This window comes from Thalia democratica, chromosome 3 (genome assembly GCF_965202585.1).
Source record: "Thalia democratica chromosome 3, ktThaDemo2.hap1.1, whole genome shotgun sequence".
In the NCBI taxonomy this organism is placed as follows: Eukaryota; Metazoa; Chordata; class Thaliacea; order Salpida; family Salpidae; genus Thalia; species Thalia democratica.
In genome coordinates, this window is record NC_139167.1 from 37,463,706 (window position 1) to 37,524,653 (window position 60,948).

The 60,948-nt window shown below is 29.2% G+C and overlaps 1 protein-coding gene and 1 pseudogene across 1 annotated transcript; both read left to right on the plus strand.

Annotated features, from left to right (window-relative positions):
• The first annotated feature begins 45,085 nt into the window (after positions 1 to 45,085).
• On the plus strand, positions 45,086 to 47,005 carry LOC145832249 (translation initiation factor eIF2B subunit epsilon-like). Its single transcript, XM_082939570.1, has 3 exons — positions 45,086 to 45,408; positions 45,552 to 46,095; positions 46,139 to 47,005. Exons 1-3 carry the CDS (start codon positions 45,086 to 45,088, stop codon positions 47,003 to 47,005), a joined length of 1,734 nt encoding a protein of 577 aa, XP_082795696.1.
• Positions 47,006 to 58,767: 11,762 nt separating this feature from the next.
• On the plus strand, positions 58,768 to 60,399 carry LOC145832250 (solute carrier family 2, facilitated glucose transporter member 5 pseudogene; annotated as a pseudogene).
• Positions 60,400 to 60,948: the final 549 nt, after the last annotated feature.

A 60,948-nucleotide genomic window follows, 5' to 3' on the forward strand; every position in this document is an offset into this window, starting at 1 on the left:
GTTTTTAAAATTCACAAAATAACTGAGTATAAAAACGTTATATTTGTTTCAGACACAAAAAAAAGTACTAAGATTGTTTCTTGTTTATTCAAGATTAAAAGAAAACATAATTCGATTAAGACAGAAAATAATTAAAGCTGTTTTATCAGTTAACTATTATAAGAATTTCTTATTATTCTTATTCTGTTTATCGCAAGTTTTTCATTAGAAAAATTGCATAAACTATTACTCATCTATTGGTTATGAGAAAAGTAAATTCAGATGTTTGATGATTAGAAATAAAATTCAAAATATTAACTTTAAGCTCATTAAGTAATAAAATTTGTAGTTTAAAAAAAAAATTAACACTTTATTATAAATCTTAGCTATAAATGTATTAGAGAAAAAACTGCTTGTTCTTAAAATAGTCATGTGGTGATTTAAAGTCTGTAATTTTGGTTATTATTTAATTAAGGTTTGAAAAAACGTTTGTATTTATAAAAAGTTATAACTCCAGTATTAATCGAAATTTACTTCAATAAAAGATTTTTAAGATTAAAAGAAAAATTTAAAGCAAAATAAAAAAGTCTGTTTTATTCAGTGTTGTTTTTAAATTTAAATACTTAGTCAATGGTGCATATGTTTATAAACAGATTAAAAATACTTTTTTCTAATGTTCTTAAGACCAAAGTGTTATTTTAGATGAAAAAAAACTAAAAAAAAAACCTCAATTAAATATTTTTTTATACCAGTGTACAAAATAAGAGCAACAACTTTATTTATACTAAATGTAATAGCTATTGAACACATATAATAAAAAAATATTTTTTTCAAAACCGGTTTATTGACAAATAAAACTTTAAAAGCTTACTAATGTAGTTTCAATTGATTTCCTTAGATTACTTTTATCTAGAATAAAATTTCAAAACATCGATATAAATTTTACTTGCAGTATACAAATAAATTACAGTAAACTTCTATCAACTTTAAAGTGTTGCATACACTATAATTTTTAATTAGAGATTTTTTTACTATTTATAATTTTTGTTTTGAAAAAAAAAACCTTTTATTTTAGAAACTAAAAGTTTATTGTAAAACTTTGAGATTAACAATTTTCAAGCAGTCTACTGAAAACAGACTAAGAAATTTTTTGAGAGTTGAAGCTAATTACAGATTTTTTTTATACGTTGATTTTCTTATTATTTAGTATGATTAAATTTTAAATTTCTGTCAGTGACTAAATAGAAAGTAACTATTTTTACACTATTTTGATTTGAAGTTTAGTTATTTACAAGAAGTTTAGTTATTTTCTTGAAATTAATTTTATATAAAAAAACTACAAGTTAAAATGTAAAATAAGATATCTAAAGTAGTACTATTAAATATCATATCAGACTTTTTTATTTAAAATAAATTTTAGTAAGTTTATCAAAACAAAAAATTTAATATATCTAAAGTTAAACATGTTTTAATCATATAAAATGTTGAAAATAAAACTAGTTTAAATTATTAAAAAAAACTAAGACTTTAAACTGTTCATATTAAACAAACTATTTCCGGTAGAACGCGCTATACTGATGCTTGTTACGGTTTTAAAGTGAATGTAAACACTTTAAAAAAATGTATATTATGGTTTTATAAAAATTGTTAAGTTAAACAAAAAAGCATATAAATAGTTTTTATTGTAAAAAAATATATACAGTTTTTATGGTCGTAAGAAAAACGTTGAAAAAGAAAATATTCAGAAAAAAGGTCGATTAAAATCAGAGTTTTGAATAATTTTAACTGAAACATTATACTGTCTTGTTGTACCTATTAAAAAAAAAAAAAACTCATTTGAAAATATAAACAGAAGTTTACTATTTTCATTTCAAAAGGTAGTTGGATTATTGTTAGTTAATACAAATCGTTTATGTACTTTTAAGTAAAGTTTGAAAAAAACCTATACAATTTAAATAATTAAGACACAAACAAACATTTTCTAATTAGAAATAAGATACTTTTTTTTACAATGTTATTTTGTTTTTCGTGTTCTTCAAAAAAAATTAAAAAAATAACAAAGTTAAAACTGTACATTAAGATTTTAATTACGTTTATTACAGTTTATTTTTTAATTAGACAAGTATTAATTAATCATTATATGAAATTTCTATAAGAATAGTTGTGTTTATTTGTTTATATTATGTTAAGTACAAGTTATTTTTTTTGTTAGCTAAACTTGTTTGTTTTAAATTTTTGTTTGTTGACTTTTTGTTGTTTAATTTAGACTTAAGTAGCTTGAAACAGGTATTAAAGAAAAAAGATTAATAATCTCTAAGTAAATAACAATATAGAATGTTTGTTTTTCAGGGATTTTCACAAAATTGATAAGATTTAAAATCTTTTACAAATAGATATACCATTGATTGAGTAAAAAGAAAGTAGAATATCTTGAATCTACTATTACTATTACATGTTTTTGTTTAAATTGAAAAGTACAATATCAATTTTTTCAAAAGCCTTATTTAAGTATACGTACTACTCATTAAAATAAAAGCTACAATCGCTGATTATTAATTTGCTTAAATATTTAAGTATAAGTAACTTTAACCATATGTTTATAGTCTACAATTATAAAACTTATAATAATAAAGTTTAAACAAATATATTTTAAGTTTTTAGTATATAGTTTAAATTATACTTCAACTTAATTTTTTATACTAAAGTATATTTTTGCAAGTATTTGGAATGTTTTGAATTGTTAGGTTGTATGGTATTTTACCTATAAAAAAAAGGTACTGTACAGTTTTAACCTGTCACTAAAGCTAAACTTAGAATAAAAAACAAAAGTGTTTCCTCTTTAAAGGCATATCTATTTAGAAAATTTATAAATTTTACTACAATGTAGCTAAACTTATAACTTCTTGTATAACTGTCAATGTAACAGTATTTTTTAAACTATGTTTTCGTAAAAACTTTGACGTTTTATCGAAGTAGTCAAACCTTATTTACGTTTACTATTTTGTTACTAATTAAAAACTATTAATGTTAGACTATATTCGTAGTTTATGTATTTGAAATAGTACAAAAAAAATAGTATCCTGTTTAATACAATACTAAAAATCAAGTTGAAAAGTTACTCTCAAATATTAGTATTGGTAGACAAATTTAAATAAATAAATAAATTCATCTCTTAAATTGTAATAAAACAACTGTTCAAATGAAAAAAAAGTAACTCGTACATTTTATGCAAGTTTAATTCACGCATAACTTACCTTTTGACTTGCTCTGCAAACCAAAAGGTTAACGAATTGCTCACCGCATGAAAACAACACAATTCCATTCAGACAAATTCACAATGGGGCTCGCACTTTCAAATGAATCGTGCAATAATTTGCATTACCATTACTTCGCTGTAAAACACAAACTATTTTGCTCGCCCCAACTTCAAGCCACCGATTACTCAAATCTCAAGCCGAAAGCACAAATATGCAGGCGCCCTGCTGTCTATCACCCCGTTCTGGATAAAAAAGTCTCCCCTTTTCATCAAAATTGCGGGCGCCAACGTGTTGCGCGACCATTGTGTCCCCTTCTTACGTGAAAAGATTGATCGCTCCGTTGAAAATTGTGCATAACGCAAAAACGCCATTTTGTCGCAAATGATGCACTTTTTTATAATTGATAGTTTCGATTTAGCAAAAAAACATTATGCAAATTCGTACAAATTGTAAAAAGCAGTGGGTAATAAAATATTGTTTTATAATGAGAAGAAAAAAAAAACTTTAAGCACAACTCTCACTTCCTTAAGATTGTGCAATTTTATAGGCCTTATACAAATGAAATTGACCATTGAAACAAATAATGGCCTGATATTGATAAAGTAACATATGTTTTAATTGACTGTGACTGCCCAAATTTTTATCCTGCTTACGGAGATTGATAGAAACAAAAGTTTTTTTTAGAAAATTACAACAAATACACTATTATGTGGTTAAATGGATTGTTTTAGAACATTTTACAGTTTGAATTAAATTATAACATAAGTACTAGTAAAAAATTTTACAAATGCTAACTAGTTTTAATTTTGATAATAAATTTTTTCCTTAAAAAATACAAAGGTTTTTATTATGTTGACAAAAGTAACTTATAATCGAATTCAACACTTTTAAACAAAATTGTTCAGTAAATTATCACTAAAAACATTAAGTTTTAAAGTTGATAAATATTTAAATGGTTTAAGTTAAGTATAGCGTATTTTAGCTGGCGGATTGTATACATAAGTGAGTATTCTTATCTTTGAAATTGTCATATCTTTTTGTATTTTCGCGACAATAGATCTGCTATTGACCATTAAGCAACGTTAAAAAAAAAAATTAACCCTGGGCGCTTTTCAACTCACCGCTTTGTTTACAGTTTGTTAATAAACGACGCTTTAAGCTTTTAATTTTTCCACTTAATTTCATTTAAAGTTTGAAGAAAAACTAGACAGTCGTTGCTATTAAATTATTGAAGCTGTTTGCAAAAGCTCATTTTGTTTTAAAGCAACAGGCAGGCAGTGCAAAGTACTTGAGCGATTGATTGCATCTTAAACACTTTTAAAGTGACCTAAATCCCAGCGAGAGGCACGAGATACGCTCGGCGAAATATGCACAAACTTCCCAGCTTTCCGATGCTTATCAACGCCGATTATGGAGCTTTAAAACGGGATGAATTATAGATAATTTCCGATAAGCCAACACCGCTTAGCACAGAAATTAAACACTTTTGAACGAGCGCTTTGTGTTTTGATTCGGATACAGTTTGTGTTTTGTGTGATTGCACACAAGGCTAAAAATAGACTTAGATGATTAGTATAGAATAAAATATAGCTTGCTTTTGAAAAAAACGTACAATGTTTTGATATAGATTTGAAAGCAAAAAATTTTAGTTGTTAATTTAGTTTATCATACTTTATTTTTTTTTTGTTCTTTTGATATAATACAAATGTATAATACTTAATAGAATTTTTGGTAAAATTAAGCCAAAATTTTTAAACCGTCTAAAATGAGTTGGATATTGATTTACTTGTGTTGTAAAGCTAGTCATAGAACTTATACTACTCAAAAATTAAACGTTTATTTGTTTATTGATTTAACATACAACTTATAACTTAAGTTATTTATTAAAAGTTAAAACTTAACTTTTGAAGTAGTTAATATTAAATGAACACTTATAAAAAAGTTGTGTTATAACACTGTAATATATAACATTTTACTAAAACTTAATAAAGTACTTTTAGTACAATAATTAACAAAACAAAACTGCACTAAACATCTTCATTAACTTTAACTTACCACTGGCTGTTTAATTAACAAAGCCTGAACAATCTTATTTGATGTAAAATTTATTTTACCAACCAGTTCAAGCATGAAGGGAAAATAAATATTTGTTCCGATGCACTACACTAGTCATACAAATATTCTGTGGGAGCTCATGAAACAAAGCACCTTTAATTGGCAAGTCAATACGACCGGATCAAATTCAACTCGAACTTCTAAAAATAGAGAAGGGAAATTAAAATAACCCGGTCAATTGGCAGCGAGTTAGAAGGGCTCAGTGGAAGCTACGAAAAACTCATCCAAATATTTACCGTAGACGAAATCATGACGTAATATTTGATTTCGAAGGACAAAAGTTCATCTTGCCTGGGTGCTACAAAAACAAACTTGAGTTGATGGTTGTCTGTGCTTTGTTTTTGTTTTCTAATTGCGAGTAGGTAGCTTTGCAGCGCCAAAAATCATTAAAGTTTTGCTTGAAAGTTATTGCCCATGATTGTAATGTTTATTAAACAAGTAATTATAGTTAGAGTTAATTATTTGATTTAAAGTATTCTTTTTTCATATTAAAGTACTCATAGCTTACTTTTAGTGCAATTTTGAAATTTGTCATCAGTTTATATCTAATTTAATTCAGAACTATTCAAATAAGTTGCGACTGTGGATAGGTAATTGATCCACAATAATCACTTTAGAAAAGTAATAAAATAGCCAGTTACACTTAATTATGGCATGTTGATAAAACGACGTTATTAGTTGTATAAACATATACCTTCACGCTTTTATAATTACTTTTTAAGTGAAAGTCTATTATGGTTGTTGTTGTTAAGAAGCTTAACTTTGTTTAAATGCGTGGTGTTGTATGAAGTCGTGAGAAAATTTTAAAGTTTAAAAAGACAACAATGCTATCTTGATGTCAGTGAAACATGTTAAAAGTAACTTTGGTTCTGTTGTATTTAGCAGCTTTTAAAAGTGTAATATATTTTGAATATAACGCTGAGTTGTGTGTCTAAAACTACAAGCCACTTAGCGCTTTGTGAAACTACAATGCTAGCTGAAAAAGTACAAAAGAATCTAAAATAAAATAAAATCAGTTTCATTTATAACACAGCTTGTTTGTTGCTAAATACAAAACTTTCTTGCAACTCAACTTAAACCAACTTAAACTCAATACAACTGATACTGTGGTGGGTTCTTAAAGGTGTTTCTTTAATTCCTTTTATTGTTACAAAGTTTATCTAAAGTTCAAATCTTATTTTGATTGTGTCGAAATGTAGTAGAATTCGTTGGTACACCGCTAGTGCTTACGTAACAATAGACTTGTAAAAAAAATATTGAAAATGCTAGAAAGTTGAATTAGTTAAAGCTGTATTTTTTTTAATAAACTTTTTTTTTGTTATAGTTAAAATACTAAAAACAAGTAAAACAAATACTTGATCACAAACCTATTCATATAAAGTTTCCTGAAATCGTTATTGTTGTATGAAAATTAGAAGCTTTATTTTGTAAAGTTAAAGCTTGTATAGACGATAAAAAGTATGATACTTTTTACATCTTAAGTAAATTAATCGATTATACTCCAAAGCTTAACAAAACTTGGTGAAGTAAACACATTTACGCTTTGTTATTATTAATTTATCAGCATATATTTTTTTTAGTCTTACACAAAATTGCAGTCACGCTTACGTTAAAAAGTTATAATTACAAAAGACACCGAGTTTGAAAACAAGCGATTTGTTTCATCAAAAGTCGCACTTAAAACGCTTCATATCGCCAAGATAAAGCAGTCATGAAAAATATATTATGACTCCGACTTGTTTTGTGCAAGTTAACGCAAAGAGCCAACATCAAACGGCCGAGTTGAGTTTTTAATAAATTTAATCGCACGTATCTTTTTGAAAAATCAATTCATATTTTTTATCTTAACTTCTCCCGGTAAACAGCAACAGCAGCAGCGGCAGACCGTGTTTTCGTTAGAAACACCACTAGAGCGTCCAAAAAAAATTACGAAACAGTTGCACCAGTGGCACTTCAAACAATTATCAGATCGCAATCTAAACAACCAGCGCACTAAAAATAAGCGACTTCTAACAGACAGCGAGAGGCCCCTTCTTACACCGGAGATAATTATTCACGCGATTTGTGAGAAATCAAAGCGTGCAAAAGTGGGAGGCACGTCCGGCCGGTCAAAAGTGCTTATTCGTAAACTCTGCTTGCAACCCTTGAAAAGTTGATTTCAATTGGCAGCGTAAACACAAAAATGCTTTCAACTGGCCGCGAGTCGAACCGCGCGCACGGTAGCTCGCCGGCCGAGCCCCCGAGGCGATAGTGGACGCTCCGGTGTGTGAGAATCACGGGAGAGACCACCAGTGAGCTGTTTGTTGCACACATTTGTCCTTTTATGCGTTTGTTTCAAAGGCTGCCCGCACCGGCGTCTTACGCTCCGGCGGAACACAATCGAAACGGTCGTAAGAGCTTACGATATTTCATGCATCGGGTAGAAAAAGTTTAAACAAAGTTTAAAGTGATGGGGTCGCGGAGTTAAAAGTTTAAGTTATTAATGTGTTTTTGTTAGTAGAACTCTTCAACGGACTAAGTATTTTTTTTTGAAAAATACTTTTAATGTAACTTCTAGCAAGTGTTGCGAGAAGTTATGGCTTGGTTGAATACTTTTTAAGGTTTATTTTTCCGACTTGACTTTTTGCTAATAGTTAAGTGGTTGCATATATAATGATTTTGTTCTAAATTTTAAAATATTTTTAACCTTTAAGATATTGTGAATAGTTGGCTAGTTTAAAAAATATATAAGCTTAAGAGTAAAAATAAACATTAAAAACATATAATTTGTTAAATAAACAAACACAATTATCTAAAACTTTTTAGTAAACCTACTTATAGTAAACTTAAATCTAGTAAACAGAATTTTAGATAAACTTAAAAACTTTAATTTTTTAAGCTGTTGAACTTTTGTAGTGTTAAGTTGCTTATCTAATAATTTATCAAAGAAATTAAATTACCTAATAAAAAATATAGTTCAACAATTAAATTATAAATTCTTTTTGTACAGTATTGTAATTTATTTTAGTGAAAGTTTTCATTTTTCAAATAATTAAAATTAAAACAGCTTAAAAAATTAAAGTTTCCTTTTAGTATATTTATCAATAAATTGTTTACGGTATCACAAGCAGATTATCTTGTTTGTAGGTTAGTTATCAAGCATATTCATTCAAAATTAAGTATATATTTATACAAAAAGAAACAAAATGCTATTTGGAGTGTAATTGTTCAGAGTGTAGTTTAAATTGGTCGAGTTTAAAACAAATCACAAGACGTTGATTATATTAGAGGAAAAGTATTAGTTTGAATAAGCATTTGGAAAACAGTTTACTTGTTGCTATTTCGAAAAAAAAATCATACAGGCTTTAACGTTCGAATCACCACAGTTTCAATTACTCGTACAAGCAACCTACAAGCCTTGCCTTAAAACCCAAAACGCATTCGGATCTCAAAACTCGAGTTCGGTCATCGCAAAGTTTTCCCGGAGATCTCACAAGATGCGCGGAAGAGCAGCGTGTGCATGAAGCGAGAGAGGCGAGGAGAGGAAGGCGGAAGGCGAAGGTGGCACTTGAGCGAGGTGAGCAGTACAAAGCATTACGCGCAGGGTCGATGGCGCACAAGTTGTTTGCAAATACTCCAAACAGAACTTGTCAGAAGTGAGTTGAAGAGTCGCAGCGGATGCAGAAAAAAGTTTTCAGGGTCTTGAGAAGTTTAGTATGGTTTGTAAAAAGTTAAAAACAAAGGAAATAAGTGTGAGCTTTGGAAATAAGGAAAAAGCGAGGGAAAAATTTTAGCTAATTAGGTTCATCGATGTGGACAAAATGTTAGGAATAAAAAAGTTAAAATAAAGTTTTAGTACAAAAGCTTTAGTAACGTTTGTTTTGGAACCGTAAGAAGCACGCTGATTTTAGGTTAAACGAATTTGAAATGACTTTTTAAGTTAACTTAAGTTTTAGATTTAGCTAATTTGTTTAATATATAGAATATATGGTGATAGAAGTAAATTTGTATCAATAAAAGATACCATTGTTGTTTTTAGTAACATTATAACAAACGTTTGAGATTATAAGTTTATCTTTGTGTTAGTTTAACAAATAAATTAAGCGTTTTGAAACTATAAAGTTAAAAGAGAAACAGATTTTAAAAATCATTAATGTCTGAGATACTTTTGGTTTTGTTTATATTTTTGTTGTAAAAATTACTAAAGTATTTTATATGTGTAGTTATCTTATATTTTATAGTTACATTACTTTTTTTTTGCATCAAGTTATGCATATCGCTAATGTATATATATTGTTTTCAAAAAACTAACTACGTATGTAAATTGACATAAAGTTGTATTGTGTATTGTTTGGTAGTCCGAACATTACTATTCGAGATCTACACCGAATTAAGTTAACAGCCGTCTACGTAAAAAACTTTCGCATGAAAAATGTCCAAGTGACCCTTGACGATGTTTAATTGCGCGGTGCCATGTAAAAATACACCGAAAAGTAGGCGATAACAGCAACAAACGGGCTAAACCGTTTAAAACAATCAGTTTTGTAAACAGCTAATCACAAAAGATTAAGTCGGACGCAGGCCAGCGCGCATTAACAGACATTGTTAGCAGGTTCATCCGATACGCGATTAAAATGCAAACAAATCACTTTTTCTTTCGCCGTTCGACGCACAAAATGGCCGCCGCCACTTAAGTATCAAGTTTCCGCGCACACCAATCAGATAAGGCGCGCACCGGGCAAGATGTGTTGAGAGAAAACAGAATAAATGCGCTCATGCCGACTATTAATTCAAAGCCAATTTCAAATGTACGGTGCGTAAGCAAGTTAAGGAGATTATGTGTGTGTGAGTACAAGAAATACTTTGAGTATCAGTTGAATTGCAAGAAAAAATTCTCACAGTGGTAATTTAAGGCTTAGCAAACTCGATAGTGAAATACTTTATTAAAATTAAAAATAATTTAAAGCAGACTTTATAAACAAGCAAAAAAAGTCGCGATGATTCCAAGCAGGGACAACTCGAACCGCTGGTTCCAGACCAACGGGATCGGGTCCAACCACCACGTCAATGCGGACAACTCGGGCTTCTACCCCAGTAGCTATGCCAACGCGCACCTGGGCACCGGGGCGTGGGACGGGCACGGGTACCCGGGTCCGAAGATGGACGCCAGCGTGGAAACTCTGGAGTACTTCCAGCAGATGGCAGCAGACCAGCAGAACTCGTCGTTTCCGCTCAACCCGTTTCAAATGTATCCAGGTTTGTTTGCAGATTTGTTTTAAAAAATGTTTTTTGTTTAGTTTATTAATTAATCTTAAGTATAAGTTAAAATATTTTAAGGACATGATTATTTTGCACGCGTGAAACAATCGATTTATTATTTTACCGAGCGGAATAAACTTATCTGTAAAGTCTTAATTAAAACATTAGCTACATGTGAATTTAAAAACTTGTGAATGTTCTATTAAAGTATATTAAAAAAGCTATAAAATCTTGTCAATCAACAGATAATGAATAACTTTACTATGAGTTAAAACAACATTAAAATGTGATCTCCAAAAATGTTTATTTACATTTCGTTTTGAGGGATCGGTGTTATTTATACTCATATAGAATATTAGAGAATAAAAGTATTTATGCTAAAATTACCACAAAACTAAAATAAAAGTTTTCTCAGTTATCATTAATTATTAAATGCAAAGGTTCTAACCTTAGTAATACTCTTTACCATTTCAGCTTACAAGCTTCCAAAGTTTTTCGTAACTCGAATCGCAATTAAACATCAATTAATCAAAGCTATTTGTGTTAAAGCTGATTAAAATCTCATCGCAGTGCAATTAGGGCAAGTGTGAAACCCCAACAATCGCCGCATTTTGTTTATTTGGAAACGGAAGTCGCTTCCAAATAGAAAAATGACCTTTCGTCACTTTCAGTTCTTTTTTTAGCGCAAACAGTATCAATTATTCAAGTTTTCTTCTTCTTCTTGCTTATTGTCCATTGCCTGGCGTTTTCAACTTCGTGTAACATAAACATGCATCGCGTTTTTCTCTGATTTCAAAATAATAACCGCTGAAAAGTATTGTGTTGCTGTTTAAAGCTGGATGTGTGTCATCTTTCCTGCGTAAACTCCTCTATTATCTATTTATTGTCAGAATACTTTCTGTGCAGTTGTTGATATTGTGGTAATGTTTAAAAACTGAACTATTGTTTAAATAAAATTAATTCGTTAAGTTCGTTTTAGTTTGCATCAAGCTACCGAACGTTACGTGTGGTTTTGTTTTCATTCTATCATTAAAAATTCTAAAGATAGAGTAACAGGCTTGAATAACGTATTAAGAATAATTAAAAACGTACTTAGATGCTTATCAAAATACAAATTTTGATTGCCTTGTTATAAATTGAAAAGGATAACAAAAATGTAAAAAAATTTATGAAAGTAAAAAAAAACTTATTGTTTTGAATTTTTTTTGTTTCTTGAATATTTGCTTTTCTAATATAACATACGAGGTAATAGTAGTAAATTTAAGTTTTATTTAGTAAATATATTTAAAAACGAACAGATTATATATGGAAATTGTTTGTATTGCTACCACCTTTATATTTAAAATAAACGACAAATTTTAACACTCTTGTTTTACTGAAATAGTTTACTAAGTTCTTGAAAATTGAAAAGGTATTCTTATTAACTTTGCAAAATAACTACCTATAAAACTTCTATCAAAACGACCATAAAAGTACATATGTTTATACTACACAGCATCATTTTTTAAACATTTTGCTAGTATTTAAATACTTCAAAAAATAAGTACTTGAAACTTTTTTAAACGATCAACTAATACATTAATAGAGTAGTTAGCCAAAATATAAAACATAACTACTAAATTTTACGCAAAAAAACTTAACAGTAAATAGTTTTTATTTTTAAAACTTAGTTTAAATTTCATTTTTTTTTTTATGACCATTACTTTCTAAATTGAAATGAGTAAACACCTACTAATCTAGACAATATACTTATAACAACTTCAAAAGCTTATTTTAAAAATACATACTTAACTTTTTTTTAACTTGCAATATAAATACGTTTAAGTTTATCCTGAAGCTTAAATCAATTTGAAGATTATAACTTGTTGTTGTAAGATTATATTGATCCATATTGATATGGAAATCAAGACACTAACATGTTTTTACAGAGTTCTTTAAACATCTAAAAACAAAATACAAATTACTTCTGACGCAATCGTTTAAAATTTTTAGCTACCAACTTCAAAAAAGATATTAAAACATATTTTTCTGACAAATGATACATCTGATACTAATCCTTGGTTTTTGACGTATAAATTTTATAAAGTTTAGACAAGTTTAAGATAAAATTTGCGAGGGACGCCTATGAAAGCCGCATATTGTAGAAAATTGGTGAAAATCTCTTATCGACACAAAATAAGCGAGAAAATGGTGATAATTTTCATTCTACTTTATATCTTGTTACTGATAAACGCAGTAAATTGGTCAGAAATTGGGGGTAAGATATTGTTTTGACTCTGTGTTTAAGTTTGAAGATTTTTTATTTTTCATTTAGAATGTTTACAATTGCTCTTGTTTATTGAGAAAAGTTTAATTAAACAATTTCAGAAATGATTTTAACACTATGAAACAAAATTGTCCATTTATGTACTTGATTACAGGAAAAAAAAATTACCATTGTTTTAGAACTCAACTAAAACAAAGGATACAAGTTAATGAAATATAAAAACTTTATATTGTTCATAATTCAGAAATAACATACGTTATAAACAATATACAAAAATATATAGTTTTGACACGATAGGTTAATGCATAAGCTTATACAATATTTTTGATAAAAAGAAAGATCTGAACAATTAGTTTAATTACCGACTTAAGTTGCTATACTTATAATACTTTTCTTTCAGTATAAGCATGTCTTTTTTAAGCTTCAAATGAGTAGTCAGCAACATAGGATTTGTGTTAATATGAAAAAATTAAATTAAAAATCGGAATTATGGCAAGATTTATACCTGGCTAAAAAAAATACTGTTTGAAAACGCAAACTCACAAAAAAGCAACATTGTGAAAGTTGTGAATTAAGAGCTAGAGACAGGTGTTTACTTAATCGCTTGCCACATGCCGCGTAAAAAACTTTGCACTTTCCTTACGACGATCAGGCCCTCAGGCTCCCAGCTAGTAGAAAAAAAAGAAACTTTCTGTTTATCTTCGCTTTGCAGCATAATTGACTCGGCTTTGTAAAGCCGCCTGATCTGGCTTTTGCTTGGCATTATACACATATACAAGAAAGGAACGAGAAATTATTTTCATAATATCGCTAACAACTTTGTTAGTTTGTTTAACACACATGCTAATTTTCATCTAATGCATGCCACCAAACGAGATTTCGGGTGGAGATAGGCGTCGCGGCAAATGTCGCTTCAATTTTACACTCTCGGTCAACACGCTGAGACGGATAAAAGAGAAAGCACCAGATATGTTGTGCACCTCCACACAGCATTATGTTCAGGAGAGACATGAGTGCTGGTTTGCTTACAATATAATTCATTAAGAGCCGAAAGACGGTGCTAGACTTTGTTTCGTTGCTGAGTCGCTAATGCGTTTTTGTTCAGCAAAGAAATTATTGATTTGCTCCGAAGACCTTTCGCATAATAGAGGCCTCTTTGCAGTTCTGGTGAAAACGCATCAGGCGAGCAAATGGTCCTTCATGCTCTAACGTATCAAGGAGCAGGAAAAAAAACTGTTAATTTAAAATTTAGTCATGCTTTTTGTCCTGTAGAGCCTTCGTTAAAATCTGTTGCATGCAGTTTCTTAATTAAAAGCCAAATGCATGGAACTGCAGTTTACTTCAGTTCCAAATGTCAGTCGGTTTTAAAAGAAGAGGACTACTTTTTTGTTTCAACAAGACGGAATGGAAAAGCTGTGACAGATTGTCTTTAGATAGGAAAGATAACGTCATTTAATTTCTCTTATCGACAGAAGTACTAATGCCGGGGTAACAAGTTTCATATTTCTGTAACAATAAGTAACTTACTTACTACTATGTATTAGCAAACTAAACACACATGACATTATAGTCGTAAAAACTCTGAATTGCTTTATGTTTCTTTATACAAATGTTGAAATTTTGTACTTGCTTTAATTATATAACGCAAACTGACCGAAACATGCACAAACAACAAAAAGAACAAACAAACTAAAACCATAAAAAGTAACATAGAAAAAATAATATTGTTAACATTAACATTTATAAGTTAAAAAAACCTTGAAAGAAACCAGAAAAGGGTGGCGCGTGTGTGAAAAAGCTCAACGCAATAAACCTCGAATGAAACGAGAACGCGTGAGTGTTTTAATTAAGACTTCCCTTTTGTACACAAAGCTGTTGAGCCCGAATCAATCGTTTCAGATCAAAGCGGCTCGGCCCTGAAACCAGCCAGTTGTTTATTTTCGTTTCTGCGCACAGTCATCGCTTTCTAAGGTGACTAAGTCGCTTGCTGCAGCTCTAAATTGAAGCGATTGGTCACACCGAAAGTCGTTAGGCGAAAGACTCTCATCGAAAATTAACTCGTTAGCCAAATCACCTCTCGTTTCTTAATAAAGGTGGGCATGAAATGTTTGAGCGAAAAAGCCATTGAAGTTCTTCATCACCTTTCAATTTGTCAATTTGTGTAAACAAACAGATTGCTGGCTTAGCGCTTATCTAATTAAATAGTCATGAGAATCGGCACTTGATGCTGTAGCTGATGAAAGTTTTAATCATAAAACAGATTTAGCTTGAAGATTACCGTAACATGACAGCCAGATTGAAATCTATTCTGTTTTATCCTCTCTATATAAAAAAGTTGTGCTTTCGCTTGTCAGTTACTTGCACGAGAACCAATACACACCTTAAGTATTTAAATTGCTTTAATGACGAGCTTTAAGGTGTAAAAAGCAATTTTAGTTTTTCAATACATTGTAAACCCGTTATTATTATTTTAAATTCTTTTTTCACATTGTTTTTTTTAAATATATTCATGCTGAGTACTTAAAACACTGCTTATTGCTATTTAGAGTAAAATTCTTAAAACCGAAGTTAGTAACTCAGAAAAAAAGGAAAACAGAAACCTGTTAAGAACTTAATTTATAAATTTTTTACAAGTCTTCATTATCTAGTAATATAATTATCTTATGAGTAAATAAACTGAATTAAAAACCAATACTTTTTTTTCAGCACGGAGGCTGCACCACCAAGTCCACTCGCACGCCACCTCGCCAGCCGCCAACCCGGGGCTTTCCCTTTTCTCGTCGTCGGCCAAAAACGGCGTTTTCCACCCGCACCTGCCCGCGGCCGCCCACCACCAGTTCAACGCCAACCACTCGTGGACCAACAAGCACCGGGGGCTGTACGACTTCAACCTGCCCACTTCCGCCCAGCAGCAGCAGGTCAAGGTCGAGACCACTTCCTCCGTCTCGTCCAAGTCGGACACGAGCGTGGCGGCGTGCAAGCCCCAAGCGCAAGAGGGGGACACGACCGCGGCGGCGGCGGAAAAGTCAGCGTTCGGGGAAATAACCAGCTGCGAGAACGGCGCGTCGCAGCAGCTCACCTCCGAGCAGCAGCAGATGACCTTTCACTTCCCGACGCCCCCGAACGAGGACGGGGAAGTCCCTTCAGCCAACTCGACCCTCGCCCAGCAGGAGAAGGCCGCCAAGCCGCAGGCGTCCAACGAGCCCAACATCATACTCAACGGCGCCTCTATTACGTCATACAACGACCAGGAGTTGGCGGGCAGCAACAAGCTTTCAACCTACCCTTCCGGAGGGACCAACGGAGAGAGCAAGAGCAGCATGAGCTCGGGGCCGACGGCTTACAGCAGCGCGATGCACACGCAGAGCTTCGCGCAGCAGCAGCAGGACATCAACGAGGTGGCGAAGTACGCGGCTTCCGCCAACAGCCTGTCGACGAGCCAGTACAGCAACAGCACTCTGGCGAAGAAGAAGAGCAGAACTAACGCGTGTGAGTTGTACATGTTGAAATGATGAATTGGAATATTTATGTAGTTGACAGCGGCTAATTCATAAGAAATTGTACGAATGTGTTTTGCTTAAATTATGCATTCGTTTTATACTTTTTTTAAAATAATAACAATAAAAGATTACGAAAATTATTAAAGTACAACTTTTTAAATGTTTTATTGTTTGTAAGCATTAAAGTTTGTTTAGAATAACATGTTATAACGTTGTACTAAAAAAAAACCTAGAAATATAAGTTTTTATTTTCAATACTTAAATTATATAATAATTAAATAACTGAAAACACCAAAACTAGCTGAACTATTACATGTAAAATACCGCAGCCGAGTTTTATGTAAAAGCGGCCTGCGCGTACATTTACTAAACAAACAACCAGTTTGACTTTAAATTAACACGAACAGCCCGCGAGTGCATCAACTGCGGGGCGACCACCACGCCGCTGTGGCGCAGGGACGGGACCGGGCACTACCTGTGCAACGCGTGCGGTCTCTACCACAAGATGAACGGGCAGAACAGACCGCTGGTCAAGCCGAAGAAGCGGCTTGTGAGTTTGCTTGTTTTTTAATTAACTTATTCTGTTTGAATAAATTTTGTTTTAAAGCTGATATTTAACAACCTTTAGTTTACTGTAAAAGTTAAAAATTGTATTTAATAATCTGCACAAATATAATTTATTCAGCTTACAACAACTAATGCTTTTTTTCTTTAAGTTTTCTGTAACATACGAAAGTCATCATTAAAATTTAATCTCTTTGCAACAGTCGGCTGCGAGGAGGGCGGGCACCAGCTGCAGCAACTGCTCCACCACCCATACGACGCTGTGGAGGCGCAACTCGAGCGGCGACCCGGTGTGCAACGCGTGCGGACTTTACTTCAAGCTTCACGGGGTTGGTAAACACATATATGAGAATAAGCAAGTATGCGCACGGATGTACGTTTCGCTCTCCCTTAATGGCATCGAGCATTAAGCGCGTAAATATTTAGCAAAGCTGTGCGCGTTAATGAGTTTTAGAGGTCAATTAGAGGAAGCGAGCGAACGCGTTCACACGGTAAAGTTTATTGAAAGATGAACGCTGAAGCTGACCGCAACCGATCAGCAGCCTGCTGCGTGCATCAGCTTTTGCAGAACAGGTAGTTAGAGCTGTGTTCAGCCTCAAAAACACGGGAGGTTTTCAAATGTAAAACTTCAATAGCTGCTTGTTTACAAAAACAACGCTCAACTGTTTCAAACTAAAAAAAAAGACACTGGCATATTTACGCATTAATTACTGATTTTATCACATGCAAACAGTATCAGAGCGTAATTGCTCTCGGTAGCAGCAGCCAATTAGTGAGAAATGCTTGCACAGTAGAAGGTGCCAAACTTAGATCTCGAAGATTAGCACCAACAAAAACTTTGCTCGCAGCCAGCCACTTTGATTGGAACGGAAAGGCAAACAAGGAGGCTGTGTTTGATAGACGTAAACCCAATGAATGTCAGTTGTAAACAGAAAGAACACGACGCATGTTTTCAGGCTGGGCGACCGTCATTGAATTGGCCTTCGAAATGCAAATAAGATAAATCCAAGTACAAATATCTGGTGCGTCATTGAGAGTGGGAATGTTCGTCGCTTTTTTTGTCCACTTTCGATTGTTTTTCGTTCTATTCATGCCTTTTTCGGTCAAACTTCAAAGCCGAAACCACACAGGACGGTATTCAATTCAGCATTTTTTTTTTGCTTGAAAACTCGCTCGAAAATGTTGAACACTTAAACAAACACGGTTAGAAGCCTTATGGACTGAACGCTGTAATTTTCCAAATAAAAAAGCATCTTTCAAAAAAAGCGAGCAAAATTTTCGGCTTATTGTGATTTGAAGTGGAAATTGCTCAAAGCGAGAAAATTGTGTGTGTGGAAAAGAAGCGTGGTAATGCACATAATCCAGTTTAGACGACCAAAGCGCATAGAAGCAAATTGCTGGCCGTTGCAGCCTCTTGCTGATTTTCGAGTGTATTGAAATGTTGTCAGCTTATCTCCTCTGCCGCTGGCATGCCTCATGAACTTTTGTTTTCTTTATGCAACTTGCTTCCCATTCTCGCTTGAGCCGCAAAGCAGTGACCTGTCCGCGCTGTCATTTCGAAATTTCAATAAAGGCACCGTGTAATTGCGCATTTCATAGGCTGCGTGTATAAGTGTGCTGCATCAAAGATATTGGTAAGGTATTGAGGAAAATGTTTCTTTGCGGCGAATAACTGAGTTTCATCGCTGAAATCTTGCAGTAATATATTAAGTAGTTTTGAATTAGAAAACTAATATAAGTTCTTGCTTAATTGTATTACGTTGTGTATGACACAAACTTTTAATTACTCTAAAAAGCTAAAGTACTGAACAAACCTGTTTACAAGACTTTCACTGCAAGCTAAAAAACGTTTAACAATCTCACAGCGCCGCTAACAATGACCACAGTAGTAACAGCTAAAATCTCCTTAACAGGTGAACAGGCCGCTGACGATGAAGAAGGACGGCATCCAGACGAGGAACAGGAAGATCAGCACCAAGATCAAGAAGTCCGGGGTGTGCAGGGACGCGAGGTACGACCAGACGTTCAGGTTCCTCGACAACCCCACCGGCTTCGCCAACCTGCAGTCCTACTCCCAGTCGTTCAACCCGATGCAGTTCAACCCGCACCAGCACCAGCTGGGCCACCAGGGCTTCGGCCACCACGTCAACCACCACTCCATGTTCCCGCCGCCCGGCCACCACGTCGGCCACCCGGGCATGACACCCGCGCACGCCCACCACACGTCCAACACGCTGGCGCTGGGAATCGGGGCGCACTCCGGCATGGCGATCGGGTGAGTTGGGTTTTTAGTTTTTTTTTTTAAAACGGTTCTAAACTATTTTGTAAAGGTTGCTAAAAATAAGTATGTTGATTATCAATAATGTGTTGGTTAAGTAAAAATGACCATTATTAAAATAAACAACTAGGATGTTTGAAATGGAAACATAAGTTTTTATTAAATTAAGTTCAGTCAAAGGCTCATGCTAACTTATTTAAAAGTTTAGCATATTTAATTACGCTGATTAAAACTAAACTTAAAGGTAATTTTAAATAGTATTTTAAATTGACAAACAAGTGCATTGCAATTAACAAGTGATTTTTTAAAACAAGAAAATGTTTGTTTGGTTACACATGCCACATTTTTGATTGCCTCTCATGTTTACTTAACGCTGAAAGTTTCTATGTCGCCATATTAAATTACATTTTAAATTTAATTACCGGTTGAAATTTTTTCGCTGCACTTTTATTACCCAAAAACCAGTTTACTGTTTTCTAAAACATATATACTTGAGTTAAAATTAGGATAAGAAATATTAGAAAATGTATGCTTTTAAACGATTGACTGCAGTACTTTAAAAAGTAATTAAGAAATTAACCAAAATAAATAAATAAATATTGTAATTAGAATTAGAACATGCGGTTCCTTGACTTAATGTATGATTAAACACCATAGAAAAAGTGTTTGATTCTTTTAAGTAAAACTAACTATTATTTTACTTTTAATGATAATAAAAACGTTGCAAACAAATTGAGAAAAACATCTGCAATACAATGAATTTAAGCACCTTACTTTAAGAATTAAAAAATATAAGTAAAGCATATTTTTTAAAATTATTAACAAAAATTTTCTTTAAGTAAATATTTATTATTGTTTATTGAACTCTCCATTAAAATTAAATTTCATAAAAAAGTAAGAGTATAAAAAATGTTTATGACATAGTCTAAAAACAACTTCCACCTTTGTGCAACTTTATACAAAAGCGTTTATTGTAAAAACGAACCCTTTTCGCCCAAAAGTACACCACACTAATTTGTTTTTACTGCAGACTTGATCAGCGCGTCGATCACAGTATCGGACAAAAGTACTAATTGTGATGTCACATTGACGACGTGTGGAAGCAGCAGTGAAAATTAACAGACGCCATTTTCGTTTGCACGCGGCATTGTGAGAGGAGACTTAATTTAAGGATTGGAAGAGCGGTGTTGTTAGATGCAGTGTGTCGCTTCAGCGTGTCTGCTGAGGATATTTGATTGATTCTGACTCTATCAGAATCTTATGCTGCTTTATAGTACAATACTTTTGCATAAATACCATGTTTTGCCAAATTAAATGCTAGTTTGGAAGCGATTTTAAGTATAAATAAGTAATGATTGTTAATTATTTTTTTATGAATTTTAAGGCGGTGTCATATCCAAATAGTAAAGGTACAAAAACAGTTTTACAGACTTGATTTAATTCACTGTTAGATATTTGCTTTGTTTAATTTACGAAACAAAACATTAAAGCATTTTAAGCTGTTCTTTTAGTTTATGCATTGTTAAACATTTAAAGCTTTTGGTCTATAGCTTTAAAAAATACATTGTAATAGTGTTATATATTCTTTTACTTTATTAATACTCTTCATACTTAAAGTTACTAGCATTTTAGCTAATTTTAAAGGTGTTAATTTACTTTTGTCAGAGAATTTAACACCTTAAATCAATATGATATTTACTTTCATACAAACATTTTTATTTTTATTTTTTAAAACTGAGTTATAATTCAAAATTTTAAGTCAAACAATAAAACTTGTTCAAACGTTAATATTATAGATTTTGACTTTTAACTTTTACTTGTGAACTTTATTTGTTTAAATATTTTGCTCTGTTTTATGTAAACAAAACGAAATTATTAAATATTTTTGTTGACAATAACTCTGAGACAAGAATTTCTCACTTTTTACTCTTAAAATCAAAAAAGTTCTATGATTAAAGTACCGTTCAAGATGAAATTTAATTTTAAAGTAAAAAAGCCTAAAATAACGTATTTAAATATTCCTTAACAACTTTATTCAGTTCGCTTGGAGATTAAGTTTTATCAATGTGTCTGATTTTACAAACTAATAAGAGATTGTTGTTTTATGTTATAAACTTATTGCAAAGTTTATTAGTTAACTAACACTCTGTACTCCTTTTATGCTACTTAGCAAAACTAAAAACATTAGTAGAGCTAAGTCAGATTATCGTTGTGATAACATTTAGTAAAATTTGTTTACTTAATAAACTATTTTAATTGCAAAAACTCTTGTTTTATTTGTTATTCATCTTTTTGATGAGTAATGTGGTAAAGGTAACGAAATATTAAATAAACATTAATCAGAACTATACACAGAGAAATTTATTACAACTTTTAAATATAAAAATTAAAAAAGTCAAGAAAAAAAAGTATTATGCAAGATTTAATATTGGATATAAGCATACACTTATTAAATACATTGATAGTTTAATGAGAAATTTCTTTGAATATACTAAACAATATAGTTAGTTTATGATTCAGTAATAAATAAAATATAATTCAAATCTCTAATATGCTTAATCTTTAAATGTTTTAGTAAGCTCATATAACTTTTAATAGTTGATTAAGCTTAAGTATCATATACAATATACATATGTATGTTAAATACTATTGATCTCTTTTCATTTTTTAAAGCTCAAACGTTTTACATACGTTAAGTTTGATATTTTATCAAAACAAGACTTTACCGCTTTAATCATGAAAAATCTATTTTATACATAGTTCGAATCATTTTACGATTTCTTTTAATCTTTAAAAAAACTATATTTTCATTCATTTAATAGTAAGTGGTTCTATAACGCTAAGACTACTAAATTAAACTGTAATATCTTTGATTTTAAGATTTAAAACCGTTGATAAGGTTTCACTAAAAACAAAACTTTATCGGCTACACTGGCTCTGCCAGAGAGGCTAACAATTGCAAAATTACCATAACTAAAATATTCAAAATGCGCGGCGCCAGCACAACTTGATAACATGTTGTTGTATGAGAGTTCCAAACAGTCTCGCTCCCCGCAAATAAACTCTGAAATTAAGCGTGGCGGAAAAATTTCCACTTGCGCTGCGATTGCTATCGGCTTCTGCATAAAAAAAAACAAAGCTTAGGCGCTCAGCGATGGGATTACGCTGAAAATTGTCAGCGAGGAAAGGTGTTGCCTGCTGAATGTTTAATTTGGCCGTAAAAAGCGAAGAGCCGCAGTTTGCAGCCCGTACCTTTTTAATATTCATCGCTCTAATTCGCCGTGAATCGCAACTTTTGCCGCTTCGACCCGCCTGCAAGCAAACAAACGCGCTTCTGCAAATCGAAAAGGTTGCCGTTTGTTTACGTGACATGTTATGCTGTCAGTTTGCTTATTAATATTTAAAAAGGGATTATATTTTTATCCGTATTATGTTTGGAGTAAACACAAGGGCGCTTTCCTAAAGTCGTTAAAACTTTTGAAAGCAATAATAAATGAGCGAGAACAGTTGTTTTAGTTTGTTAAGAAGTTTAGTTCTTTTTTTATTAATGAAGTACTAAACATTGTCAGTGCTTTTAAGAACAATGTATTTAAAGAGTCTAAACAATTTTTTTACAGATTAAATTTTTACTACATGTTAAGAATAGTCTTTTATAAAACTTATGTTTGAGAAGTTCTATTTACACTTTTGATATTTAATAAGCTTAAGCTAACAAAAAATTTTATACAAAATATGATTATCTTTATGATATTCCACTTAATCAACTGTTTCTGCTTTTTTACGACTTTAAAACTTTTGACATAGTTTATGTTGAGAAAATAATGCATGACAAAATTTATAGTGATTAAAAAAACACTTTATTGAGGTAATAAAATTTTGTGTTATTAGACATAAAGTTACTTTATTTTAGCTATTCCATATCTTTCAACGAGATTAGTGCATAAAAACTAGCATAAAAACTAAGTAGCCTTTATGCTGCTTTAACGACTTAGACCTAGCATTAAAATAGTTTTATGCTTGCGATTGTAAAATTGTTTATTTTTAAGCGTTAATATTGTTAAAGAACAATACTAAATTTAAATATACTTATACATACTTTAAATTTTCGGACATTTTTATTTGATATTCTACTTAATTTTGTTATAATTATTATAAAATATACACAATATTGATATATTCATATGATAACTCCAAAAGACTAAGCGTAACTTTAATATCTAGTCGAGATTTTACATATTTTGATTAAAACTAACCAGAAAATTAACATTAGTTGTTTAAAAACACTTAATCTTTAATAGTCTTTCTTGAAATCAGAATTTTACTATTTAAGAAAGGTTTTACCAGCCCGACTAAAAAAATTCGTTGACAAAATACACCTAATTGCTTCAATCACTTTATTTATAACCAATAACGTTTCAATATCCTATTAGCAAAGAACTTTATTTCGTACGAAAATGTTGTTTTGGAACGATTGGCCCTGTTAATCTTTTTTTTTGAATTGATACCGTCTGAACATACTTACTTTACTTCTACAGTCTATTACATCATCAAAAAAAAGAAAATTATTGTTTTGGCAATTTTTAGATCTTTTAAAGGACTAGTTTTTTTTGTACAAGTTATTTGAAAGTGTAAGCTTTCTAAAAATAACTGCATCATGTACTAAAAATTTTAAAAGTTTCAACTAGTTTTGGTAAACACTTAGTTGTATGTTTTAGTTTTGTTAAAGTCCAGTTTAACTTAGAAAACTCTGAAAAATACAAGACAAAATTATAAATAAGATTTATTACTTTACGAACTCTAATAAATTGATATACTCTATAAGATATTTTCTTTATTTTTGTTACAAAACTTAGCTTAATGAAACATAAAATGTACTAAACTGTTTAAGATTTAATTTAGTTATACATCAACTTTGATTAATTTCTTAATATTCGTCATAGAAGTTATCGAATTTTAACCGCACTAAATTATCATAACTTCGTTACCATCAGTGTTTAAAATTGTTACAACGTACTTAAGCATGTTTGTTCCTAGAAAATAACAATAGTTCAGTCTTTCTAATAAAAAATATGAAGGTAATGGTGCAATTATAGGCTGAAAACAAATTAAATACCGAAAAATAAGATTTTTATAGCTCAAATTTCATGCTAGTAACAAAGTAACTTAGCTTGCGTCAAATATAGTTTTACTTTATGAAAAGTGAGCATAAAGAAACATTAAACATGAGCAGTTTATTAAAGAGTCTAAGTTCATGTAGTTAAATAAAATTGTGGCATGTAGATTTTCAGGTGTAAATTCAGGGTCCTTAGCCAGCAGTAAGTAAAAGATCTTTATCTAATATTTCATTCTCCTACAACGGCAGAATCACTCGAAAAAAAAATATTGCAACGACTTGCCCGGGACGTTTGAACCAAATTGCCGCTAAACGGTGTTTATGCTTCGGACCGGCCGCCACTTATCTGCAAAGCGATTGTAATTTGCCCGCTTCTCATATAAACTTCTTCGTACAAAGTTATAACCAGTGGTAGCATATATATATATTAAGGGGGAATTCTAAACACGTTTCTTATGAAAACAAACCGACGATGAAAAGCGAAACTGCCCGGGCGACATCGCGGTCTGCAACCGAATTAAGTACATAATGGGCCGCGGTGTCTAATACGAAATAGATTTACAAAACGCCTCAGATACAGTCGGCACCGGCTTTATAGACGGGTTAGCGTAATAATAAAGATGCAGTCGCGATAAAGTCGCCTTCGCAACGGCGATTTCTGTATCTTCGCTCTGAATCAAAAGTAAACAAGCTTATGCTTTAAAGATGCGTGTTCTTCTGTGTTGAATTGCTCGCAGTGTTTTTTTTTCTAAATCGTTCGAATTTAGCTTCCTGGCGAAACTTTAAGCTGATCAGTGGATAAATATTCCTCTCTTTGAACAACTAGGTTTTTATGAATGGCTTTTTGTTTGGGTAGCGAAGCCTACCTGGTTTGAATTCCAAAGCTCAAACAGTGACGAGTCTATCTTTGCGAGCACCAGGTGAGTTTAGACACCTAGACGATTAAATTTGATGCTAATCTTTTTTTATTAACTTTGGTAGGACTTTTTATTACTGACTTAGAAAGCTTCCACTTAAGTCATCGTTTAAACATTATTTTTTAACCTCGTGTAAATAATTTGATTTTTTCACAGTAATTGCTTTGCGTAGTTTCATTTAAATACTTAAGGCATATTATCTCAAAAATTTAACATTAAATTACCATTAAAGTTTTTTTAGCATCTTTTTTTTAAATCTGTAAGAGCTTCTTTTGTTTTGTACCATTTAAGGTTAAGTTGTAAAAAATATATAAATAAATACAGCGTTAAACACTTTTACAATAAATGTTAGTCTTTCTTAATGACTTTGATTACAATAGAATAATTTTAAGAAAACTTGTTTAACAGTTTTAAGCCAAGGAAGTGTTACAAAAGTTTTTGTTTCATTAGTTTAACCAATATTTTTTTATTCTTTAAAGATACAAGAAAATTCCTTTTTCCTTTGGAAAGTACAATAACTTAGATTCTAAATCTTGAACACTAGTTAATTTTGTAAGCATTTTTTTTAGCTATTGTAAGAGAACTAAAATAAATGTAAGAGTTTTGAATGTTGTATTATACAAAAGTAAACTTTGTGCATTTATGTATTAAAATCAGAGTGTAGTTAACATTTCAATTGCAGTATTTTTTTGCCGTATTTTTTTTTGTTTTTTGCTTATTTGTTATTGAAAAGTAGTTCCTTTAAAAACATAAGTTTTATAGTTTGTTTGTTTAAAGTTGTGATATTTTTAGTTTTGAAACCTAATAACAGTCTAGCGTAATCCAAATAGATAAAAAGTAACAAGTTGTATAATATTTAGCATAAACCGACTGTGCTTACATGAGCAATAATGAAACGTAAACATTGTTAACAAAAATACCTCACGTGTGTTAGAATGTCCATAAAAAGTTTGATACTTCTACTACTGTTAAATTTGGAGTTTTATTTTTAACATAAGACTTGCTTAAGTTCATGAAATTTTTTATTAAATTGTTTCAGTTCTTATGAACTTAGCAACTAGTGCGCTTCTAATTAAAATGTAATATATGATAAAGTTTCAAAAACAAGACTTTTTACTGACTTTATTATTTATCACTTTTTCTTAAAAGATGGTAAACATCTACTTCAAAGTTTTTCACTTTCTTGTAAATATATCAACAACTGATTCAAAGCTTTTAAATTTAGTTCCGTAGTTTATTTTTAGTAAATCTCTATTTTAATGTACCAAAAAACTGTGTTTAAGTTTATTACACTTTAATGAATTGCTGGGTATACATTAAATTAAAGTGTGTTTACTTTTATACTACAGAATTTTACGGGTCACTTAAATTGTTAAATACTACAATAGATTTTTATAGTTTAAACAAAATACTTAAGAATTATGTCAAACTGTACAAAACTAGTGTTAAAAGTACTAACTCTTGATAGTTAAAATATTTATGCACTGTTGAAGTAACTAAAATACCATTATAAAAAAATTTTCTAATTTTGATTTTTTTTCTAGATTATAATTAATTTAAAAACTCTCGTTTTAAAGATATTGTTTATTAAGTACATTTAAAAAAATTTTTTCTTATTTATTTTAAACAATTATAAACTTTAATATATAAAAGTTATAAAACTACTCGATTCAAAGATGTGTAAATTTTTATGGATAATAAATAGTAAATACTGCAGATAGTTGATAATACTTGTTAACTTTTGTTACGTTATCTTCATAGCTTCACTCATAAAAGAAAAACTTCAGATGAAAAACTGATTTTTCAAAATTAATGAAACTATCTTTTTTACTTTGCTTCTAAAGCTAATTAAGTTAATTAATTAAAAACTTACACTCCGAAAAGATGTTTTACGGTATATTGAAAAAACACTTTATAAACCCGTTTATAAAACTAAGAACATTTTTTATTTGGTTAGGCTTTGCCAACTAGGCGTTTCTGCTTTTAGATAACTGTTTTATTGTTTATTGAACGACAAAAAAGCGCTCAAAAAGTTTGGTTTAAGGACCTTGACTACAAAAAAAAGCTTTCGGTTATCGAGATAACACTTTAATTTTATCGTATTTATGTAATTATAAGTTTTTAGAAATTTCTTTAAATTTGAACTGATTGTTATTCCTCAGTATATACAAAATTGTATACTTTTTTTTTTGATTATTTTCATACATTGCTTTGAAAACACTTAGAAAATTAAGACTTTTATTTTTTACTAACATAATGTTAATGTAAACAAATCACTATTGTTTATATATTATTATTTTTAATTAACCTATCATAAAAATATAAAATGTTTAAATTTTCAGTGTCTAATTAAAAATTCATTATCAAAAAAAAACACAAAGTCTGTTTTCACTGGTAACCTTTGAGCGAACACTGCTGGCAAATTAGCTCTCAGTTGTTACTCAATATCATAACCGGCTCGCAAAAAGAAAACAAAACGCGAAATGATCAATCATACTTCTTCTCATGCTGCTACCGAAATGTGTGACGTGAGTTTGGAGGCAATGGTCGAAACTAATCAGCGACTTTTCAGGGTATTTTCTTTCAAAGCAACTTTTTTTCTTTCTGAGTTGACCTGCCTTTCGCCCCGCGTCAAAATTAAAAAGCACTTCTGCGAGCGCACCTTGATTGCAAGTTGCACCGCTCGCACCTGTGAGCTGTGATTGCCGTAAACAAAACATCAGATGCGGCGTGCAGCAGTTCGCAGCCTTCTAGTTTGCGCTAAGTGTAAGCTAAGCTTCTTGCCCTCATCCTGAAACCGCGAGTGTTAATTTAAACCTTAAACTTATTATGATGTGTTTTGTTTTGAACGCTGGCGGCGTGAGCTACCACTGTTCATTCACTGTTTCACAGGTAGCTAGCTATACTTACGTCAAAAACAAGTTTTTTTGTTAATTAAATTACTTTTCAACTGCCTTGCCACCCCGGAGCGCAGCGGAAATGCCCATAGAAAGTTCTGGTTGCGGCGGAAGGCAATTTGCGAGCCGAGAAATGTGACTAAGCTGCAGAGATAAAATCTTTGCAGATATTTTCCCGTACATCATTACCCTATCTCATTCTCGCCGCAACGACCGCTGCTTTATCTAATTCGTTTAAAACGTGTTCCAAGCACATTTTCCTACATCCCAGCTCCATTGTGACATTTCGGATTTTCTATTGAGTTGATGTGTGCCAAAGTTTGTTAAACACCTTAATCTCCCTGTTTCGTTACGTTTTCTGTCAAGGGCAGCGATTGTTTTAATTGCAGTTTTGTTGTGTACATACACAGTGTTTTTAATATTTTCAAATATGATACTTTGTAAGAAAATGTTTACACAATATCTTTACACTTGTAAGTATTTAAGGTTGATTAGAGTTTTATATTTAAGTTATAGGTTTAAGTACAGTTGACGCTAATATACTATAAAAGTTTTACCATTAGTTTTTTAATTTTATTTTTCTTAAATACTAAATTATTATGTTTTTAACTTTATAAACCTGTTATCAAAGTATATAAAAAATATGTAGCTTTTTAAAGGTAGCAAAATACATTTTTATTTAATACTTTTCTTACAATACTTTTTTTATAAATGAAAAAAATTTACTATAGCATCTTAACATTAAAAAAAAATTTTTTTGACTTCTAAACTTTTGTTGAAACTTTAAGTAAAAGTTTTTCATTGGTTCCAGCTGTTTAAGAGTTTACTAGAAGATATAAGCTTTATTTTATTTTAGTAAGATCTTTGACTGTAAACAACTTTAATTAAACTCTAAAAAACTGCTTATAACAATTGTTGTGAAAATTACTCATTATTACTAAAAATTTAAATGAAACTAATGATTTACGTACTCGCTTCTAAAAATTCATAGATTTTAATAGTAAAACTATTAGCGGTAAAGGAACATTATACGGTATTAAGCATATCTAGACAGTGATCAGATTTTTATTTCTAGACAGCTCTGTGATTCATTTATGAAATGACATTGTACAAGTTGGTAACATCCATTAGATTATTAACTTTGTCATGACATTAAAAACGTTAACAATGTATCTATTTAAGATCAGAAGTACTTAGTTTAATATAATTTTCAAATTAATGAAGTTTTAAAACTATTAGGAAACTAAAAATGTTTTGAAGTAAAGTGTTTTATATGTTAAACTAAAGAAAAATCAACTTAAATGTCAGATTACTTGCAATTCACATATGTAAAACCTTTAGTCGCAGCAAAATCTAAATGACCACTAACTCATATAAAGTTCAACCACTTACGTTTTTTTAAATAAAAGAAAATTAAGTTGTCAAAATCTCGACTAAACCCAAGATAAAAGCCTCGCGCAAGCAGGGTACGAAAATAAATCGGCGTAAGAATAAATTTATCAGCAAATTTAATTCAGATCAGTCGTGAGATTTGGCCAATTAGCTGCTTGAGAAAGCCGCGTGTTTGTTCGTTTATTGTTTGAGCAAATGATCTGATCCGAGGCAGATCAAAGACACTTTTTTTCATTTGCGCGCGGTACCTCTATAACGATCAGATCTGCTGCAAGATCTCGCAGCGTCCACTCTCTAAGCGGTTAATTCTGAGCGGTGAGATTTTATTTTTGGACGCGATCAAAAGCGAATCGGACGTCGGCGAGAGAAGATCACGGGGAGAGATAGCGCGGGACGTGGAGACAAGCTCTTCTGAGATGCGCTCTCGCTCTTCTGAGAGGTCGTTAGCTAGACTGCTTTCGGATGTCTTGGCCGGTCACCCCTGCTTGTTTCATCTCTTGAATCCGTCAAAAAAAAAATCGAGTAAAAATTTTAAACTCGATGACAACTCGTTTGATCGGCTGACTTCTTGCTGAGGCTCACAACAAACAATCGTGAAATCGTCGAGCGTCTGACGACACCAAGCGGATAGAAAAAAAGTTTTTCATTCTGTTTTTTTAGAAAACACAAAAAAGAAACAGGTTCGTTTATTCTTATGGATAATGTTTAAATAAGTTTATAAAATTTCAAAAATTAACAATATAAAATGAATTGAACTTGTAACAGGTATTTAAGTAATTTCGTACAAATGTTGCGTAATTTGTCTCCTTAAACGCATGAGTTTTTACTTATTTTTTTGCAAGTATTACATAACATTAAACATTAAAAATTTTTTCTATTAAATATACATCTTCTTTAAGTTTTGTATAGTTATATAATGAATTTTTTTTTACTAAGTTGATTTTAGTAAAATTTAAATAAATAAAAAACTAAAACACAATTTTTTATTTTATTTTTACTTTATACTTATAATACCTAAAATATAGTTCTGTATATAAAAACTTCAAACTCTTATCTTAAGTATGGTTTAAAAAATTATATTCTAAACACTTTTGTAAAGTCTTTCTAGTACTTTTTAACAACCAGCCAACAAAATAAAAGTTCATTTCGTTTGCAATAATTTTTAAGATATACAAATTCACTGCAAAAATATTTTTATATAGTTTAATTGGCTTTAAACTATAAAAAAGTACTTTTTAAAAAATAATAAAAGGTTGTAACAGTACAAGTTGTTTTTAAAATTAAAAAATATTCAATTAGTTTAAAATAAACTAATATTTGTAGATATTGTTATCAAAATATCATTTCTATTAAAAAAAATCAGTCGAAAGTACCCATTATAAATATTTTTAATGATCGAAGAGATCACCATTTTAGACAACTATTTATGCGTTTACACTACTACATTGCTGAAGCTTCAGTACTTTGAAAACTGTTTGAAAACCCGAATGAACTTGTATGAATGAAGCTTGAGAATTGTAATCTGATATATTTGATAAACTTAAACGGAAGCTGGTATTGTAATACGGTTCCAAATTATGTCATTTGGTTTGTATTTTGCTTTGTTAAATGATCATAACTGCTACAACTACTTCATTCATAAATGTCATTTAAGCTGAAAATGTACCAGAAACAGATACTTTATTTTGAGTTAAATGACAAGCTAAGTTTTTAATCAAAAAAAAAAAAACTTTTATTATTTTTACAATATTAAGTGTAAGTTTTTAAACATTGGCAAATGTCATTTAAATTGAAAGCAAACTGTTTACTATAATTTGCCTAATTATTTAGTACTTCTAATATTGAAAAAAAGTCTTAACTTTTTTTTTCTCTATTACTTAAAGTACATTATAAAAGTATAGAAAGAAACTTTATAAAGTGTAAATGCTAAAAAAACATTTGTTTCAACTTTTAAACAAGTTCATTATATTTATTTTAAAGAAAACCGATGATCATACTTTTAAAATCATAAATCAAACTCGTTATCCAATTAAATTTTTCGAAAATTTTAATATAAGCAAATATTTTGAAGTTGTACTGAATAAGTTTAGAATTATCTTTTTAAGTTTAAAATTTTGTAACCTCTTTTAACTTTTCTTCAGTTGTTAGTACTTAATAAGTAAACTTCGACATTAAAACGGTTTTATTCAACATAAAAAACAAAACTAAAATTGAACACCCTTCTCTTTACATTTCCCTATTAAAACTGAATTGTTTTTATTCTAATATATGTTTCAATTAGTTTTTTTAAGCTAACTTGTAGTTTTAAAAGAAGCCTATGAAATTGACAAAGCTACTTAAAAGCTCTCATTTTAAAACTTTTTTAGTTAGTAACTGCTTTTACATTTAATGATTTCAAACTATGTTAGCTAGACTTCGTTTTGACACTTTAGATAGTCTTTATTTTTAAATTTTTTGTACTTTAAAATGTTGAATGTATGATATACAAAATTAATACTTAAATTCATACTGAAATTAAATTTAATTTTACAATAAATTTATGAAAAAAACTGACGTTTTTTAATTAATATTTATTTAAAACTACATTTTAATGAAAACATTGATTTGATTATTAAAATATTAATTTAGTAACAAGCTTTTAAAGCGTTTTTTTAAATTTAGCTTCTTAAAATCTATTAAATTTATAAGTTTTGAGTTTAAATAAGCACTAGTTTATGAAAGAAACTTTACTAATATTGTTCACCATCAAAACTTATTTCATAACGAACCTGGTCAAAATTACTACTCGTTTATCTTTATTTAGATATATTAAATTTACATAGAATAGTATCTGCATATTTTGTATAGCTTTATTGTAGTCAAGTTTTACAAAAAGTGCTGAGTATTAACAAAAATTTAGTTGATTTAATAGTAATAATAACTAACATTATAATACATTATATAAAAAAAATTATATAAATTAAATACAATTTAATAGTACTACATTTTTGTTGTTTAAAGTCTTAAAAAACTGAATAAAGTCAATGTTTTGAGCATGCGTAAAAATTTTTTAAATTCAAAATGTTACATTTTTGCTTTCTATATAAATGTTAAAATCTACCTCAGTATTTATATATTTTTTCAAACGTATATTAATTGTTTTGTCGATTAGCTTTTCACAAAATACTTACTTGTACAAAATATTTTCACTTTAAAAAAAACTAACTTTTTTTTTATAAATAGTATACAGAAGTGTATTTAAATGTTTTCAATAATAAATACATTACTAAAAATATATAACAGAGTGCATTTCATTTTGTTTAAATTTGTTTAAGTACTTTCAAATAGGACTCGTCAGAAATTGTTTCCTACTGGATTGCAATGAATACAAATTAAAATAAAATTATACTACAGTTTAAAGTTTTAAGATATAAAATGACGTAATAATCAAAAGTTTAAAATTAAATAAGTTCTAATGCTAAACAAATTTGGTATACTAATAAAACTCGGTAGAATTAAAACATTCTAAATAAAGAAGCGATAAAAAATTTTTAAATTAAAACTATGCTTAAAAATAATAAATAAAATTTTTTTATCGCTTCTTTAATTAGAATGTTTTAATTCTACCGAGTTTTATTAGTATACCAAATTTGTTTAGCATTAGAACTTATTTAATTTTAAACTTTTGATTATTACGTCATTTTATATCTTAAAACTTTAAACTGTAGTATAATTTTATTTCAATTTGTATTCATTGCAATCCAGTAGGAAACAATTTCTGACGAGTCCTATTTGAAAGTACTTAAATAAATTTAAACAAAATGAAATGCACTCTGTTATATATTTTTAGTAAGTTATGCACCGGAAAAAAGCTGTTCAAATAAATACATTATAAGACGTTTTGTTTCGTAAACTTGTGAATATATGTTATTTGCATCATACTTTATCGGTTATATATACAAAAGTTTAACACTTAATTTATACTAATATTTTTTTTTTTGATTATAAAGCTAAATTATTTTTAAATAAAATGGAAATCAAGCCAAAACATAAAGTTACAAAGATCAAGTTTAACAAAAGTTATACACTGTTCTAACAAAACTTTATAAATTTCATACACTCAGTAAAGCTGCTTTAACATAATTTCAAAGATAAATTATCAGCTATTGATATATTAAAGGATGTAATTGCTTAACTTTCGGATGTTTGACAGCACCATTTTATTCAGGTGAGATGTTTATTTTACTTCGAATAGTTTTGTTATTTAAATCCTTTAAGTTAAAAAGCTAACAACTTTGTTTGCTTTGTATTAGCAACGTATTAATACGTGCTATTGTTCAGTTTGTTACTTGAACCTAGTAAAGATAGGTTTATTCGTGCTTTTGCCTCGAGTTAATTTGATTTTTATTGTGAAACTACTTTAACCAAGTTTAAATTTATTTCTTTATAACAGGTAATTTACTAGCTGATTGCTTTTAGTGCACGATTTAATTTAGTTTTCACCGTAATTAGACTGCAAACATCAAAGTTATCAAGCTGAAAACGCATGTATTTATATTAAAGCAATAAACCCATTGCAAACTTTATGTGGACTAAATATGCAAAAGGTATTAAAAGTCAACATTAAAAGCACTTAACGTTCGGTGTGCTTTGAATTTGTTAATGTTAATCTTCCGACTCAATATACAGCCGCGCGCCGAGATAACACAGTGATCGCATTTGATAACGAAACATGTTAGCATTAAATTTAATAAATATACACACAAATGTGTATCAGAAACGCACATGTTTTATTGAAACACATCAAGCTCATCATTTCACCCTGCTAAGCAAGTTATCGAAAGCAGATATTGTTCCGATGCGAATCTAATCTTCTTCATCTTTTTTATTGCTGAGATCAAAGCGATGGTGAGATGCTGTGATTAAAAGCTTAATCGCGGGAGGGGATCTCGAATAAAAACACAGTTTCGCCGGACTTCTGAAACATTTTGCTTGTTTACACAAATTGACAAATTGAAAGGTGATGAAGAACTTCAATGGCTTTTTTGCTCAAACATTTCATGCCCACCTTTAATAAGAAAAGAGAGGTGATTTGGCTAACGAGTTAATTTTCGATGAGAGTCTTTCGCCTAACGACTTGCGGTGTGACCAATCGCTTCAAGTGTTGTGTACACGAGTTGTAGAATCAAAACAAAACAAAGAAAAAAATGTGTGCTTTTGAACAAGCTTTTTAAATCCTGTCAAAATTATATTAAGCTTACATCAAAGTTTATACGCAAAAGCTAAAGTTAAGTTTCTTAGTTTCATTTTTAAAAATACACAAGAAAATTTACAAAAGCAAATTTGCTTTAATTGTTTGTTTATTAAATAGTATTTAATGTTTCATGTATATATATATATATTCGTCTCGCTATACTATGATTTCTCATATTGTTCGTTTCTCTGTGTGAATAGGAACATTAAATTCAAAAGCCATTTTCCATAATGCCTATCTCCACTGGTATCTTTTGGTGAAAATCATTAGACGAAATTAGCCGACGTGTAAAAATAAATAACACGGTTTTTATCAATAACATTGAAATGATACGCTTATTTATTCTGCCGTGAGTGTTCAGCGGTCGACAAATGCGCTGCAGAACGGATATTTTTAGAAGCCTGTGGCCTCAGAATAAACAAATTTAAATGTTAGCGGTACGAATAACATGCACAGAAATTACCTATAACCGTTCGATTTTTTCTTCCCAGATTAGCAACTGAACTTCATTCTTAAGAAAGTAGATTATTGTTGAAATTAAGCTGCTTATCGTATTTCGATATTGATCACGAAACTTACCTCTAAGGTAATAACATGAAAATCATTAAGATTAGGTTGTCCCGGCGTTAAGAAATAACTTTTGTTGCTTTATTTATAGACGTGAATATTTTTGGTATCAAGTTATTTAATTTGAGTATATCATGATTGTTTTATTGCCATTAGAAAGTACTTTGCTAAAATTATAAATACTCTGCATAAAAAACTGAAAAAAAAATTGAAAACTTTGTTTTATAAAGTTTAAGAAATTTATCTATAGCTTAAAGTTATTATAGTTTGTTATTAAATTGTTTTAATGTTAAAATAATGACTTCAACGTATTTTTGTTTTTTACAAACTGTTTTAAATATAATCTTGTATAGTTTTTAAATTTGTTTTCAAACATAATCTTTGCAGATTAGTATGCTTAACTAAAAGCGTTAATCGTTTGAAGTGAAAAGAACAGTTTAATTGATCTAAACAACAGTATAATGAATCATCGCTTTTCAAATAAATCCTGTTAATTGCTACGATAAACTTTATTAGTAATGACATCTTAAGTCAAACATTAAAACAAAACAGATTAAAGTAGAAGCTATTTATAATATCCTGTTGATGAATAGAACTTATATAAAAATAAAAGTATAATAAGCTTTGTAAATACAAATTTATCTTTAAAACTAGATTCGTTTTTACAGTGGCTTATTGCTAACGTTAAGTCGGGTCAATTTTTATTATGTATTGTTTGTTATTTGTTGTCTGTTTTAATAAGTAAAAAATTATTACTTATCAAAAAAATATTTAACGTATACGTTGATTTGTACATACAATTTAAAAAAAAACTGAAACTGTTTAAAAAAAGTAGCTTAAACAAAAAAAATCTTTTTTATTATGAATAAGTAGAAAATTAAAGTCAAATAAGTTCACCTTTATTTCGACTGTTATACCTTAAAGTTAGTTTGAATTTTTAGTTAATTTATTATTCAAAACTATGTTAAAATCTTAAAACTAGTTTTAAAACCAGTAAATTTACAATATTAGTACTTTTATGACTTGTTCTAGATTTATTTAAAATATTTGTTCACCAATATTTAAAATAAAATATTTCAATAGAGACTTTAATATCTAATACAATAGCAAAGAATTTTGTTAAATAATTTATACACTTAGTAGAAACAGTTAAAAACGAATATTAGTTTACTTTTTCAGTGCAAAAATGTTTCAAAAACAAAAACAAAACTAAGATGTTCTATAACATGGCTTTCTTTAAAAATATCTCTGTTAAGATATTTTAAGTTAAATTTTAAAAGTTTGAAAAGTATTTTATTTTTTCACAACTACTTTAAACTTATTTTTGAAAACTTATAGATCCTTCCAACTATAAGCTCGATGTGATCTTATCAAAAAGGTTTTTGTGTGTTTAGTTGTCATAGCGGCTACTTAAAAGCGAACATTTGCTATCGCATCGCAAAACTGATTTTTTAAACTTAAATTACAATTTCTAACAAGCGTTGAACAGGCGGATTCGAACTTTTATAATTAAACAATTATTTTGTTGCTTTGGTAGTTGTTTTTTATGTAAAATTCTTTGTGATAGAAAAGTTTAAAAACGGTTTTTTACCTACATATTTTTTAAAGTTTATGTAATTTGTTTGTTATTATGTCAATTTGTTTTTAACAGATGTTAATTAAATTTTATAAATTAATTAAAAATTTGAAAACTTTACTTTTTTTATTATTAAACATTATTAATATTTTTTTGTTAGTTTCAATTGTCACTTTTTATTTTGCATTACTTTTTGTTTAAACATTTATTTTATTGCACTTATACGTAACATTTTGTTATCTAAAACAGTCTATATAATTTTTTTTTTGAATTTTAACTTAAAACCTTTACTTTTAAGACGAACTTTTATACTTTAATCTAAAAGTAATAACATTTTTATCTTGCTAAAACATTTATAGTTTAGCGTTTGATAAATACAATTCAACGTATATAAAACTTAAGTCACAGTTTGTAAGTTATAATTTTAAGTAAACTAGCTTTTAAACACTTGTTTTTTTATCCTCATTTTTACATAACTTTTTATAAAGACTATACAAAACTGTTTATTTTAGTTTTTGTAGTTTTAGTAAAAGAACATGCGGTTTCTTAATTATACTAATACTTCTATTGTTTTTATGGCTTCAGTTAATGAAACAAGTCATTTGTAATCTTTTACATGATATTTTAATTTAAAAAAAAGTTTAAGGGTAAAACTACTTTTTTTTTTCATTTAGCTGTAATACAAAAGAATTAAGTATTTTTTAATTAAACTTTTTAACTTAAAAAAAACTACACAAAAAACAACAAAAAATTAACACACTTTTAAACGTAAAGTTTTTTAATAGGATATATATATATATAAAGCCTAAAGTCATACTCATATAGTTTTTACAATTTCTCAGCTAAAGATTAAAATCTCGTTTTGTTAAAGCTACTTTAAAAATTATAATTATAATATCTTAAAACACAATATATATATATATAAAATAAGGTTAATGTTCAAACTTAAACACCTTCTACTGAGCCCACTTGAAGGGCTTTTAAATAATTTATTGAAATGGCGATTTTAAAAATCCTGGTACATATGTTTCATAAAGCTTTAATTTTTTATAAAGCTTTAATCATCAGCCAGTTATATATATATATATGTACATACATATACAAAAATAACAGAAATTCTTCGGTATCGTAATCAGCTCTTAAAACTTAAAACAAAATTCTTTAAAAAAACTGTTAAATCTTCTATTAAAGTTATAAAAAATAAAACTTTTAGTCTTTATATTAACGTTCTAGCTACTTTATTTATAAGTTGTAAATACTAAAGACCAGTGTAAGTAAAGATTTGTAGTGTTATTGAATAATAATAGTAATAAAAAAGAATTAAGTAAAAATTTATATCCACTTATTTTATGCGATACTTTTTTATAATTGATGTTCTTGATATATTGATTTGAAGTTGTTCATTCAGTTTAGCATTTTACAGTTTAAAAAACGGTTGATTTTCATTTTATTTCCAGTCTGAACTGTTTCTGTAAAAGTTATATGTGATTAATTACATGGTCCATTTGAATTAAATGATAACTACATGTTTTATTGATAGTCACAGTCAATTTACAAAAGCTCTAATCATTCAATTACCCTAACACCGTATTAAAATAATTTACAAACAAGGGACTAGTAAAATACCAACACAATATTTATCTTGCACCATTTAAGCTAAGGTAAAAAAAAAACAATATTTTTAAGCTTGTCAAGTCTAAGCCAAAGCCTTCTTAACTGATTTTGTTTTTTAAAACTAATTAGAGCTTTTTCCAACCAGTTTAGTTTCAGAATTAGAGCAAAATGGCGTTACACGATTTGCTCAAGAAACTCTCGCGGGACGATCAATCTTCACAAGTGAAAAGGGGGCACAATGGACCAACAAAAACTGGCGCCCGCATTTTCATGCCTGAAAATTTCGACAGACAAAAAGGCGCCTGCGCACCCGCTGAGTTGTGAGCAACGAGTGGTTTTTATATTAGATTGATTTCAAATTTATTTGGTATTAAAAAAAGTGTTAAACGCGGAGTCTTGCGTATTTTTTTAAATCTTCTTAGCGTCTAATGAACGTATCAATTAGTACAGCTTTTCATTGGGATATTGACAAAAAAATATAGTAAGAAAAACTCTGTTGATATTTTAGTTTTTTTTTTAAGCACATTAAACAAATTAAAAAAAAAACAGTGTTCTTCATAAATATTATTAAACGTTTTATTTAAATTTGCCAGTGTGAGCTGAATAGTTGGTAACTTTTGTTGTATATGTACTTAATAAAAGGTACTGAAGTATCTCAAGAATCTAATATATTTTATTTTTGTTTTTTAAGGTGACTTAGAAGGATTTTACGTTTATTCTTCGTTAAACACCACTTAAGATCTTACAAAGTCATTTAGTTCTATTGAATTAAGACGAAAAAATGTAGTATTTTTAAAGGTTTTTCTTTTATTATAATAAAAACTATTGTTTATTAAACGATAACAGTAAGCGCTTAAAATACTTGGTCATGGGACTTGGTGTACAAAAGAACCTTTCAGTTATCGAATATATAATAATATATATTTTAAAATTATTTTGTTGTTTTTTAATAGTAAACGATAAGCGTAATGAAAATAATTAAAATAAAGGAAAACTTTCGTTTTTAAATCAATTACATAAATTCAGCTTGAACTTTTTTCAAGTAAAGTTTTAACCGTTATGTTTGATTTCTCTTATCAGATATACTATCTGCATGTTAATCTTTTGTAATTATACATATTTTTTTTATGTCATAACTTTTAATCCTATTAACCGTGAGCATTAAATTATGTCATTTATGTTTTTTTCTGTAAAACAACTTTTTGGATTTCTTAACTTTCTACACTTTAATTTATCTGGAATTTTCAAAGCTAAAGCATTGTTCATACTAGATTATAAAAAATATATAAAATTTGCTAATTTTTTTTGTTTTCGAATATTCAAAATATTTTTATTTTCAATGTTAACTGAGGTCATGGGTAGTCTATACTCTTTACAAATATCTTAACAAAGACATTCACAAGTGGGTAAAAGCATAAACACATCATTTTGGAGTATTTTAGATTTAGATTTTTTTAAATTCTTTTAGGTCAGAGAAACAAACTTAAAAAAAAATAGTCATTTCATTTAGTGGTCGACAGTGCAAAGATTTTTAAATTTTTCATATATGTACTCTAAATTTGATGCACCCAAAATTTGACTAGTACAAACAATTAGTTTATTTTTGTACAAAAAAAATTAACAACTAACTGAACAATATAAAAAATGAAAAAAAAGGTTAAAAAGTAGTAAACTTAAAAGCTTTGGTTAAAAAAAAGTTAACAATAAATGAGTTTTTACAGTAAAATAAACATAAAAACACCATTGAAATATTTTAAACAGAACCAGTAAGTTTAATTTTCTATCAAAGCTATTCAATTCTAATCATTTTAACTACTTATGTTTGTTTATTTCTCTCATATTTATTTCACTGCACATAAGCTCTATTTAGGACATTTAAACTGTTTTTATGTGTTTTAAAAACAAGCTCATTTAAAGGCAGTGTTAATATCTGTTTGTGTTTTAGTTTGCTGTTTTTTAAATTAATTTATCTATGTAAGTTATTGCCATCTTTATATTTATTTAAATTGTTTAAATTTTTAAAATAAACAACTAAAAAGTTAATTAAAAACATGTCTAATTTTTTTCAAGGAATGCAAAAGTATAGTTTTATATTTTGCAATCTAGTTTTACATAAAATTAAAAAATCAACATTTTTAACTTGGAACCATTTATAAATAGCTTGTAAATAATCAAACTGTAGAATAAGGCATATTTAGCTATTGGTGTGATAGTAAACTTATAGCTAAACGTAAACTAATAGAAAAAACATAATCTTAAAATCTAAAAACAGCTGTGCTCGGAAAACAACAAAAAGTTTGGAGCTTTCAATCTGCCTCTAAAAATGCGCTGAGATGTGCAAAAAATTCACATAGTTTTTTGTTGTTGTTGTTTTAGTATAAAAAAATAACAAGGATTAAATCAGTTTAAAACTGTTTACTTCAGAACAAAACAAATTATTTAAAATTGGTTATGAAAATCATAGCTTTATCTATTTGATAAAAAGTACGTTTTTGATCAACGGTAGAAACATATAGAGTTGTTATAAACTAAAATTCAGTTACTGTATTTTATTCAAAAAGCATGTGAGAGATTATTTAATGTTTAAATAGGTTTTATAAAATTCTTGAACCTTTCTTAAGGAAGTTTACAGTATTTAACAAGATTAGTCTTATGTTGTTAACGGTAATATAATTAAAGAATTTAATGTAAGAATTTTATACAAGATATTGGTAGCTAAACATTTTTTAAATTAAGTTTTCTTAAATAAATAAGTTTTTAGTAGTGCATCTAACTAACTAATCATATGTAAGGGTGTTTAATTTATAAAAAAGTCACAGAGTTTATTTAAATTTTTTGTCCTTAGCGAACTGAACAACAAAAAAGTTACTGATTTAAACGTGAAGCACAATAGAACTATATATTCTCTGCATCGCAATCAGATGCAAAACTACTCCTAGTTTTTCAAGAGATAATTCTGTATTAAGTTAGTTAATTAATTTTCAAGATAAGCACATAAATAATTTTATAGTGTAACAAAGTTTTAATTAAACCTAGCCAGATTTAACATTGAATTTTAAGTTTTTGTTCCAAATCTGAACCATGTTTACAAGTTTGAAAGACCGTGCAGTAAAAACCAAGCAAACTAAAATGCTGATAATACGTATGTGGTTAAATAAAAAGTTGACGCTTTCGGATGCTTATTCAATAAATCTACTACTGAAAATTGACGACAATTAAAAGTAAAGTCCTATAAATTTACAAGCTCGCAGACTACTTATCTGTTGACAGTAACTTGACAAGTTTTATTTTAACCAAAATTAATAAACCAATTTTTATGTTTCTTAAAACAAACTGTTTGTGCAAATTCTTTGCAGCATTAACAAAACGATGTAGAGAATTTATAGACTCAAGTATAATATTTTAACTTCTTCTACACAAACTTGAAGCATTTTGCATATAAAGCAGTTTTGAATGCTCAAAAGTTCATGGGTAGAACTTTTTAACTCGGCTTCCTGAAATACTTTTCCTTTGACAAGATTCTATTTTTTTAAAGAGATGGGTTCAAACTACAACAGAGTGTGTATAAACATATATTAAATTAATTAAAACAAACCTAAGTTGGTTTTGTAACAGATAGATGAAGAGCTTAAGTTTGAAATTATTTTAAATGAGGCAAACATGACCTTAAAGAATGGAAAAAAAACTGACATGATTTTAAAAAATACTTAGATGTCGCCAGGCTCACTCTACTGATGCAATCCGAGATCTCTTAAATGAGGTTTCTACTGAATAAAAAAATGCATTTAGTTGTGCTAATGTAATAAATTTTATAAAAATAAGACTACAATTAAAAGGTTTTACCAATGCGGATGAGGTAATAAGTTTAGTGTTGCTATGAAAGTTTCAGAACACAAAAAAGTAAAAAGTGTTTAGTCTAGGCCCTTTCATGAGTAGATCAAATAAGACCTACATTCTTAAAACTACTTAATTATGCTAATAAAGTAAGTGTTGTATATATTTTTAACAGTATATAAAAAAATGTTCTATCTTATTTTTATGCTGATCGCTTTGCGTGAATCAATTAAAAAAAAAACCTAAAATTTGTTTATCTTAAAGTTTTGTGAAGTTCATTGAAGTTTTTTTTTTAAATTGTTATTATTATAACTTTAAAATAATATACTATACGATTGATATTAATTCATGAAAAAAAAATCCAACACCAAAGAGTATACTCAGATTGACTTGAACTCATGGAATACTGTAAGCATTGTTTTATAAAACAAGCACAACTAATATTCTTTTAATCAAAAATATACATTTTGTAACAGTTAGCGTACTTTTCATTTCAAGACCAAATTTATGGTTGTGAATCAAGATTAATTTACAACCCTTAAAATACCTTAAAGCTAAGTTTTAAGTACGGTTATAAACACGATATATTGAAAAATATCTTTTATTAAACATGTTTTGATTATTATTGAACAGTACTTTTTTATGAGTATATTTTAGTAGTTAGTGTAATAAGAAATTGTAAAAACTTTTTTTAGATTAGGTGTATGTTGTAGAAATAATTATATGAATTTGTCGCTATTGAATGTCTTATCGAAACTCACAACCTTGATACAAGTATAAGCTGTTCCAGTACCTTGTTAATTACCTTGAAAGAAAGTAAAAAGGTAAAAAACCAAACTCTTTGCTGCTTAAAAATTTTGTTTAATCCAATTACTTTTGTTTTAAATTGTTAGTAGTGTTAATAGTCTTTCTTATATTCTTTGAAAACTCAAGTGGTATACTTCTAAAATTAAAACAGTTACTCATATATACATATATATATAAACGCACTATAACTACTTTATTCAAGACAAGTTTTTTGAACTGGGAGGAATAACGTTGCTCAAAAAAAAAGAAAAAAACTAGCAACTTAGTTTGGTCTGTCAGGCCTGGCAGAAAAAAATACCATTAGAAGCAGAGCTAACATATTATCTTCCAGGTCTAATTTTACTGCCAATCATATAAACGAAATCACCTTATATTTTCTAATTCTTACTTAATTATTTAAGCTTTTTTGTAATAGTTTATTTGAAAATTTTTATTTTAAAATTTACTACTTTTTTTTTGTAAAAACACTTCAATTTTCAAACATATTTAGGTGGCGACGATAAACACAGAAGAGCATCTGTGGAGTACTACTGACCAGATTTAAACAAATAAAAGAAGTTTCTAGCTCCAATGCTCTTCCTGAGAATCACTCACTTGCATTATAGATGACCGTCAATACATAGTAGGATAGTTAGCCGAAAATAAATGGTTTTCTAAGTCATTAACTAACTGTTGTTTTTTGCACATACAGCATATTGGAAGATGAGAAGAAAACGTTTGTTGAGTGTATATGAAGATATGATCTGATTACCAAGAGTTGGCACCTCTTCACCAAAATGAACTTTACTTATCATCTGGGTATTGCTTGCGGGTGATTAAATGCAGATTTAGTTGATACAGTTATTTTGAACTTATCTTCTCAAGCACTATATTGTCATAAATGAACTGAATATATTTTATATATTAAGTTCTAAAACATACTCCAAATACTGTATTTTATTCTTAAGTTCAAGTTGTCTACAATTTTTTTTCGCTAACTATAAATTTTTAAACCTTCTTGATAAAAAACCTATACTATGTAAAATTTCTAGAATTAACTTTTATAACTTGTAATCTTTCTCTTCATGCTTCTTTTTTATTTTAAACTGTGCTAGATAAAGGAGACTGGTTTGTTTAAAGTGTACTGTTAAAATACTTTTGAGTCATTAGTTGACTACTATACATTTTATTAATAAATATTTGATGAAATAAACAACTTGTTACTGCATAATGTTACTACTATTTCATTGTACTTACTAGTGAGAAAGAAGAAAAATAACTAGAATGAAAACTACTAGCTTTAAGTGTGTTTCATGATATTAAGTTTTTAAAGTCGTTATATTCTCTAAAAACAAGTTTTTATGAATTTTACTACGCCAAAATGCTTAAAAACCTATAATGCTAAAACATTTTGATTAATAAGCTTTTTTTCTGCTGAGATAAAGAAGCATTTAGTATCTTTGATATAAGATAATTTGTATACGAAAATTTAAACTAGTAGTGTCTAGTCTTGGCTCTTTAAAATACAAATGTATAGTGTTTTAATTCCTTTAGATTTTTTTGTTTTTTTGATTCATAAAAACGTAATTACACAAATACAGAAAAAACACATCTTTGGGTTTGGTTTATTTTTGAGAATAAGATAATTAACCACTTAAATTCAAATATAAAAAATTTTTTGTAACATAAAAGTTCTTCAAGACCACATCGCTTTAAAAGTAAATTTTTTTGGAATTTAGATTATAAAACAAAAAATGTATCTAGTTTAACTTGTATACTATATTTTTAGTTCTATGCATTAAACATATCAAAATATTGATGAAAACAAAATAAATTGTAATTTTTAAAAAGTAAGTAAGAGAGATAGTAACTAAGAAGTTTAAAATTTGTTAAACTAAAAATTAATTAAATCTTAAATCAATTTTAAATTAAGACTTTAACGAATCTTTCCATTCGATCATGAAACCTAATTGTTTTATTCATCTCGCAAACGAGCCTCTTCTCCACTACTCCCTGAACGTGTTGCTTCGCAGCGGCGTTGAAAAAATCATCATCGCGTGCAAGCAGCGATCGAGCGAAGAAGTGGTGGAGTATTTGCAGAGCCGCAAAAAGTGGGCTCATAAGTACAAGTGCGGCGAAATAAAGGTGATTCCCCTCAATGACGACGTGAGCAGCGTCGGCGACGTGTTCAGGGAACTGGACGACGTCGTCACGGATGACTTCAAATTCATCCCGTTCGATGTCGTGTCGAGCGCCGATTTATCGAAAGCTGATGAGGAGGAGTCATCCCGTTGACAAGACCGCTCCCATGTTGACGGTGGTTCTGACGGACGGCGTCGGCACCGAGCACGAGCTTCGGCAGTTGGAAGACGACGTCATAGTCGTTTACGACTCTGCATATTTCACGCTGCGTTATTTCAACAAGACCAAGTGTGAGAGGAAGCACTCCATGCCGATGTGCCGATGTCCTTCGTGCGGGGCTCAGCGTGAACTATCGAGTTCTTGATCCCGGCGTCTGGGTTTGCTCCAAGGAAGTCATCGAAGTTTTCAACGACAACTTTGACTTTGACACCCAAGACGTTTTTATCAAAAACGTGATAGAGCTGTTTGAGTTTCTGGGCAAGGAGGTTCACGTTCACCTGCTGCGCTCCGGTTACTGCTGCAAAGTGATCAACTTGACGAGGCACCGCGTGGTTCAACGTGACGTCATAAACAGAAAACTGTGCCCGCTTTTACCTGAAAACCTCCCAGCGTCAACGAGTGAAGGAGGGTACGAGGTTGGCGCGAAAGGAAATTACTTGCACAGCACCTGTCAGCTCTCGTCTGCTGTGAAGGGGAAAACTTTCACGATTGGACCTAACACAAAGATTGGGAGTTCCGTGACTGTAAACGAATCGGCAGTGGGTAGCAATTGCATTTTGAGCAGCGGTTGCGTCGTTGAAAATTCAACGCTGCTGGGCAATGTGAAGGTTGGTGAAAAAAGCTTGGACTATTAACTCCTTCGACGTCGAGATAGGAAGCAACGTCATAATTGACAACTGCTTAATATGCTCAGGGGTGAAAATATCAGACGACGTTAAAGTTCCTCAGAACAGCATAATTGTGTATTACTTAGGTAAAAATTCAAAAGTACTAGTTGAAAAGGACATTTCTTACGTTGGAAAAAACGGCCTAGGCATGCATTACTCCTTGAATTCTGACATATTTTGTGAAGATATTTTAGCACTGGAAAACACTACCGACATGACCAACAAGCTCTGGGGTATCTCCATTGACAACGCGAATTATGTGTCAGAGGATGAAAACGAGAGCACTTCTTCGGATGAGGACTTGATGCTCGACTCTGACGAATTCAAAAGAGAGGTCGAGGAGACGGTTGCGAGACTCGTCGAGGAGCCCAACGTGGAAACGACGAACCTCGTACGGGAAATCAACGCTTCGAGGCTCAGCTACAACGCGCCGTGGAGAAAAGTGACGAACGCGGTGGTCACTTGCGTCATGGAGCGTTTCGTCGATGAGCTGCGAGCTGGAGGCGCGTCGAGGAAAACGGCGTTTGACGGAGTGGCGGAGTTGTACGGGGGGCTGCTTAGAGAGTACGTCGCGGAAGAGGAAGAAGAGGCGCTTTCGGCGCTGACCGCCTACTCGATGCGCAACGAGACTTTCATGGGAGCGCTTTCAGTCGCGCTCAACTCCTTGCTCTTGCGAGACATCGTCCAGCCGGAGTCCATTGTTCAATGGTACGAAGAAAACCCGGCCCATCGGCGAGGAGCTGTTACCGAGACCAGATGCGGAAGATCAGAGAGTTACAATCTTGTTACAATGTCTAAACTTTTAAGTTGCTTTTGCTTCAAAATTTTAGCCAGTGTTGTTATCTACTAATAATATTCACAAAATGACAATCGTTACCTGTTGAGTTTCGTGTTTCTAAATTCTTGTATAAAACTAATAATTTGTTTTGTCTTCAAGTATTAACCAACAGCTTATATCTACTAAAACTGGGAACGGTACTAAATAACACGAGAACAAAATTACACGAAAGCTCCAAATTGCACAAAGATACTTTTGCACGAAGACAAATTCGCACTAGGGCACAAAAATGAACGAGAGAATAAAATTGCACGAAGACGATTTTACACCGAGGGCCAATTTTGCACGAGTTACATTTTTGCACGAGGGTAAAAAAAATACAGAAAAAAAAGCACTAAAAGATAAAAAAGTTACTGACCGAAGGTAACAATTAAGGGTACCAACTAACAGTGATAGTAAAAATAAATAACTAATAAAATATAATATTAAAAAAGAACACTAAGAGAAAAAAAACTAAGAAAAAACTACCGACCGACCGAGGGTAAGGGTTAGAGATAACAGTGATAGTAAAAAAAAATAATAAAAAAAGAATAAAAAAGAAAAACTACCGACCGAGAGTAAGGGTTAGTGGTAAGAGTGCAAGTAAAAAAAAATTCAACCCGTGCAAAAATGTCTCCGCGCAAAATCGTCTGCTCGTGCAAAAGTATCTTCGTGCAATTTTATCCACGTGTAATTTTATCCCCTCGTGCAAAATTGTCGTCGTGCAAAAGTATCTTCGTGCAATTTTGTACGCTCGTGCAAATTTGACAGCTACCCACTAAAACTATCTGCAAATTTGACTAACATCCGTTAATTTTTTTTTAGTAAAAAACGATAATTCGTTATTTTTAAGTGTTAGCCAAGAGTTAAATGACTGCTTAAAATACTTTCTACATGACTTGAATATTTTTTAGTTTTTTTATTTATTTACGCTGACTAATTCATTGAGCGAGAACAATTATTAAAGAAACAGTTTTTTGAGAAAATGTAAAATATAGTATAGATAAATGACTAGAAAAACATATTACTTTAGTTTTAATTAATTATTTACTAACTTGTATTTAAATTATAGAAAGCAACTTGTATTGAATTATTGTTTATTGAACGATAAAAGTTTGGTCTAAGGACCTAGTGTACAAAGGAACCTTTCGGTTATCGAGTCGTACACCACATGCTTATAAAGTTTCTTACGAGCTATTACACATAGTTTTTTCATCTTTTTAATATTTAGATCTTTAGTTATGAACAATCAATTAAACGAAAAGAAAAATGAAAAAAATTAAAACTAGACGAAAATTAACTGTATTTTGTGTTTAAAAATGTACTATGAAACTTGTTTAGTTACATATGAACTAAAAAATATCTATACAACTTTAAATTAACTTTTAAAAGTAGATAAACAAAACTAATAACAAACGTGTGAATACTTAAATTATAGGTTACAACTTCTTTAAAGAAAGTAAAATGGTAGTTTTTAATTCATTAATAGTTTAACTTGAACAGTAAAAACAATTAAATATTTGAATAGTTAAATAAACTATTGTAACATTTTTTTAAGAATTTTAAAGAGTTGATTTTTACAAAAACTGAACTTAACTTTTAAAAAATATGAAGATAAATACTATAAAATTTATGCTTTTAATAAGAAAAAAGATAAAAATCTATAATAATTTTAACAATAATGATATTAACAACAAAAATTTTCCTTCTATTTTAAAATATTATTTTTATTCTCCTATCTTTTGAATACTTGTCCAAGTCTAAAACTGTAATAATAGAAAGCAAGCAAAATTTGCAAACATAAAAAGAGAATTTATGAATAATAGTCAACACTTACTTTTATAATAAAGTTATTTATTTAAAGCTACTATAATTAATACGACAAAAAAAGCTCTAAAAATTTTGTCCACGGACTTGGTGCACAAAAATTATTTCGATTATCGAGTCATACAATACACCAAAACAGTTTAACGTCATGTCCAGGACAATACTCTTTTATTTAAAAAGTAAAGTCTGTGAAACCATTCTACAAAATCCTAAACCCGCCCATGGTAAAAACTCATAGCATTTGCAACATCAAGATTTAAAAAAGTTCAGTTTTTGCAGCAATGCTTTGCAATGCACATAATTTTAGCAAAAATTAAAAAATACAAATGTTTAACAAGAATTGCAAGTTTTTGTGTTGTTTACTGTTTTTATAAGTTATTTTCAGCTAATAAATAAAAATAAATACAAACTGTTTTTTAGTAGAATCATTTCAAAACAAGCAATTTCGATTTAAATCAAAACATTTATATATTTTTTCCTATTCGTTTAATGTCCTGGATAAAACGTTAAGCTGTATCCAAACGGTGTACGACTCGATAACCCAAAAAATTTTTTGCACACCAGATTCGAGGACCAGTTTTTCTTTTACTTTTTAATAGATAGAGCCGCAATAAATATGATATATTAAATATAGCTGTTTTAAAACTTATATACAAACACTTAACAATCTAAAATTTTAAGATTGTAGAACATACAGCCTCTATGCTCAAACTTTATTGATGTTGTAACATGTATGGTTCAAATTAGAAAACTTGTATACAAGTTAACCTAGAACAAATGTAAAGGTGCCAAAAATATTTTTCTAGTTGTTTTAACAGGTCAAGACTTTTGAATTAATATGTTTAATTAAAAAAAAAACTTTTATTATAATTGACAGTTTATAAACATTAGATTAGTAGACTTTGATATTGTGTTATTCCATATAACTTAACTGACAAGCTTCAATTTATTTAACTAGCGTACTAAAGCTCCAAGAAAGAATGCGGCTCGCAGATAAAAAAAAACTTTATACATATACAGGGTGGTGTGGTGGCTCGCGATTTAAAAAAGGGACTAGCTGCAGAAATAAACTATTTTATTGATCAGAGATAAAAAAAATTTAACTTTGAGTAAAACTGTTTACTAAGTCTTGTAAGCATTAGTGGTTAAAGCTACTTTTAAAACAAAAGTTCGGGACGGATTCTAACTCTCGGTTTGAAAACTCACTTTTAAAATTATGCAAATTCATTTGTTAAAATGCAAGCTAGAAGTAGCTGTTTATAGATAAAACATGAAAATCAAAAATAATTACACCTAGTATAGGAAAAAGTGTTGGTATGCTTATATAAAAGCATTTGTATTAAATTTTTACTCATTCTTGTAGTTAATATAGTGATTAAGTGGTGAATGTCACTTTAACTAAACTGCATTAAGTATTGTACTATTGTAAATTTATCAGTTTGTTTTTGTTTGAATGTACCACTGCAAATATATTCTTAATTTATTTTATATTTTGTATATTTGTTGATCACTGGGTTTTGATCTTGCAATGTTCAACTCAGAGTGAACAAGACCCCTTCACCATCAGGCCACAAATTTTTTTTGTTGGAAATATGTACATTAAATTGTTTTTAAAAATAATAAAATAGTTTAGTTATTTTATGAACATTGGAGATTACATATCAAAAATATTTTATTTATTTTGGGAATATAATTTAAATTTAACATAATACATTTTTAAACTTGAAATGCAAGCTTTTTTTATGGTCATACAGGAGTCTAACACTTTTTTTTAATATAAAATAGTATTGGTTATAATATGCAAACTTCAACTGTAAACTACAACACATATTTATTTAAGAAAAAGGTTTTCTTTATTTTATTAATACAAGTTACTTTTTTTTTTTCAAGTTGTTATGTTTGTTTATTTTATTATGTTGTGGTTGGTTTGATCGCTCATATATCAAAAGTTATTTTGAATTTTCTCAAGCTGTTAAAAACTTTTGGTACTTAAGTTAAAACTCTTAAGATATAATATACCATAAGTGGATCCCCCACCCCTATTTTTTAAATTTATAAAATATAATTCATATTTTTAAAAGTCACAATTCTATCTTGTTACATTTTTATGTTAAACAAAACCGAATTGTATAATGGACTCAAAAAATTAAAAAAAATTATTAAATATTTTATAAATCCTCCAAATCCTCCTTTACCGCTTGTTAAATTCAAAGTAACTATAGAGATACTATTCACAGAGCATTCTACTGTTTTCTAATGTAATGCACAAACTAAAAGAGCAAAAATAGACATTTTCACTAAAAATCTATCTCATTTAGTTTTTGACGAGTTGTTTTAAAAAATTTCAGAATAATTGTTATAACTAAAAAAAAAATTGTATGTAACAGATTTTTAAACTTTTTCAACAACTGTTTTTTTTTTAAATAAACAATTTTTTTTTTCAATTTTGGCTATAAATTATTTTTTCACTTTTTTTTTATCTGCTTCGTACAAGTTGTTTGTAATATTGAAAAGGATATTTTCTAAAATTTTGAATAAAAATATTTTAAAAATTAAGAAGATAAACTTTTAGTATATTTTTTAAATTTCAAGAAAATTTACCTTAAAACTTTTCAATTCTGTACGGTTGTATCGGAATTATTTTTCAAAAATTGTTATACCTCAAAATTTAGTTGATTTTTCAAATTCGGACAACTCTAATTCTGACAAATCAAATTGTCTAAAATAAATTGAAAGGGACACTACTAAAAAAGTAATGTATATTTGTCAAATTGTAAAAAATACATATATTGTAGGTCCTATTAAATGCATAGGGGGGGGGGGGGGGTAAACACCCTTTTTTGGTTTTTGATCTTATTTTATATAGTTTTTACTAGGCTAAAAAAATGCTTATTACAGATTTAAAAAATTCAAAATAGTTTTTGAGATACAGCCGGTCAAAGTAGGAGCCAACAATAGGTTCCTTATGGGAGGCGCAAACTAAAACGGCAGAAATAGACTATTTCACTAAAATTCTATCTTCTCCTACGTTTTTTGAGATAACTACCTAAAACTTTCAGGAAATGTTCCATGATATATTTAGAAAATTCTGTCGGAAGGAATTTAAAAAAATAAAAAAATTATATAAAAATTAAACAAAAAAAGCAGTTTTTTTTTGTTTTCTTGTTATAAAATTTTTGTATTTTGCTTTAAAAAATTCTGTTCCAACAGAATTTTCTAAATACTGCAAGGAACTTTTCCTGAAAATTTGAGGTAGTTATCTCAAAAAACGTAAGAGGAGATAGATTTTTAGTGATTTCTAGTTATTTGCCGTTTTAGTTTGCGCCTCCCATAAGGATCCTATTGTTGCCTCTGACTTTGACCGGCTATATCTCAATAATTATTTTGAATTTTTTAAATCTGTAAAAAGCATCTTGTAGCTTAGTAAAAACTATCTAAAATAAGATCAAAAACCAAAAAAGGTTGTTTACCCCCTCCCCCCTATGCCCTTAATATCTGCAGGCCATTTTTTTTTTTTGCAAAACATTAAAAACTGGCCTGTAGATATTAATAAGATCTACATATAAGAGTTTTTTTTTCCATTTATAACCCAGTTGTAGTGTGTTAATTACTTAAAACACAGAAACATAGGTTGGTACAATAAAAGAAGATAACTGTATAGCTTGTTTTTATTTGTATTCCAGTGAACTTGTTTCACTACGATCTTTTATTAGCAAACGACTGAATATATATTTCGAACAGTTAAAATCTACATATGTACATTTTATTTTTTTCAAATTTAAGTTAAATATTGAGATAGAGTCTTTCATATATTTTTTTAAGAATTTGAATTGTTTGAAATTAAGTTGTCTGAATATAAATTGTCATGTAAACAATAATAGCCACTTTTATTAAATTTTTCAAATGTTAGATCTTTCCTATGTCCTTAACCTTAACATTTTAAATATTAACCTGTTAAGAGCAAAGTAATGGAAAATAGTAGGTACTGAGGTAGACAAGACACATCTAAAAGAATTATATCTAGTATTTTAAAATACTTTTTACAACTAGTTATATTATAAATCGTTAATTTTTACAAAAAACTAGTTTTTGAAAAAATAAATACAAAATTTCTACCTTTTCCTGTGTAAATCGTTTCTCAACCATTGATCTAGATGTCAAAATTTTGAAAGAAAAGCCAGTTAAGACTGTAAAAAAATTAAAAGCTTTTTTTTATATAAAGCTCCAAGCTATAAATTTAAGTTTTATGGTTTTCATTCATACAAATAGTATGATGTGTAGAAAGGCTGACCTTAGATTAATGTATTTATAGTTATTCATACCATTATTATAAGTTGTTCAAATAAAAATTATAAAATTAAATGTAATAAGTGTAATTGTTAACAGTAATTCAAATATTTTTATGTTTTTACTCATACTATGAATAAGTTTTTACAAAATCTTTGAAAACAAACTAGAAATTTGTAGGTTTTCAGTTAAATTAGTCATTATAATGAATTAGCCTAGGTTGTATCTTATATGCTTAGTGTACTAGGCTGGTTAATAAACAACCTATATAGTTTCAGTTATAGTAAACGTGCTAAGATAGAAAAAACATATTAGTAAAAGTTTTTTTTTAGTAAATTTTAGACCGTAAATGAAATTTTCACGGTTTTGCTCTATTAAATACCAGTTTTATTTAACTAACTTTATAATTCAAAAGAAATTTGTAAACTTTTTTTTAGTTGAAACAATTGATAAAAAGCAATTTTATTAATTAATCTTATTAATTAAGGTAAATACCGATGTTTATAATTAAAATATTGTGCTAAAACCAAAATTCAAATTTTTTAACGTCAATTTCTTTTTTTAATTCAAAAGTTAGTTTTAAGTGAAAAAGTTTGCTTTAGAACAATTATCGTTGATTTAAATTTAGTTAGACTATTCAAATTCAAACTTAGAACTATTTTATAAAAGTTCGTAATAAGTGATTATACAATTAATATTACAATTTATTTGTTTATTATCAAATTAAGTTTAATCTAAAAAATTAGCTAAAAACTTATAAAATAGTTAAAAGTTAATACTTTATTACATTTTTGTAACTACTAATTAATTGATCGAGTTTGTTAACGTCAAATACTTTTTTTGGTAAAAAATTTACTTTAAACTATAAAGTTTGCTTAAGAACAATTATCGTTGATTTAAAATTATTAAGACGATTACGACTTTACTTTCTATATCAAAATTAAAAATATCCTATATTACTTAAGATTTTAATTTTATTTAGTTTATATTAAATTAAACTAGTTCTAAAAAATTAACAAAAAAGTTAAAAAATTGTTAAGAATGAAGACTTTATTATAACTATATAATTATTAATTATTTGATCAATTATGTTAAAATTAGCTTAACGATTTATAACACATACATTGATCAGATAGAAAATGTTGTTATTTTATTTTTTGTGGTACTTCTTTTAGTCTATAAATGGTTTGTTTGAAGTTTATTAAAACCTTTTATGCTTATTTCTGTTTTTGAGCCCTGTTTTTACTGTTCCCAACTATTGTTGAGAACAGTGAGTTTTGATATGAGTGAAATATACAAACCGAGGGTTAGAATCCTTCCCCAAAAGTTCTCAATTTCTCAATACAAATAAAAGTCAGTATGTTGTCAACAGTTTTGCAGAAAGATTTGAATTTTGACAGACTAAGTTAGTGTTAATTACCTTTTTAAGGTTTTTCTAAACAAGTTTAATACTTTTAAAATTTATATAATTGGATCTTCTGTTGCGTTTTTAATCGATTTCAATAGATAAAAAATCAAATTAATATCTGGTGAAAGGGAAAAGGACTAAAAGAAAGAAAAAATGTAAACTCTCACAGCTAAGCTTAATGAACTGGTGAGAGAAAACACTTTATGTAATAATTTTAACTTTTTTAAAGTATGCTAATTTGTACCAAACATAAATAATTTTTTTAATATGTTTTTTATTGTTGTTTTACAACAATTAAATTTATTAATTAGATCTTCTAGTATATTTTATGTATATCTAATGGTAGTAAAGTTCTTGTCATAAAAAACATTTTTTACAAAATTACTGAACTTACAAGTATAAAAATTCATATAAGTACTTTTAAATACTTATTTGATGTTATCTAAGTTTGAAGTTAATCCTCCTTGTTATTATGGCAACTATGATGTCTTAATAAAAATCAATTTTAGCTAAATAGCTAACTATTTTGAAAATTACTGAACAAATAATTATTGAAATTTGTTTACATATTATTACTATCCTTTATTTTACAATATAATAAATTTCAAATCAATTGGTTCAGATCAAAAACTTCTAAAAATGTAAACTGAACTATACTTGTTGCTTGGGAATTTTTCTTTATACTTTCCACTGTGAGAAGTTTTATAAATTGGTTCAGTGTTTATGGTGTAAAAACACTGTAATTATTCAAAACTACACTCCAATTACACTCTACCTACAATCGAATAAGAAATCTATGTACATTTTTTACTCTTTTAATCTAAATTTTATGTTTTAAGATACAGTTTCTTAACTTGTTTAAAAATAGTTGGGTGCTAGTTTCAATCTTAAAACATATAATTTTCCACTCCTTTTTGTTATCAGCATACAATTTAGGGTTTAAACGCATCAGGCTAAATCATTTGTGTAGAAATAGTGACAAAATGTCAGTTTTCTTCTGAATCTTCAAAATTTTTAGAATATTTTTTTTGAGTAGATTATTTTGTTGTGAATTCCATTTTAATAAGTGTTAGATTTTTGTAATTAGACAGTTGTGTCAAATAAATTATGCCCTGAGTAATAAAATGGTGTTTCTGAGAGATGTATATGATGAGATTTTTATTTTGCAGACTTAATTAAGATCAAGCAGTATTACTATTAATCTCTTGACCATTAATGCAATTTTTACGCATTTAGGTGAGTAACATTTATCAATGAGAAAAGAGTGTTATAAAGTGAGTGTTTCAGTGTTGATGTAATTAATGTAACATATAAAAAATCAAAAACCAAACACTCAGAAAGCAAAATGTTAACTATGTCTGTAACAGCTACATGTCAATTCAAGTTCTGAACACTCAAGTTTTTAAGTTATTTTCCAGGGCCATATGTAGACATATAGTTTGAAATTCAAAAAAGAAATTAATCAAAAATTCCTGTTATTAATAGGCTACATAGTTATAACTAAACTGGTAGGCTACAAATTTTCTTCTGGTATTAAACCCAAAAAGGCGCCTACCAGGTTAGAGAAAATGCAGTCTAAATCAAGGTTAATAAGTCTAAAACTACCAAAAAATTTCTATGAACCCTGATATTTTCATAAAAATTTGAATTTTCATAATTTAAAGTTTTATATGAATTGTTTGTTAGAGCATAGCCTTTACAGGTAATATTTGATAAAGATGTTCCAAATATACTTTTTCTGCACTTACCTTGACAATAAAAATGAATAAGTGCAAATTATGTAGATTATACTTCAGTCAGGGTTATCACACACTCAGGTTTGTTCTACTAGTCTACTCTAGTAGTTTAAAACTCTATAAAAACTCAAGCTAACTCAAATAAGTTTGAAACCTTTTTAGATAAATTTAAAAAGTTTTTTTTTTCCAAAATAAAAAGATCCATTTTAAATTTTTTGTAATGATCAAGCTTATTTGGTTCTTCTTTTTTCAAAAGTATCTAGCAAGTTTTAATCACTTTACGACTTTTTTATGATACAAGATGCAGGAAACTAGCAAAGTTTAAAAATTTTTATACCCAAGTATATTATTTTAAAAACAGAACTGACAATAACATTTTACGGCTTAAAAAATAATATATCATGTTAAATTTATTATCAAATTTCTTTCCATGATACACTAGTTTTACTAAGACTAATTTTCTATTTATAAGTACTATAATATTATAGTTTGCATTTATGTGTTTAAATTTTGATTTTTTATGTTGATTTTATTGTTAAGTTAAAAATAAACCTTAAGGGGTGCTAAAAAAATTAGTTTCAGACATGCATCATAGTTTTAGAGATATAATCTTCTTTACTACTTTTTGTTTAATAAACTTAAACTTTTTAAATCAGTTTGATGCTGTTATTTCAATAGATGATATATTTGTTGTTATTCAAGTTCATTGAAAAGGTAATGTAGTACTATTGTTATTCAATTTGTTACTTTAAACCAGGCCAATTTTTTTCATAATCTTGCTCTTGACAGAAAAAAAAATTGCCTCTTTGATAGTTAATTTCCTTGTTAATTTTTTGCCCCTTGATAGCTAAAATTAAATCCAAGGGAAATCCTGCTTTAAACTATACACTTCAACTTTTTTTGTGACTCTAGAACAGGAGTTTGCAAACTGCTGCACTCAAGTATTTATTTCAAACAATTTCCAAAATTTTTTATTATGATTTGATATAAAAATATCTGAAAGTTATAGTTTTAACTAATTTAAGTAGTATATTCCCTTAACTTCAAAAAAAAGTTAAAAATAGTTTTTTTTGAGAATATTAAAATTTTTCCTTTTTAGACCTGCCAATCTCTGCTCAAGTATAGATAAACTTTTAAACATTATATTGTTGAGTGGTAGACATGAATTGAAACTAAAAATTTATATTTATAAATAATAAATAGTATATTAATATAATTTGTAATTGTCTTAAGTTTTGGTAGTGTTTGACAGTATTTTGCAAAATTTTACAACTGTGCACAGTAGTGTGCATAGAATTTATAGTACTATGTACAGAGATATTGATGAGTAAGTAAATATTTATCAATTGTAAAAACTTAAATAATTTTATAAGATAATTAATAGTAGTTTTTAAGAATTTTTATTTAATGTTATAGCCTTTTTATATTATTATGGAACTTTATATTGCATTTTTTGTGGTTGTTCTTGTAAAAAGAGCAACAGGAAAATGTGAACGTACATTATTGTAAAAATTAAAATCTAAGGGGAGGAGACGCTGTGGTGCCCATAGTAGACTATGGTTTCCATAGTCAATATTGGCAGAAATGGGTATAAAAAAGAGTGCACACCATTTTTTTCTTTTAAAAATAATTTAGTTTTGAGTTAAATTAAATTGTAGTTCTTTGAAAAAAAAAATAACATTAATTTTTCATTGATCTTAAGTTTCTTTTTTGTTGTTTTAACTAAAACTGCTCAAAATTTTTTATAAAGTGTATAATGTGATGCTCAATGACCGAAAGGTCTTTCTCTACACCAATCCATTGACCATAGTTGTGAGTGTCCACATTTTTCTTTCTTCCTTGTAATTACAAATCAGTTTATTAATTATTATTGAATTTACTGAGAAAAGAGTAAAGTATTATAAAAGTATTTAGTTTTCTGATGTACACTTTTTTGTCTTTAGTAGTTCATTGTGCTCAACTTTTGAAAATAGTAAGATTTACTAATGTACAACAACAAATACAAAATAATAATCAATAACATTTTTTTAAAGTCTTTTAAACTATAAAAGTAAGTTAAATTTAATAAAAGATACATTGCATGATGTGGTGTAAGACTCAATAACCAAAAGGTTTTTTTGTATACCAGATCCTTAGACCAAACTTAATGAGCGCTATTGTTTTCAATAAATAACATATGTAATTTTTTATTATTTTACAATGTTGGTGGACTTAGTCTCAAGAATAATTGTGTATAAATTTAGTCATAAAGTTAAGTAACATATAACAAAAATGTTAGACAGTATTTTATAGTCATTAGTATTATGAACACTTCTTAATATTTATTAAAACTTTTAATATAGATTTATATTTATAAAAAGTAAAAGTAACCTTTGAGTTAGTTACTCAAGAAGTCTTTTTAAAGTAGTGCTCTTAGTTTTACTTATGGTTTATAATCAACTATATGAAAATCTTTGTAACAAAAATATTTGCAACATTTTTTACGGGTAAAAATTAAACTTAACAGAACTCATTCTTAGATTTACAGTGTTGATATCATGAGTAACAACATTATAAATACTCAAAACGAGTTGATCAACTCTGAAGTGACTGACCCTCTTGTAGTGAGAACATGCAATTGTGAGAGAAAAGTTGAACAAACGCCTCATGTAACATTTACACTCATAGTGGGAGTTTTAATGGCGGCTATTGGATTATCCTATCAACTAGGCTACAACGTTTCAGTATTGAGTGGGCCGAAAGAAGCAATAATTTTCAACTTTTACCCTTGCAATGGGAGTATAACAGTTTCAACTTGCAATGACACTTTGCAGTACATGCGGGAGACGAACTATGCCATAGTCACTGCAACTTTACCTGCTTCAGCAGTTATTGGTTCCTTGCTCATACCTACTTTTCTAAATAAATTTGGGCGAAAAAAAGGAATCCTCTTCAGCACTGCATTTTCAGTTGCTGCTGCGTTCTTTTTTAGCATCAGCAAGGCGACCAACTCCATATGGGTTGTTTTTGTTGGTAGAATTTTCATAGGGGTTTTTGCCGGCCTGGCTTCCGGTCTCGTGCCCACATACTTGATTGAGATTGCTCCTAGGCAGTGGCGAGGAGCCATTGGGGTGATCAGTCAACTTTTTGTCACCATTGGAATTCTGGTTGGTCGGGTTCTCGGCTTAGAAATGTTGCTTGGCAGTGCAAGCTTGTGGCCTGTTTTGCTGGTGTTTACTATTATACCAACAGTAATTATTTTAATAGGATCTGTTGCCATGCCAGAATCCCCAAGGTACTTGATGCTGGACGCTAAAGATCATGAGATGACTGAGATCACGCTGATAAAACTGAGAGGAGATGGTAATGTCAGAGATGAAATACAAGAGTATAAAGAAGAGGGAGAAATTGATAGGAACAAAGTTGTTGGAATCATTGAGCTGATGAAGGAGAAGTCAGTCAAATGGCAGCTGATGTCAGTGGCAGCAATGCACGTGGCGCAACAGCTGTGTGGGATCAATGCAGTGTTTTTTTACACAAGCTCCATCTTTGACCTTGCCAACATTGAAAGGGGTCAGCCTCAGTACATAACTTCAGTAGCTGTTTACACGGTTTACGTCATTGTAACTGTCATAGTAATTCTTATAATAGAGCCTGCTGGGCGCAAGAAACTCATAGTGTACGGTTACGCAAACATGGTCTTGTCTTGCATGTTGCTGACCATCACTCTTTCAACGCTTGAATCCCAGCAAGCCGAACACACTCTCACCCCTGGTCGAAGTCCTACTAGTATCAGCTACTGGTCCATGGCTTTTGTAATCCTCTACGTTGTTGGTTTTGCACTGGGCCCTGGGCCTGTACCTTGGGTGCTCACAGCTGAGATGTTCACCCAGAAAATGCGACCCGCAGCCATGTCAGTAGGCTGTGTGCTGAACTGGACGTGCAACTTTTTAGTTTCTGTATCTTTTCCTTCCATGCAACGAGCAACAGGAGCTTACGTCTTTCTGCTTTTCTTGATCGTTTGCGTGGGAGCCACGGCTTACTTGCATGTGGTGTTGCCGGAGACCAGGAACAAAACTTTCAAGCAAATTCACTGCATTTTTGCAAAAATGAACGGCGTTGAAGCTGTTCCAAGCGGCAATGACAATGATGTAGTTTTAGAGCTGTTAAAAGATGAAAGTCAAAGTTGAAGTTTTTAGTTTCTTAATTTATTTTTTAGTCTTTATAAAAATTTAAATCACAATAACTAAGATAGTTTTATGAGATAACTGAGCTTTACTTGGTTTTGGTTTAGTTAGTTTTTGACTTTTTTTATTTTTCTAGTAGTAATTTTGTATTATACTTATATAATTAATTGTTAACTGTTTACTTTACACTTATAGAAAGACTGTTCTAAGTTTTTAGTAGTTAATCTTTTTGAAGTAGTTTTTAAATTTTGTTAGTAACAATATGCTCCAGTGGTAGTTCAGTCGGTTTATACTTATTTTGTGTAGTTAACTGAAAACCTGTTGTAGTAGTTTAGTTATATGAGCAGTTTTTATGTTTAGTTAACAGGGTAGATCTTCTAATCAAAATATTTACAGCTTCTTGTTATTTAGTTATGTGATGTAATATACATAACTGAGTTGATCTTTAATTTTATATTGAATTTATAGGTGCTTAAAATTAAAATTTATATTAAGTTTTAAAAGCTATTTATGTTTGAAGGCTTTTTTGTCAAACATTTATTAATGAAAAAG

Bases quoted from the DNA above. Each gene is read 5' to 3' on its own strand.
- LOC145832249 (XM_082939570.1), top strand. From the start codon at position 45,086: ATGAAACCTAATTGTTTTATTCATCTCGCAAACGAGCCTCTTCTCCAC. The intron at 45,409-45,551 runs GTCATCCCGTTG...TATTTCAACAAG, and splicing joins TCGAAAGCTGATGAGGAGGA to ACCAAGTGTGAGAGGAAGCA. The intron at 46,096-46,138 runs GTTGGTGAAAAA...TTCGACGTCGAG, and splicing joins CGCTGCTGGGCAATGTGAAG to ATAGGAAGCAACGTCATAAT.